The sequence below is a fragment of the Dasypus novemcinctus genome, chromosome 17 (genome assembly GCF_030445035.2).
Source record: "Dasypus novemcinctus isolate mDasNov1 chromosome 17, mDasNov1.1.hap2, whole genome shotgun sequence".
Classification (NCBI taxonomy): Eukaryota; Metazoa; Chordata; class Mammalia; order Cingulata; family Dasypodidae; genus Dasypus; species Dasypus novemcinctus.
Window position 1 is genome coordinate 89,884,083 of NC_080689.1, and position 72,089 is coordinate 89,956,171.

At 42.3% G+C, this 72,089-nt stretch overlaps 1 long non-coding RNA gene across 1 annotated transcript; it reads left to right on the forward strand.

Annotated features, from left to right (window-relative positions):
* The first annotated feature begins 21,710 nt into the window (after positions 1-21,710).
* Positions 21,711-59,232, forward strand: LOC131274085 (uncharacterized). Its single transcript, XR_011646048.1, has 9 exons — positions 21,711-21,789; positions 22,400-22,504; positions 49,307-49,328; positions 50,059-50,153; positions 50,999-51,135; positions 55,063-55,164; positions 56,009-56,044; positions 56,315-56,412; positions 58,396-59,232. It is a non-coding gene; the product is annotated as an uncharacterized lncRNA (long non-coding RNA).
* Positions 59,233-72,089: the final 12,857 nt, after the last annotated feature.

Genomic DNA, 72,089 nt, shown 5'->3' on the forward strand with positions numbered 1-72,089 from the left:
ACAATCCTCCTCGATAGCTGATCTGCAGCTGGAATTGACAGCTCCGATTCCCAAAAATGGTGGAAGAAGAGACAATTGGGCACCAAGGTCAGCTAATGATGACTACATTCAGTGGGCTAAAGGATAATCCTGAGAACAGTGAAAGTTTGAGCCTGAGCAAGTCAGAAAGATGCCAGGAGCTGCCATCCTAACACCACACCTGGCATGAGGGGAATTGGGGAGGACTGAGAATCCAGGTGCTGATGGAGACCAGCTTCTTTCCATCCAGATCAGATTGCTGCTCTAGCCTAGGCCCCAGAGCCACATCAAGAAGGGAGGAAGCTGCGGGACCTGTGCCAGCCTCTCTGGGAATTGTTTAAAATCTTCCAAAAAAAAAATAGATGTGGAGGGAGCATTGCCTAACTCATTCAGTGATGCAAAATAACCTTATTACCAAAACCACATAAAGATGACACCAGCCAAGAAGACTACAGACAAATCTCTCTAAGAACCAAGATGCTAAAATCCACAAGAAAATATGGACTAATATTCAAAAACACATCAAATGAATTAATGTGTTTCATTAACACAGGATGTTAATTAAATGCATGTAACACCATGATCAAGTGGGTTTCATCCCTGGTATACAAGGATGGTTTAACCAAAAAATAAAAAATAAAACAATGTAATACATGTAAACATTGGCAATTTGAAGGAAAAAAGTCATTTGCTGACATCTATTGATGCAAAAAAAAAGCATGTGACAAAACAGAGCATTTTCTTGATAAAACACTTCAAAAGATAGGAGTAGAAGAAAACTTTCTCAACATGATTAAGGGTAATTATGAAAAACTCACGGCCAACCTCATATTAAGTGGTGTAATACTAAAGGTTTTCCCTCTAATATCTGGAACAAGACAAGGATGCCCACTGCCTCTGCTCTTATTGAATGTTGTGCTAGAAGTACTTCCTCAAGCAGTTAGGCAAGACAAAGAAATAAAAGAGTTCCAAATTGGAAAGGAAGAGGTAAAAATTTCACTGTTTATAAAGGACATGATTTTATACAAAAAAATCCCCGAAAGATCTACACCAAACCCTCTAGAGCAGACAAATTATTTTAATAAATGGACAGGAAAAAAATTGACATGCAAACTCAGTAACATTTCTGCACACTAATAATTAGCAATGTGAGGAGGAAATCAAGGTGGGGGGATCTATTTAACAATAGCAACCAAAACATCAGATATCTAGGAATAAACTTAACTGAAGATGTAAAGGCCTTATACACAGAAAGACTACAACATTGTTAAAGAAAATCAAAGAAGACCTAAATAAATGGAAGAATATTACATGTTCATGGATTGAAAGAATAAACATCACTAAGATGTCTGTCCTATCCAACCTGATTTACAGATTTAATACAACCCCAATAAAAATTACAAGTTTTTGTTGTTTTTTTTTTTACTGAATTGGAAAAGTCAATTACAAATAGCATTTATTTGGAAGGGCAATGGACCCCAAATAGCCAAAAGCCTATTGAAAGAAAAAATGAAATTGGAGGAAGCCTGCTACAAAGCTACTGTTGTCAAAACTGCGTAGTGTTGCCACAAATATGGACATACTGACCAATGGAACCAAACTGAGAGTTCTTACACTTATGCTTAATAAGACATTCAACTGATATTCAGCAAGGCCACCAATCCCAATCAACTGGGACAGACTGGCCTCTTCAAGAAATGGTGTTGTGGGAAACGGATGTGTCTCAACCAATTGGGCTCACATCTACCATATAGGAGGCCCAGGGTTCAATGCCTAGGGCCTCCTGGTGAGGGCAAGCTGGCCCACAAGGAGTGCCAGCTCATACGGAAATGACACCCCACACAGGGATTGCCACCCTGTATGGGAATGCCACCCTGTGCAGGAAAGCAGTCCTGCATAGGAGTGCTGGCTGATGTGGACAGCTAATACAGCAAGATGATGCAACAAGAGACAGAGAAAATAAGAAGACATAGCAAAACAGGCAGCTAAGGTGGTGCAAGAGAGTAATCACCTCTCTCCCACTCTAGGAGGTCCCAGGATTGGTTCTCAGAGCTGCCTAATGAGAATATAAGGAGACACAGAAGGATACACAGTGAACAGACACAGAGAGCAGACAGCAGGGGTAAGGGGGGAGAAATAAAAAATATTTTAAAAGGCCAAAAAAAAAGAAATGGGGTGAGAACAGAATATCCATATCCAAAAGACTGAGAGAGGAACACCACATCATGCCCTATATAAAAATTATTTCAAGATGAATCAAAGATGTAAATATAAGAGTGAAGACCATAAAGTTCCTATAAGGGATAATTTAGGAAAGCATCTCTGAGGTCATGTAGTAGGGAATAGTTTCAGAGGGTGTGTGCAAGGAAGGACTGATCCAGGGAGACCACCTTCCATGCAGGGGGCTTTGGATAGGAAAGGTCCAATTTAGAAGGTCCAAAGTTAGAGGGTAATTGCAAAGAAAGGAGGAAAACTGGGAGAATAAGGCATTGAAAAGTAAATTTCAGAATCAAGGAGGGACGGGGAAGAGATTGTCACCTATCAGGGTATAACTCTCACTGCACACTTCCTCACAGGATAGACACAGAAGATTATTGGCTCAGACATGTGATCCATTCACAGGAAATGTGAGTTACCACTTACACAAAATTCCTGGCCATGTCTATGAGAACTCACAGCACTTTTCTTAAATAATCTCACCCAAAGAGTTACAGAAAAGGCCAAGTCCTTAATATTCCCCTGGGTCTGCAAACCCTCTAAGGAATGAGTCAGGAGACACAGCATCTTGGGTATCTAGAGGAAGTGTGCATGCTCTGAGCTGTGAGGGGAGGAAACAGCTAGTGTAGTAAGGAATCACCTACAGGCAGCCAGGGGAGGGGTTTGTGCTGGAGGCTGTAGCACTGTGGGAGGAAGGCTGTTATACTGCTGACAGTAATAATCTCCTGTACCTTCTACATGGAGCTTGGTGATGGTGAGAGTGTAATCTTTCCAGAAGCACTGCCACTGAATTGATAGGGGGCTCCAGATGCCTGGTGACATAAAGAGATGAGCATTTTAGGAGCCTGTCTTGGTTCCTCCTGGTATGAGTCTACCTTCTGCTCACTCTCTGTCTGGACTTGCACGTGATGGTGACAGTGTCTTCTGGAGACACAGCCAGGGAGCCTGGAGACTGGATCACACAATGTCACCACTGGACCCCGCATCAGAATGGACTATGACCCCACATTCCTACCACTTTATCATAGACATATTGCATACATCATTTAAAAAATAATTTCTAATGATTTCTAATTAATAACAGCACATAATTGGGCCATTTTGGAAATAGGCATTATGTCCAATATATCTTAAAATCATTTCTCAATCCTTCAAAGATATTATTCTGAAGACATTGAGGCACTTTTAAATTTCTCACCAGAAAATCCAGAGAAGGGACAGGAGGATCTGTGTCTTTGAGACCATCTTGCTGCGCTGCCTGCACGATGCTGCTCAGTTCACACTGCAAAGTGCTCATTTATAGAATCTGAGAGGCTGACCTGGGCCAGCAGGAGCCTATGCAAAGCAATCAGTGCACGTGGAGAAAATTGTATGGGCAGCGAGTGGTGGACTATGCAGTGGAAATAAGAGTAATAAATATCACAGAAAGTTTAATTTTATGACAACTCTGAAGCTTTAATATACACTTAGAATCTCTAAATCCACAAACAACTATCAGCTTTAATGAAGACATTTACTTTAAATTAAAAATATATTTAGGGAAATGGACTTTGGCCCAGTGGTTAGGGCGTCCGTCTACCACATGGGAGGTCCGCGGTTCAAGCCCCGGGCCTCCTTGATCCGTGTGGAGCTGGCCCATGCGCAGTGCTGATGCGCGCAAGGAGTGCCCTGCTACACAGGGGTGTCCCCCGCGTAGGGGAGCCCCACGCGCAAGGAGTGCACCCATAAGGAGAGCCGCCCAGCGCGAAGGAGGGAGCAGCCTGCCGAGGAATGGCGCCGCCCACACTTCCCGTGCCGCTGACACAACAGAAGCGGACAAAGAAACAAGACGCAGCAAAAAGACACAGAAAACAGACAACCGGGGGAGGGGAGGGGAATTAAATAAATAAAAATAAATCTTAAAAAAAAAATATATATATATATATATATTTAGGTTGGTGGGGTTGCTGACATGTATCTTTGTTCTCTGTTCACCTCCTCCTGGTTTCTGCCAGCTGCACCTTCTTCCTGTGCTTGCTTTCAAAGTGAACGCCCCCTGGGTCAAGACAGGGCTGGGCCAAGGAGGCTGGCAGCAGGTCAGTGTGGTTCCCTCCAGAACTGGAGTCCTTAGGGAGCACAGGAGGGGTCCCAGACCTCTGTTTTCCTCCTCCTGCAGCTCCTACCTCTACACACAGGGCTTCATCATCCCAGTCTCCAGTCCTTGATGTTTTAGCTCGGATTTTGTTAGGGCCAAAGCTGAGGCACCTGCTGGGTTGTTTGTAGATGTCTGTAGAGGCCACATGATGCTACCTGCTCTCCAAGACTTTGGCAAACATTTCCTGGTCTCCTGCTTTGCTGGCAAAGTGGCCCAAACCATTTTATTTGTGACCAGATAGGCTGCTATCACCCCTCTCACCCCTTACCACTCTAGATGCTCTTCTCCTGGGATACAGCCCTTAAATTGTTCACCATCTCCCTAGTGGCCTTACTTCCTTGGATGCTCTTTTAAAAATAGCCAGAGAGAGAAACAGCAAGATCCAGCAGAGTAAGGACCTCCTAGAGACAGCTCCTGGTAAGGGCAGTTAGTGAACATACAGCGCCACCTGGAGCTAACTGAAGCACTTGCTTGAGGACTCCCGGAGGCCAGAAGAGCATCCTGCAACATCCTTGAAAACTGGCAGGAGGAGACTACCCATCTGCAGAGAATATTTGTGAGTAGGACACTACACATCCCGGAAGCCAGTACCTGTCCTCCACTGAATGCACATGCTGCCTCAGGAGCTATTCCATGGCTGGAACTGGAAGCTCTATTTCCCAAAAATGGGAGAGAAAGAGATGGTTGGGCACCAACTTAAGCTACTGATTAATAAATGTTGAGGGCTATAGTATAATCCTAAGAACACCTAAAGTTTGAACCCATCCAAGTCAGAAAGAGGCCGGGAGCTGCCATCTTAACTCTGTGCCTGGCATGAGGGGAAATGGGGAGGACTGAGAATCCCAGTGCTGATGGGGACTGGCTTCTTTCCATCCACATCAGATTGCAATTCCAACATAAGCCCCAGCCCCACCTCTGGCAGGGAGGTAGCTGGAAGGACATATGGCAGCCTCTTCAGGAAAATAGAAGCCCCACCAAGGAGGCTGGTGATCATTCTACTGTGGCGGCACGGCTGCCCCAGGGCTATTCTGTGGCTGACATTGGAAATTCCATTTCCCAAAAACAGGGGAGGAAGAGACAATGGAGCATTGATTTCACTGACTGATTAATAAGTTCTGCTGGCTAAAGAAAAGCTCTAAAAATAGCTAAAGTTTTAAAATGTTCAAGCGGAAAGTAGCTGGTAACTACCATATTGACTCTGCACCCAGCATGAGGGCAAGTAGAATGACTGAAAATCACCGTGATGGTAAGGGCTGGTATCTTTCACCCAGATCAGCCTGTCGCCCCAGCCTAGACTTCAGCCCCACCTCTAGCAGAGAGGAAGCTGTTGGGACCCACACTAGCCTCCCTGAATAAATGAAGATACTTTTGTCAAGCACAGCCGGAATAGTAGTAAATTTATGGGTGGACAACTGTGGTCATCTTGGACCTGTACTGCATAGATTGCAGCTCCGGCCTAGGCCCCAGCGCCACCTCCAGCAGGGAGAAAGCTGTGGGGGCCTGTGTTAGCCTCTCTGGGAAATTACTGGCCTAGCGTGGAGGCTGGCGATTATCCTACTCTGCTAGCACTAGACACCCCAGAAGCTTTTCTGTGGCTGGAATTTCCCAAAACAGGGGAGGAGGAGACAGTTGGCTGCTGATTTTGGCTACTGATTGGTAGACTCATTTGGCTAAGATATAACCCTGGGAACAGCTGGGGTGTGAATCAGCCCAAGTTCAGAAAGAGGCTGGTGGCCCCATTTTTACCTTACTCGCAGCATGAGGGGAAGCTGGGTGGAAAATCTCAGTGACAGTAGGAACTGGTTTCTTTCACCCAGGTCAGCCTGCAGCCCTAGCCTAGGATTCAGCCCTACCATTGGCAGGGAGGAGACTGGCAGATCCTGCAGCAGCCAATCCAAGTAATTGCAGGTAACTTCAGCTGGCACACACTGAATAATCAGAATTCTACTCAGGCAAGACCCTCACTGCGTAGATTACTGCCCACACCTGCAGCTCTATCCCCACTCCAGGCAGGAGAGGAGGAGGCATGAAGCTTCATTAGTCTCTCTGGGCAACTACAGTCTAAGCCTGCACTACGTGGATTATTCCACATAGGTGTGACTCTGTCCCTACCCCTGCAAAGGAAAACAATGGAAGAAGCTTCATTGGTCGCAGGCGCAATGAGGGCAACTTGAGCCTCCACATCTTACAGCACCAATGACATGCTTAGCTCCTACTGCACAACCAGCAAGGGAGAAAAGGCAGGAAGCCCTAAACTAAATAAAAAGAAACTGTACCCAGAATAAATACTCTAGCAAGCCAGTAGCAAAGACACCAACAAAAAATTACAATCCACACCAAGAAACAGGAAGCTATGGCCCAGTTAAAGGAACAAGATGAGCCTCCAATGACATAAAGGAATTGAGACAACTAATCACAGATGTTCAAACAAATCTGCTTGATAAATTTTTTGCAATGGCTAAAGAAATTAAGGATATTAAGAAGACACTGGATGAGAACAAAGAAGAATTTGAAAACACATAGAAAAATAGCAGATCTTATTGGAAAGAAAGACACAATTAATTAAATTTAAAATACACTGGAGTTATATAATAGCAGATTTGAGGAAGAAGGATTGTTGAGCTTGAAGAAATGGCCTCTGAAAGGGAACATACAAAAGAACAGATGAAGAAAAGTGTGGAAAAAATTGAACAGGGTATCAGGGAACTAAATGACAGCAAGAGACATGCAAATATATGTGCCATGGGTTACCCAGAAGGAGAAGGGAAGGGAAAAGGGGCAAAAGGAAATTTGGAAGACATAATGGTAGAAAATTTACCAACTGTATGTAAGGACATAGATATTCATTTCCAAAAAGCATAACATACTCCCCTCTAAATAAATCTGATTAGACCTCCACTGAGACACATACTAATCAGAATGTCGAATGCCAAAGAGAAAGAGATAATTCTGAAAGCAGCAAGAGAAACGTAATGCATCACATATATGGGATACCTAATAAGAATAAGGGCCAATTTCTCATCAGAAACCATGGAGGCAAGAAGACAATGGTCTGATATATTTAAGATACTGCAAGAGAAAACTTCCAGCCAGTAATCTTATAACAGGCAAGCCTATCTTTGTAAAATGAGGACAGGCTTAGAATATTCACAGATAAACTGAAATTGAGTTTGTAACCAAGAGACCACCATTGCACGAAATACTAAAGGGTGTGCTACAGCCTAAAAACTAAAGACTGGAGAAAGGGGCCTGGGAGAGAGTCTAGAAATGAAGATTATAGTAATAAAATAAGTAAAAGTATCAGAAGAGTGGTGAAAATAATATATGACAAATAAAACCCAAATATTTAGGAATAACCTTAACCAACAATGTAAAGCACTTATATCAGGAAAAAATACAAGTAATTTTGAAAAGAAATAAAAAAGATGTCAGTAATTGGAAGAACATTCCATGCGCACAGATTAGAAGAACAGATATCATTAAGATGTCAGTTCTACTCAAACTGATATACAGATTCAATACAATCCTGATAAAAATCCCACCATTATTTTTAAATAAATGGAAAATATGATTATCAATTTTAGGTGGAAGCATGAGTGGTCCTGAAAATTGAAGAACTCTCATTTCCAGACTTTAAATCATATTACCTATCTACCTTGGTAAAAACAGCATGGTACTGGCGTAAAGACAGACACGTAGGTCAATGGAAGCAAATTGATGGTTGAGAAACAGACACATCTATGGTCAGTTGTTTTTTGACTAGTGTGTCAAACCCTCTCGGCTGTGGCAGAAAAGTAAATCCAACAAATAGTGCTAGAGGACTAGATAGCCATAGCCAAAATAAATAAAGAGGATCCCTATATCATACCTTATGCAAAATTAACTCAAAATGGATCCAAAACCTAAATATAAAAGCAAGAACCATAACGTTTCTAGGAGAAAATGTAGGAAAATATCTTCAAGTCCTAACAGTTGGAGGTGGTTTCTTAAAGAAGAGGAGGCCTGAGATGGCCTAATGATGTTTAACGTATGTAGACATTTTAGTTAACTTTACTGTAAAAGGGTGGAAATGTACAGAATTGATGGTAACACACAGCTGGTTTATAAATCGGAATGTGACTGACAATGGTAGTTTAGGGATGTAAATGCCAATTGAAAGAAAGCTAGAGAATAATCTAGGGACCAAATAGCACAGAAAACTCAGAAGTGGATGAGAATTGTGACTGATGGTACAAAGGCAAGAATGTCCTTGGAGAGCTAGAGCAGGTGTACATCACTATTACAGGGTGTTGGGAATGTGGAGAAGCATGGGAAAAATACAACTGGAGTAACGTATGGACTGTGGTTAATAGTAATAATGTAATATTCATGCATCTATGCCAAAGATGTATTGTGTTGATAATGGGCGAGTATGGAAAAAGTGTTCAAAAGTATGCTATGAACTTTGTAATAATCTAATGATACTATCTCATAATCTCTAAAAAAATGTTCCTCCATGGTGTAGTGTGTTGATAGAGGGGTGTTATTTGGGAATTCAGCACATGTGCATGAATGTTTTGTAAGTTTACAACAACAAGGAAATAGATGGGAAGTGGATTTGGCTCAACTGATAGAGCATCTGCCTACCATATGGGAGGTCCAGCATTCAAACCCAGGGCCTCCTGACCCATGTGGTGAGCTGACCCATATGCAGTGTTGATGCACACAAGGAATGCTGTGCTATTCATGGTTGTCCCTTACATGAGCCCCATGTGCAAGGAGTGCACCCTGCATAGAGAGCTGTCCCTCATGAAAAAAGCACAGCCTGCCCAGGAGTGGTGCAGCACACAGAAAGAGATGACACAGCAAGATGACTCAACAAAAAGAGTTACAGATTCCCAGTGCCACTGACAAGAATGCAAATGGACAAAGAAGAACATACAGTGAATGGACACAGAGAGCAGACAACAGTGGAGAGGGGAGAGAAATAAATTTTAAAAAACCACAATGAAATAGAATGAGAAGAACAAAGTGTCAAAGAGAAGACTTAACATATGCATAAAAACAGCACCTAAAAAACTCTGAGACTACATGGAGAAGCTAATCACCTGAGCAAACACATCAAGATAAACTGATGACCAGACACCAACAAAAAATTACAAATCATACCAATAATCAGGAAAATATGGTCTAATCCCATGAACAAACTAAAAATCAGGAATAAGAGCAGAACATTGAACAACTAATCAAAGCTCTCAAAACAAATATCACAGACCAATTTAATGAAGTGAAGGAAGAGATTAAGGCTATTAAGGAAATGCTTGGAGAGCATACAGAAGAAATTGTAAACATACCGAAAAAGATAACAGATATGATGGTGATGAATGGCACCATCCAAGAAGTCAAAAATACACTCTCAGCAAAAAAACAGCAGATTTGAAGAGGCAGATGAAAGAATTACTGATGTGGAAGACAGTACATCAGAAATCAAACAGATAATAGAGTTGATCAACAAAAGATAGGAACAATCCAGAAGGAACTTAGGGACTTGAATGACTATGCAAAATGGACAAACATATGCATTATATGTGTCCCAGAAGGAGAAGAGAAGGGAAAGGGAATAGAAGGGGTGTTTGAAGAAATAATGGCTAAAAACTTCCTGAACCTATTTAGGCAGATGGGTGTACATGTCCAGGATGCACAATGAACCCCAAACAGCATAAATTCCAACAGGCTTATCCCAAGACATATACTTGTCAAATTATCCAATGCTCAAGACAGAGAGAAATTACTGAAAGCAACAAGAGAAAAGGGAACCATCACATACAAGCAAGGCTTCATAAGATTAAGTGCTGATTTCTCATCTGAAACCATGGAGGCAAGAAAGAAGTGGTATGACATAGTCAAGATACCAAGGAACAAAATTTCCAGCCGAGAATACTCTATCCAGCAAAGCAAGCATTCAAAAATGAGGGAGAGTTCAAAATATTCACAGAAACAGAAACTAAGTGAGTATGCCAACAAGAAACTGCCCATCAAGAAATACTAAAGGGAGTTTGACAGGAAGAAAGAAAAAAAAACAGGAAAGACAGAGTTGGAGGAGAATGTAAGAACAACTGAAAAGACAAAAAGAGATATAAAAAAACATACAACATACACAAATCCAAAGAGAATATGGCTAATGTAAGTAATGCCTTGAGAGTAATAACACTAAATGTCAATGGATTAAACTTACCTGTCAGGAGACACAGATTGGAAGAATGGATAAGGAAATATGACCCATCTATATGCTGTTTACAAGAAACCCATTTTAGATGCAGTGATTCAAGGGGTTTAAAGCGAATGGTTGGAAAACAGTCTCAATGCAAACAATAACTAAAAACGGGCAGGAGTAGCTATATTAATATTGGACAGAAGAGACTTTAAATGCAAAATTATTGTGAGAGACAAAGATAGACACTACATGTTTGTAAAAGGGGTAATCATAAATATTATGCTTCTAACCAGGGTGCCTCCAAATATGTGAGACAAACACTGGAAAAAATAAATGAATGAATACATGCCTCTACAATTACAGTGGGGGAACTTAATACACCACTATCATCAAGGACAGAACATTTCAAAAGAGAATCAATAAAGAAACAAAGACTTTGAACAATATATGAGAGGATCTGGACCTAATAGACATATACAGAACATTACACCCAAATACAGCAGGGTATACATTCTTCTCAAGCACACATGGATCATTCTCCAAGATAGACCATGTGTTCACCCACAGAGATAGACTCAATGAATTCAGAAAGATTGGAATCCTACAAAATAATTTCTCTGACTACAGTGGAATGAAGGTGGAAATCTGTAAGGGCCAGAGACACAGATTAGGCACCAAGATTAGAAGTTAAGCAACACACTCTTAGACGAACAGTGGGTCAAGGAGGAAATCTCAAAAGAAATCAATTACTACCTTGAAACTAATGAAAATGACTACAAAACATATCAAAACTTATGGGATGCAGTGAAAGCTGTACTGAGATGGAATTTAATAGCCATAGACTCGTACATGAAAAAAGAAGAAAGAGCTAAAATTGAAGACCTAACTGCACAATTGGAGGATTTAGCAAAAAAAAAAAAAAACCACAAAAACCAAAGGTAGAAGAAATAAAGAAATAATAAATATCAGAGCAGAATTAAATGAAATAGATGATAAGAAAGCACTAGAAAAAATAAAACAAAGTGCTGGTCCTTTGAGAAGATCAATAAAATTGACAAACCCTTAGCAAAGAAAAAAAGAGAGAAGATGCAAATACATAAAATAAGAAATGAAATGAGAAAGGGGATATCACCACTGACACCACAAAAATAAAGACTATCATAAGAGGACACATTGAAAAGCTATATTACAACAAAGACAATTTAGAGGAAGTGGACAAATTCTTAGAAACAAACAGCCTACATTGACGAAAGAAAAATTTGATGATCTCCACAAAACAATCACAAGTAAAGAGATAGAAGCAGTCATTAAAAACCTCCCAACTAAGAAAAGCCCTGGGCCAGATGGCTTCATAGGTGAATTCTACCAAACATTTTGGAAAGAAAAAACACCAATCTTGCTTAAACTCTTTCAAAAAATTGAAATATAAGGAACATTGCCTAATTCATTCTATGATGCCAACATTACCCTAACACCAAAGCCAAACAAAGACACCACAAGAAGAGAAAATTACAGACTAATCCTTCTAATGAACCTAGATGCAAAAATCCTCAACAAAATACTTGCTAATCATATTCAGCAACACAATAAATGAATTATACACGATGACCAACTGGGTTTCATTCCTTGTATGCAAGGATGGTTCAACATAGGAAATCAATGTAATACATCACATTAAAAGATGAAGGAGGGAAACAGACACTGGCCCAGTGGTTAGGGCATCCATCTACCACATGGGAGGTCCGCAGTTCAAACCCCGGGCCTCCTTGACCTGTGTGCAGCTGGCCCATGCGCAGTGCTGATGCGCGCAGGGAGTGCCCTGCCATGCAGGGGTGTGCCCCACGTAGGGGAGCCCCACACGCAAGGAGTGCACCCCGTAAGGAGAGCTGCCCAGCGCGAGAAAGAAAGTGCATCCTGCTGAGGAATGGCGCCGCCCACACTTCGCGTGCTGCTGCTGACAACAGAAGTGGAAAGAAACAAGATGCAGCAAAAAGACACAGAAAACAGACAACCGGGGGAGGGGAGGGGAATTAAATAAATAAATAAATCTTTAAAAAAAAAAGATGAAGGAAAAATGACACATCATCATATTTATAGATGCAGAAAAAACATTTGACAAAATACAGCACACTTTCTTGATAAAAATATAGGAATAGAAGGAAACTTTCTGAACATGATAAAGGGTATATATGAAAAACCCACAGCTAACATCATTTTCAATGGTGAAATCCTAAAATCTTGCCCTCTAAGATCAGGAACATAGATGCCCACTATCACCCATTGTATCTAACATTGTGATAGAAGTACTTGCTCAATCACTGAGTCAAGAACCAGACATAAAAGGCATTGAAATTTGGAAAGGAAGAAGTCAAAATTTCACTATTTGCTGAAGACAGGACCCTGTACATAGAAAGCCCTGAGAAATCTGCAACAAAGCTTCTAGAACTTAAAATTAGTTCAGTAAAGTCACAGGTTATAAGATCAAAGCACAAAATCAGTAGCATTTCTTTACACCAATAATAAACAATCTGAGGAAGAAATGAGGAAAAATATACCATTTACAATAGTAAATTAAAAAATCAAATACCTAGGAATAAATTTAACTAAAGGTGTAAAAGACTTATACAGAGAAAACTATGCAATACTGTTCAAGGAAATCAAAGAAGACTTAAATAAATGGAAGAACATTCCCTGTTCATGGATAGGAAGACTAAATATCATTAAGATGTCTATCCTACTGAAACTTATCTACAGATTCAATGCAGTCCGAATAAAAATCAACAGAGACTTTTTTAATGAGCTAGAAAAACTAACTATGAAATTTATTTGGAAATGAAAGAGATCCCAAATAGCCAAAGACATACTGAAAAATGAAAATGAAATTGGAGGAATCACACTACCTGACTTCAAAACATACTACAAAGCTACAGTGATCAAAATGGCATGGTATTGGCACAAGGATACCACTGACCAGTGGAACTGAATTGGGAGTTCTGATATAGATCCTCACATATAGAGTCATCTGATATTTGACAAGCCACCAAGCCAACTCAACTGGGAGAGAATGGCCTCTTCAACAATGGTGCTTGGAGAACTGCATATCCATACACAAAAAAAGGAAAGAGGATTACCATCTCACATCTTAAGCAAAAATCGACTCAAGATGGATCAAAGACCTAAATATAAGAGCCAAGACAATAAAGACCTTGGAAAACAATGTAGGGAAACATCTACAGGACCTTGTATTAGGAAATGTCTTCATAGACTCCACAACCAACACATGAGCAGCAAAAGAATAAATAGGTAAGTGGGACCTCATGAAAATTAAAGCCTTTTGCACCTCAAACGAGTTTGTCAAGAAAGCAAAAAGACAGCCTACCAAATGGGAGAAAATGTTTGGTAACCATATATCTGATAGCAACCTAATATCATACATATATAAAGAAATCCTATATCTTAAAAACAAACAGGCAAACAACCCATCTCATTTCTATTAAACTAGTGGTATTAAAAAAAAAAAACAGAAGATTACAAGTGTTGGGGAGGATGTGGAGGAATGGGAACCCTTATCCACTGCTGCTGGAAATGCAGAAGGATCCAGCCATTCTGGGGGAGAGGTTGGTTGTTCCTCAAAAAACTAGCTAAATATTTGCCATATGACCAAGCAATTCCACTGCTGGGTACATTCACAGAAGGACTGGAAACAAGGACACAAACTGATATATGCACACCAAAGTTCATAGCAGAATTTTTCACTCTTGCCAAAAGTTGGAATTAACCCAAATGACCATCAAGAAATGAATGGATAAATAAAATGTGGATTATACATGCAATGGAATACTACTTAGCTGTAAGAAGGAATACAGTATTAACACTTGGGATAACATGGATGAATCTTGAGGATCTTATGTTGAGTGAAGCAAACCAGGCATTGAAGGACAAATACTACATGACCTCTCTGATATGAAATAAGTGAACCAAGCTGTCTCAGAACTAGAGACTGGATGATAGGCTTACAGCAAATTGTGGGGTAGGAGAGCAAGTTTGTGAGCTAATGCCTACATGGGTGAAATGTATGATAAATTGGAGGTAAGTTGTTGTACAGGGAAAGGATAAGATGGGGGCATAGGGAGACTATCAGGTGGGGCTTTGTAGGCTTGAGGGGGACTAGCATTATGATGATGGGTCAGGTGGCCAAAGAATTGGGGGGAGGGTTGTGGTGAGCAGATGAACATGGGAAATTGTCAGGTATGTGCTTGAAACTATAATGTTGAGAAAATTCTTTAGAAAATATAAGAAGGGTTACTTGTTTAAGGTGATTAATGGGGGGGATCTGGCACAGGGCAGGCTTTTAGGGAGTGTGTGAGTGCTCATCTTGTCATAGTGTGTTAAAACACTGGGTGGAGACACATACAATGAGTGGGGATGTGTACTCCCATCCTTGGGAGGCCTGATGTTCTCAAACACAGGGAAGGGTTGCTCTTGAGAGAATTGGTGGCTCCCAATGGAGGACAGTCTAATGTGTCAAGCTCTCAGCATTGTTGCAAGTATCTGTGAATCTGGTCCTTCAAGCAGTGAAGATTGATTGTCACTGTGGGCCCTGAGGAGAGGGGGAGAGAGGAATAGAATAGATGGAAGCAAGGTAACTGGGGGGCAATGGAAGTGTTCCACAAGATGGCCCAATGATGAACATAGGACATGTTAAATTTCAACAAGAATTTATAAAAGTGTATAGTCTAAAATGTAAACCATAATGTAAACCATAATGTAAGTAAAATTTTAGAAGAGTGTACAGACTAAAATATAAACCATAATGTAAACTAAAATGGAACCATGTTTGGTAGCTATGTTTCAATATCTGTACATCAGATGCAGCAAACAGAACATTACCATGTAAAAATCACATTCCTGGGGAAGGGGGAAAAGGGCTTGATGTTGGGTATATTGGAGTCCCCTATATTGTATATGTGACTTTACTGAGATCTAATACTTTTTTGAAGATGAAATTAAAAATTACAAATTAAAAATGAAAGGATGTAGACACTGAAGAAGGAAGAAATTGCCCTGCCACTGTACATACAGGGCAACACCTATTATAGTGATGAAAGGCAAAATGTCAAAAACAAAGTATTATGATATATTTCATTTTTTAATATCCCAATTTAATTTTTACTTTATTTTAGTTTTTCTAAATTAATATGTATTCTATTTCTAATCTTTAAACCTATCATTACTATTTGATTTTCCTACTACTCGAATTTGGCAATATATTAGGCTTCATTTTTTTTAAAAAGTTTTGACCACAGAGTTGTTCAACTATGGCAGGGGAGGAACACTGGTGTGGGGTGTTATTGATGGGGACACATGATTGGGAGGGAGCTCTCCAGGGCATGTATATAGGGTGTGTAAAAATGTTTGGATATTAGTTGGGTGTTTTATAGTAGTTACACTTACAAACAACAACTGAAGGAGTGCTGAGTTCTTAGACAGATGAGCTCTGTCACATTCCCCAATGGAACAGCAACAATCTCCCAAGTGCAAGGGCAAAGACCAGTGAAGAAGGATAGTCCAATGATGAACCCTTGATACTGATGACTATGTTTATTAGCCTGTGTGCATGAAATTTCAACTAGGTCTAGAGCTGCAGAGTCCCTAAGAGTAACCTCCTGAGAACCTCCAAGTTTTTCAAATGTGGCTACTCTCTAAATCAAACTCACCTTGTAAATGCATCACCTTCCTGCCAGCATGGGACATGACTACCAGGGATAAGCCTCCCAGGCACCAAGGGATTACTACCAATCACCAGCTGGTGATGCAACTAGAAAAAGACCTTGAATAAAAGTGGGAAATGGCAAACACAAATGAGTTTATATGGCTAAGAGACTTCAGAAAGTGTTGGGAGGTCATCAGAGGGGTCACATGCATGAGTCAGCAGCATCCTAGGAACAAACAAAGTAGATATAACCCCAGGTATTGGTGCTCCTGAGGGCTATGGAGACACACAGGCCCTATGGTCATGGCAGATGGCTCTGGAGATCAGTGCCTTGTCAGTGGGCCCTACTCTGTAAGTTGTGCTCCTGAGTGTGATGGAGTTGGACTCAGATGTGATCTTTCTACACATGCCTCTTCTGTCACTTTTACTGAACCTATGGCTGATGCTGGTGTTGGTGTATACTCAGGAGACTTGAATCTCTGAACTGCCCATGTACTAGCTTCTTGCAACTTGCAGTTGCCCTAAATGAAATTTCAGGCACAGATGCGGGACTTTATATTTCCTGCCATAACCCACTGAATGTACTGGGGGAGAGTGTAAACTACAGTGTAAACTATAATCCATGTGGTGCAGCAGTGCTCCAAAATATGTTCCCCAAATGCAATGAATGTCCCACAATGATGAAAGAGGTTGTTGATGTGGGAGAAGTGTGGGTATGGGGGTAGTAAAAGGGGACCTCTTATTATTTTTAATGCAACATTTCTTTTGTGATCTATAATTAAATAAATAGATTTTAATAAAATAAGGAAGATTTCAAATCAAAGCCCTAACCTCACACCTGAAAGAACTAAATAAAAAGCAGAATAAACTCAAAGTAAGCAGAAGGAAGAAAAGCAAGTAAAACAGAGAGATAAATAAAATAGAGAACAACAATAACAACAAATAGAATTAAGATAACCAAAAATTGGTTCACTGGCAATGTCAATAATACTAACAAACCTTTAGTTAGACTGACAACAAGTCAAAGTTTTTGTAATTTAAAAACTTATTTAAGAGTTGATATCAACATGGCAATGTAAGTCTTCTCCTGGAAGTCTCCCCCTCAGAGTCAACAAACAAAAGGCCAAATACCACTGGATTAGCTCTCTGGAGGACAACAGAGACAGGAGGATTCCATCAACACTGAAACAAAGAAAAAGGTAAATATCAGGGTAGAGAAAATATTTAGAAACCATATATCTGATTAGAATTTACCATCCAGAATACATAAAGAACTCCTGAATTCAACAACAAAGAGACAAACAATCCAATTTAAGAATAGGCCAAAGACTTGAATAGACACTTCTACAAAGAGGATATAAATATGGCTAAAAAGCATATGAAAAGATTAGGGAAATGCAAATCAAAATCACAATGAGATATTTCACACTTACTATTATAGAATGGGCACTATTAAAAAATCAGAAAACTGCAAGTGTGAAAGAGGATGTGGAAAAAGAAGAAAACTCACTCACTGTTGGTGGGATTGTAAAATGCTGCAGCCAGTGTAGAAGGCAGTTTGGCTCTTCCTCAGGAAGTTAAGTATAGAATTGCCATATAACCTGGCAAACCTACTACAAGTTATATACCCAAAATAATTCAGAGCGAGGACTTAAACAGGTATTTGAACACTGATGTTCATAGCAACATTATCCACAATAGCCACAAGATGGGAGCAACCCGTGTGCTCATCAACTGATGAGTGCATAAATAAAATGTGCTGTAAATATACAGTGGAATATTATTCAGCATTAAAGAGGAATGATTTTCTCATTCATATGACGTGGATGAACTTGAAGACATTATGTTGTGTGAAATAAGTCAGACACAAAAGGACAAATTTTCTATGATCTCACTGATAAGAACTAATTAGAATAATTAAACCCAAAGAGTTAGAATCTAGAGTGTAAGTTACCAGGGGCTGGGTTGGGAGTAGGGAATGGGAGAGTTAATGCTTAATTTGTACCAAATTTCTGTTGGGTTCATTGTAAAGCTTTGAAAATTGATGGTAGCCATAGTAGCACAACATTGTGAGTATAACTAACAACATTGAATTATATAAATGGATGTAGTTAAAAGGGGAAATTTTAGGTCATATATATGATCCTAGAATAAAAATTAAAAGATAAGGATTGGGCTAGATAATATTGTGAACCCTATTATAAGTGATGGATTATAGTACAATTACAAAAATGTTCTTTCATGAATTATAACAAATATATTACACTAATGCAAGGTGTTAATAATAGGATGGTATATTGGGAAAAAATACATCCTAATGTAAACTATGGACTATAGTTAATAATACGATTATAATATTCTTTCATCAGTTGTGAAAAAGGTACTATACTAACATAATGTGTTAACAATAGGCAAGTACAGTGTATGGGAACACTGTATTTTAAAGTCATTTTTCTGTAAATCTCCAATTTATTTCTAATTAAATATATTAAATTTCAAAAAAAGAAAAAGACCTTCTTTTACACAAAATCAAAAATAGACTATAGAAATTAACTAAAGCATTAATTTTTCTCTTCATTTTACATACTTCTATTCCTGATCTTAAATGGGAGGACAAGCAAATTAATTCTCTTTTCCTTAACACCTTACATTTCCCATGAACTTTGAAACTGTCTTATTTCAGTCTTTATCTTCCAAGACTAAAATGATACTTTTAGTTGTTATGAGAAGTGGAGACTTTTCTTCACCACATTTATGCTTTTGCTCCTTTCAGAAACATATTCTTAGCATATTAAAAACCAGAAGGGGACAAGTCAGCCAGAGGTCAGCAAACTGTGGCTGGTGGGAGGAAGCCTTTCAGGGATCAAACACCCACAACAAATAGTGTAGAAGGCAAAGTCTGACACTTTCAACTCAGCAAGGTACAGGGGTTTACTTTACCTGACAGGTAACATACTGCTCTCTTTTGTCCCTTCTAAATGAGTAATTAACCTTTATATTAGCAATGGGTGCCCTGGCCAGGGAATTATGTAAAGAAGAAATCCACTGAGTATACATTTGGACCTTTGTTTCAAATCATCTTAGGAGAGAACATGTGCCAAATTAAATAATTTGTTCCATTCTTACCAGGTATGCAGTAGCACCTCAAAGTACAGCACATAAAAATTTACAAAGGACTTTAGTTGACATTCTTCATTTTTCTATGTTACAATCTGCCATGCTAATTTTATTGATGATGTATAGGAAACACATGAAACAATTATTATTCCCCCAGATTCCCTTAGGGTCAGTTGAGGATGGCCCAGCATCCTTAAAATACTGCATAGCCAAATATCTCTGTGGACACAGTTGATTGTGTATAAATAAAATCACATCAAGAATGTGCTTTACTTTTTATTTTAATCTTAAATAATATAAGGGATAGACAGACTGGAGGCAGGGTTACCTTTCAGTAATAGAGATCTTCATTGGAAAGGGAAGATTATTCAATACACACATAATGTAAGACCTTTGACAGCCCCTCTAAAACAGAGTTTTAGAACCTTCAGAAACTGTGCTGAAATTTTATAGAATGGATGCCTTTATATACCTGAATTTTTCTGTAAATAGTTCATAGTTATTATCAGATTCTCATATCAGTCCCTTTCCAAAACAACTTCTGCGTAAGTACTCTAGAAATTTATCAATTCCAAATGTAAAGATACAATTAGAAATCAATGTTTTGGGTTTGTTTGTTGTAACGTATGGGAGACTTGATCATGAGAATTGTTGGAGCAGTGGTTGGACTTAATTTTTATAGTGATACTGTTTTGGGGTTTTCTAAGAATTTCAATTTCCCATATGCTTTCCCCAGCCCCACACCCCAGATAGCTCCCTTATGGTTTGCTCTTTTTTTTTTGCTTGTTGTCTGCTCGTTGCCTGTTTTTATTTTAGGAGGCACCAGGAACTGAATCTGGGACCTCCCATGTGAAAGGGGGGGCACTCAACTGCTTGAGCCACATTCACTCCCCGCTCATTTATTTTTGCTCAATGTCTGTTCATTGTTCATCTTTTTTAGGAGGCACAGGGAACAAATGGGAGGCAGGTACTCAACTGCTTGAACCACATCAGCTCCCTCCTGTATGCTTTATCTTTTCATTTTCATAGAAATCTATGAGTCTCAACTGGCTATGCTCAAAGAAAGAAAATAACTCTTGGCCAACTAGTACTTAGAAAGAAGAATAAAGAAGAGGAAAACCCTAATGGAACACTCAATTCAACACTGTACACCATATCAAAGGAAACTTAGAAAGTTCCTTTTTCACAATTAATGAGTCCTTCCAAACCACACATCAAACCATTTTCAATAAGCATATACTATAATTTTCTTAAACATAAGCTCTCATGTTTTATCTTTCTTATTAAAGATAAATGGTTTATTGTAGCACTGCCCAATCTTTTTCCTCTTTTATGAAAATCACATAAAACAAATGTCCAGTTTAATTAATTATCAGGAGGCAAAGACAAGTGAGCAAATCTCATGTCAAGAAACAGGGACTTCCCATGAATAACTCCCACCCTCACCTCTTCATACCAATAGTCACTATTTTGACTTTTAAATTAATTGAAATATACAGCACTGTGTTAAGTAATTTTGCTTATTTTGGAACTTAACTTTAGTTCTGAGTTCTGGCCAGTTGCTTTATTTTATTTTCTCTCATATATTATCCTGCTGTAAAATACACCACACTTTGTGTATCAAGTCTTCTGTTGATGGACATTTGCCTTTTCTGTTTTTGATCACTGCCAACAAGTCTGCAATAAACATCCTGACCCATGTCTTCCAGGCTCATAAGCACCCATTTCTGAGGGAGGCAATATACCTGAGTACTGAGCTTCCTGAGTTCAAGTCTACATGGTGGCAAGCTGTTTTAATGTGGTCGCACACATTTATACTCTTACCCGGAGTGCAGGGAGCTCCCCATTGGTCCCATCTTTCCCAACACTTGGTATTGTCAATTTTAGCCAGTTGGGAGTGTGGAGGTATGTCAAGATGGCTTTAATTCGTGATTCCACCATCACTCAGAAGGTTGAATGGCTTCTTACGAACTTGAGCACTTGTGATTTCCCCAATTATTTTATCTATCTTTCTATTGGACTGTTGAGATCTTTCTTTAAATATTCTGCATATGAGAATTTTCATGAGCTCTAGAGGGCTGGGGACAGGGACAAGAAACCAGAAGGGCCATTAGGGTTCCAGAGGGTAACTGCCAGCAGGACGGTAGGGAGGGGTGGGGTAGGGGCGCTCGAAGAACCCGGGGGCACGCGGGGGGCTCTGTGATGAACCTGGAGGGGAGCTGCTGATTGGGCGAGGGGGACCTTATAAGACGCGGGTCGCCAAGGCAGCCCCAAGTGGGAGCGGGCTGCGAGGCGCTGGACCCCGTGCGCCTGCCCCTTCAGCTCCCATGCACCTGCTGCTGCCCCGCCGGCCTGCTGACCTGCTCACCTGCCCTGGGCGCCCTCCACCTCTGCTCTGTATGTCTCATCCAAAACCTCCCCAGCCCCTCGCAGCCACCTCGTCGCCCCTTCCCAAATGCCAGTCTTCCCCACTCCCCTCCCTCCCCTCCCCCTTCCTCACCCCTTCCCTTCTTTCCTGGGTGCCGTGGGCCCCTGGGGGCTGCTCCTCTGGCTGCTCCTCCTCCAGTCCTGGTCAGTGCTGGGTCAGACAAACACGAGTGTGAGTGAACACCGCTTCCCCACGCCTTCTTCTTTGCCATGGGCTGTCAAGGGTTTGAAATGACCGGCATCATGCCCACTGCTATCAGGCTGAGTGCTGGGTCCAAAACCTGCAGTTTCCACACGAAGGGAAGATGACTTGTTGGCACCAGGAAGCAAGGAAGCCTAGCCTGGTAGGAGTCAGGAGCCGGGCTTGCTGCCGTGGGCTCTGTGCCAGTTGGGCATCAGGCTCTGCCAGCTTAGAGTTGGCCCTGCGTGTGCTTCATGTTTCCACGAGTGGGTTGTTCAAGGCTCTGAAAGCTTGGCGGCTGTGGGGCAGGGGTGTCTAATGAGTGCTGTGACTGTGGCTCTGTTTAAAGTTCCGGGGGCCTTGTGAACTCTCTTTTCTGGTTTACTTATTGGCTTCTAGAACATCTAGTTTGGAAACCAACTCTCCTAGAGACAGACGCACCTCGGGGCTCCGTGTGCAGTTGGCTTGATGGGAGCTCGCGAAGCACAGCAGCAGCCTGCTCAGGTGAGTCCTGACCAGGAGGCAGATGAGTTACTGTCCTTCCCTCTGTCAAAAGCATTATGGACAGACTGTTGACTTACCCAAAGCAGAAAGTCCACAGGATTGCCCAAACATAGAGATACCCAGTCCCAGTTCTGCAAGTCTTCACTCTTACTAAAAGCCAGCATCCTCCACCCTCCCCAACCAAAACAAAACTGTCAAGCAAGTAGGGACACAGGAGAAACCCCCTAGGGAGAAGCAGGGCCCTTTGGATCCTCATGCCCCAGACTCCAAGGAAGGGATCTGGAAAGTCCCACTGGTCAGGGACAGCAGTGCAGCTGGGCAGAATGGCCCAAGCCACCCCACTCAAAGAACTGTTTCTGCAGAGCCAACCAAATCAATGAAGATAGAGATTTCCTTGCTCGTAGGCTGCCCTTTTCATAGAGCAGATGCTCTCTCCCTCATCCTTGAGCATCTCGTGCGCTTCCCACCTCCACCCTTGCTGACAACTATGTCCACCTGCACAGATCCTGACAGCCATCCTAACCGCTTGGGGAAGCATGGCCTTCAGGACCATCCAGAAGGCATCTTCATCTTGTGCAAAACCTCCCTTGGTGTGTGTGTGTGTGTGTGTGTTGCCAGGAGGCATTTGATTTTGTTGCTGTACTGCAGGGAACTTGATTACCCAGCTTCCCTCCTGGAAAAGGTCACAGGCTCTGTAAGGGAAGGTACTTGTCCATTGTCCTGCCTCTAGGGTGTTCCTTAAAGGGCAAATACACTTATTTACAGGTATCTTGAGACTCATTTGTGCAGAATTTGTCCTTTTGAAACAACGTTCTACTTGATTTTTCACTTGAGATGAATAATTCCTTGGCAAGGATGGTCTGCAGAGGTAAATCCAAGCATCCCATGGTGGCTGGCCACAAAGATAATAACCATCACTGTTGGCCTCGACTTCTATGAGATTATGTGCGAGATCTTAAGAATTGTGATGCCACCCTGTTCATAAATGTGAAGTTGACGATGACCCATTGTCTTGTCGACAAAGATGAAACAAAAATGTATATCTCTTCTTTCTTCATATTGCTCTGATTTTTCCCCTCTTTCCAGATTCTTTCATTAAAATTTTCCCGTGGCCCCTCTCATGTTACCACACACTTAAGTAAATCAAATTTACCTTCCTTAGCTTTCAAAATGATTCCTCTTTGTGTTTTTGCTTTCACCATGCAGTATTTTCTTATTTCTTGGAGGCTGAGGCACTCCCAGAAGCACAACTTCAGAGGCCCCTTTCAGAGAGACTGATTCTGGTGCCCAGAGAGCTGTGAGATGTCACAGGAACACTTGTGACAGTGACAAATCAGACAGCACATATTTATAAAGATCCACACTTTACACGCCCCAGCTGAGAGGACCCCAGATGAAAGTGAATAGACTTCAGAGGTTTGTTTTTTTCCTCTCTCATGAGAGGTGAGTTATTTTTTTTAACACAAATCAAGTTTATTGATACATACACCCAAAGTGTACAATCAGTGGTATTTGGTAATCATGCAGTTGTGCATTCATCACTTCAATTCTTCAATCATTATTAGAGCATTTTCATTATTCCAATAATAATAAAAACAAAAAGCAGACCAAAAAACTTATCTTTCAATCTTTCTGTGCTTCCCCTGCTGTACACAGCTGTTATTGTTTCTGTCTCTCTAGTTTATTTGTATATTTTGTAAAAAGTCATATATGCAGTATTACCCATATTCATATTTCACATGAGTTTTCACTATGTGATAGTGAAAGTATAGTCCCATGTTACATTTGTAAGCTTTCCCTCTAGAAAAATACATGTTCTTAAACTTTCCCCTTTAATCACTCTCATATCCATCTATTGGCACTGCTAGTTACAAACACTATGATGTGCTTTCACAGTTTCTATTCACCTTTAGCAGAGGTTTTAATTTGCATGAAACAACTTGGTGTGTGGATGAGTGTGAATTACACCGTAGATGTGTTTTCTCCTAAGATTCTTATACAATTCACTTTTTGAGAAATCAATATGTTTGCCTTTTGTTGTGGTACCTATACATTCCAGAAATTTCCTATTTATTTTACCTATGTTCATAGTTGCTGTTTATTGGCTTACAAGTGCCTTGTAAGTGCAGGCTTATATTACAGTGAAACAGGAAGGCAAATTCTTTCCTGTGGTTATTTGGAATTGGGTTTTTAAATAGCTTTGATTCACCTAACTTCAAACTTTATAATGTACAATAATCTACTATACAATAATGCACTGTTTTTCAGATATTCTATCTACTTAACAATTCAGACATTATGTGTCTTGTGTTCAGAAAGAAGCTGAATTCTGAAAGAAAACACCAACTTTAAAAAAAATGTTGACCTAACAACAGTCTGCATTTAATTTTCACTGGAATAACAATGATAATAGTAATCATCCTACTTACTTATATCAACACATTTATCAGGTATATCAGTTATATTTATACATTTATTGATATAATTGGTATATCATAACACAATGAAGCAATGTATTTATATATGCATCTCCTCACCACTAAGAATTTTCTCATTTCTCTGTTGTACAGAATTTTTTTTTAAAGATTTATTTATTTATTTCTCTTCCCTTCTCCCACCCCCACCCCGGTTGTCTGTTCTCTGTGTCTATTTGCTGCGTCTTCTTTGTCTGCTTCTGTTGTTGTCAGCGGCATGGGAATCTGTGTTTCTTTTTGCTGCGTCATCCTGTGTCAGCTCTCCATGTGGGCGGCACCATTCTCAGGCAGGCTGCACTTTCTTTCATGCTAGGCAGCTCTCCTTACAGGGCACACTCCTTGTGCGTGGGGGTCCCCTACACAGGGACACCCCTGCATGGCACGGCACTCCTTGTGCGCATCAGCACTGTGTATGGGCCAGCTCCACATGGGTCAAGGAGGCCCGGGATTTGAACCACGGACCTCCCATGTGGTAGACGGATGCCCTAACCACTGGGCCAAGTCCGCTTCTCCCAGAATTATTTTTAAAGATTTATTTTTTTATCCCTTCTTGCTGCTTGCTTGCTGTCTGCTCTCTGTGTCCATTTGCTGTGCATTCTTCTGTGCCTGCTTGTCTCTGTTTGTTGTGTCATCTTGCTGTGCCAGCTCTCTGCAGGTGCGGGCCATGGTGCAGGCCATCAGCTCTCCATGGGTGTGGGCTGTCGCACAGGCCATCATTTCTCCACTGGCGCAGGCCATCAGCTCTCCATGGGCTCAGGCCATCGGCTCTCCACGGGTGTGGGCTGTCACACAGGCCGTCATCTCTCTGTGGGCATGGGCCATCAGCTCTCCATGGGCACAGGCCATCAGCTCTCCACAGGCACAGGCCATCGGCTCTCCACAGGCGCGGGCCATCAGCTCTCTGCAGGCACAGGCCAGCCTGCCTTCACAAGGAGGCCCCAGGAAACAAATCCAGGACCTCCCACATGGTAGATGGGAGCCCAACTGATTGAGCCACAGCCACTTTCCTGCACAGAATTTTAATTGCTTGTGGTTGCTTTTGCCTATTTTTTTAAACAAATAAGGTATATTTTTAGAGCTTTTCCAACAGATTTACTTCAAGCAGTTTATTAATTTATCAATGAAAAACCAGACTTTTTGACTAATGTACGTTCTTGATTTCTTTTTATGGATTCATAGGTTAATAAGTCTAATTTAATTTTTTGAAAGTCTTTGAATATTTGTGTTAAGAAATGAAAAACTCTTAAAATTTTTATAATTGTTTTCCTATTACTTTATTGATGTACAAGTGATGTATATTAAAATGCACCTGTGTGATTTGTTTGGTTTTACATGTTTCTAAATCCATAAAAACATTTCTATAACCAAGATAGTAACCATACCACACATCCCCCAATTTTTTACTTCAGACCCTTAATAGTCCATCCACACATCTTCCCTACCAGGTCCTGGACAACCTTCAATCTACAATCTGCCATTATAGATTAAAATTCATTTTGTAGAATTTTATATAAATGGAATGTGGAGTAGATACTGTTTTGTTTTGTTTGTCTGGGCTCTTATATGCACAATCATTTTTAAATCTATCCATGAAGTTCTGTGTATTGATTGTTTGTTACTTTTATTGCTGAGTTTTATTCCATTTATGGATATAACAGATTAACAATCTGTTAATACATTTAATACATTATAATACATTGTTAATACATTATAAAATGCATGGAAAGAGTGTTCTACTTCATGCTGCCAAATTCACAATTTCCAACAAGAAAACCAGCCAAACAGAAAACATGAAGCAACCAATTTCCCATCTTTCTTGAAGCAGTAGAATCCACTGGAGGTTTTTGAGAAACCCGGTTATCTCTTAGAGGCTGATTAAAATTCCAATGAATGTTTCTTTGTGCCTCTTTCATTGTACAATTTTTGAGGTTCTCATTATGTCAAGTATTGCTATTTCAGCTAGTTGACATCCTACCACACAATTTTCTGTCTGGACCTGGTTTTTATGGATTTCCATGGAAGCCTGTCAACATTGCTGTCTCCTTGGCAATTATTTTCATTGCTATATTCTTATGGATGAATATTCTAGATGTGAGTATATTAACTTGTAGGTATACTGTAAGTCATGAAAAACCTAGACATTTTAGTCACAGGCCTTTTGTTTCATTTTAGATTACCAATATGAATGCAAATTAATGCTTGAATTTGAAGCTAACCTGGTTATATAGTTTAAATTTTCTGGTAAACAACTCAGTAAACAAGACAACTGTATAATCTTAAAGTGAACACTTCAATTTTAAAAAACTTTCTGTCGCAAGTGAAATATTAGGTATTAGGGAGGCACTTCCATTTACTGTTAATAGAACTCTGAATTCTCATAACCATCCTAGAAAGAAATTTCATATTAGAGAATGAAATGCCTTAAAAATTTATCTTTTTATTCAGTATGAAACTTACTTTTCTTCTTTGTTTTAATTGCAGTTTTGAGAGTTCTTATAAATCCTGAGCTAGATATTTATAAATGTATCCCTCTAGTCATATAAAAGGATCTGTTTTTTGACCCATAGAGGAAGTAAGAATTCATTTTACATACCAAAACATTTGTAGCATTATTTTATGAATATGGCAGGATGAAACTTGAAGTCTTGCTTCATTTTGAGATCATCACTAAGGCACATTTAATTGATATTCATAGTTCACTGTTAGGTACTAAAGTGGCTTCTGGCTCTAGGCCAAAGTATCTTCTTTCCATGTGTTTTTGTATATCCCTAATCTCCCCCTTGTTTCCCCTGGGGATTTCCTACAGATGAATTCCATGATTTTCCAAGTTGGAACTTTCTGGATGCATTTTTCTTTAACATTCTAGTGTTTCCATGTTACAATAAGATTCCATTATTACACAAGTTTTTCAGGCTGGCCTTAGCAACTAATTGTCACTTATAATATTTGAATGGGGAAATATGTTCTAGGTGGAAAAGAGCTGCTACTTCACCTGGTGTTTCCATGGGTTCCTGCCTAGATTTGATTATACCATAATTCAGTGATGTTGTTTGGAAATGATGGTGGTTTTGAAAAACATTCTGCCCTCTACAGGAGACATCACCTAGCATTTCTGTTGTTACTTGTGCATTTTGTCCAGCAGTCCCTACTCTCCTGAGCTGACCATTTCTGAATTTGTATGGGACAATCATATGACCTGGCTTATTGAAATTGTCAATTCAAACAAACATCCAACTCTTAGTAAGTTATCTAAGGTGCTTTCTGGTAATTGAAAGAGGTGTTTCTCAGTCCAAAGATTTGCCTCAACTTTTGTTTGCTCATGGGGTTTTTTCTTTTTTCTTTTGGTCTCTTTTATTTTTTTAATGTTACATTCAAAAAATATGGGGTCCCCATACACCTCCCACCCTCCTCACCCCACTCCTCCCCCCATAAAAACAACCTCCTCCATCATCATGAGACATTCATTGCACTTGGTGAACACATCTCTGAGCACCGCTGCACCTCATGGTCAATGGTCCACATCATAGCCCAAACATTCCCACAGTCCACCCAGTGGGCCATAGTAGGACATACAATTTCTAGTAACTGTCCCTGCAGCACCACCCAGGACAACTCCAAGTCCCAAAAATGCCCCCACATCACATCTCTTCCTCCCACTCCCTACCACAAGCAGCCACCATGGCCACTTTCTCCACACCAATGCCACATTTTCTTCGATTACTAATCACAAGAGTTCATGAATAGAATATCAGTAAGTCCACTCTAATCCATATGCTATTCCTCCATCCTGTGGATCTTAGAATGGTTGTGTCCCCTCCACATCTATGTCAAGAGGGGTCTTAGATTCCACATGATACTGGATGCAATTCTCCTGCTTTCAGTTGTAGGTACTCTTGGCTCCCTGGTGTGGTGGTTGATCTTCTTCACCTCCATGTTAGCTGAGTGGGGTAAGTCCAGTAAACCAGAGTGTAGGAGTTGCAAGTCTGTTGAGGCTCACGGTCTGGCTATCACATGGTCAGTCCAGAGATTCAGGTCCCCTGGGTATACATTAAACCCCAGCAACAACTACAGTTCCAGTAAAAGCAACAGGAGAGACTTGTGGACAAAGATCACATCTGAGTCCAGCTCCATCACATAGAAACACAATCTCCAAAGTAGGGCCAAATGACATGGGACTGAACTCCATCTGCCATGACCATAGAACATGTGGGCCCTCAGAAGAACCAATACCTGGGGTTTTATCTACTTTATCTGTCTCTGGGACTCTGCTCAGGTGTGCATAAGGACAACATCTCTGATAACCTCCCAGTTCTTTTTGGAGACTCAGCCATATAAACTCATTTGTCCTTTCCATTTCCCCCTTTTACTCAGGTCAAAAAGCATTTTTAACTCCTGGTATTATAAGTAGACTGAGATATTCTGCTGGTCTGAGTTAACCCTTTTATTCAAGGTCATTTTCTAGTTACATCATCAGCTGGTACTTCATAGTAATCCCTCAGTGCCAGGGGGGCTCATCCCTGGGAGTCATGTTCCATGCTGGGGGGATGGCAACACATTTACATGCTGAGTTTGGCTTCAAGACTGGCTACATTTGAGCAACACAGAGGCTCTCAGGAGGTAACTCTTAGGCACCCTGCAGCTCTAGGCCTTGTTCTTATTTCAGGTGGACAGGTTCACAAGCATAGTCATTAGTATCAAGGGCTCATTGTTGGGCCTTCCTTTTGTTTTGGTCTTTGCCATTGCACTTGGGGGATTGTTGCTTTCACTTTAGGGACTGTGATAGAGCTCCCCTGGCTAGGAACTCAGCACTCCCTCAGTTGTTGTTTTTAATTATAACCACTATGAAAATATCCATTTTTATCTACCCTGGATATATGCCCTGGAGAACTCCCTGCCAACCATGTGTCCCCTGTCAATAACATCCCACACCAGTATTCCTCCCCTCACATTGTTGAACCTCTCTGTGATCCAAAACTTCTTGAAAAGTGAAACCCAATATATTGCCAGGTTCCATTAATAGTAAAATGGAATATAGTGATGAGTTTAAAGGTTAGATATAGAATACATATTAATTAAGGTAAAAATAAATTGGGGTATCAAAAAATTTAAAAATGCAAAAGTTTTTTGATGTTTTGCCTTCCATCACTGCAATAAGTGTTGCCCTGTATGCAAATTGGCAAGGCAACTACTTCCATCTTTTCCTCAGTGTCTATGTCCTTTCTTTTTCTTTTTTTTCCCTAAATATTAAGCTTATCTTCACAAAAGTTTTTTAGATCACAGTAATTCATACATACAATATACAGTACTCCCACATATCCAACATAAAAACCTCATCCCTTCCACAGCAATAATCTTTTTACATACTCATACTATATTTACTGAAACTGATGGACAGATATTGAGACAATAGCTTACAAACAAGGTAATATCTGGGTTTATATTGTGGTTTATATTTTAGACTATGCAATTTTCTAAATTTTTAGTTATCTTATGTTTTACATTATGATTTACATTTTAGTCTATCAGCCCCTACATATTTTTGGTGTAATTTAACATGTCTTATACCCATCCTTGTGTAAACTTGTGGAACACTTCTATTGCCCACACAGTTACACTGGTTCCATCTATTCAATACCTCTTTCTCCCTCCCCTTAGGGCCCACAGTGACAGTCAATCTTCATTGCTTGAAGGGCTATGCTCAAAGATACTTGCAACAGTGTTGAGGGCTTGACATGCTCAACTGCCCTAATGCATTGGGAGTCACCATTTCTCTTGAGAGATACAATTCCCTCTATTTGAGAACATCAGTCCTCCCCAGGATGTGGGTATACCGTCACTCTCATTATATGGGTCTCTATCCAATGATATAACCCACTATGGCAAAATGAGTACTCACACACTCCCTAGGAGCCTGTCCTGCATCATTATCCCCTTTAAGCATCTTAAACAAGTAAGCTTATTGTATTTTTGAAAGAGATTTCTCAGCATTAAACTCTCAACCAAATACCTGACAATCTCCTATGTTGTATGTTCCCCAAACTTCCCCCCAATTTTTTGGGCAATATTACCCATCCTCCCATCCCTAGCCCCCCTCAAACCCACAAAACCCCAAGCAAAGGTAACACTATGCCCCCATTTTATCCCTTCCTTGTACAAATACTTACCTCTATCTTATCATAGATTTCACCAATGTAGGTGTCAGCTTGCATCCTTCCTCTACCCCTCAATTTCTTTAAGCCTATTATCCAGTCTCTAGCTCTCTGAGGCAGCTTGGTTTACTTATTTCATATCATTGAGGTCATGTAGTATTTGTCTTTCAATGCCTGGGTTGCTTCACTCAACATAAGGTTCTCAAGATTCATCCATGTTATCACATGTGTTTGTAGTGTATTCGTTCTTAAAGCTGAGTAGCATTCCATTGTATGGATATACCACATTTTATTTATCCATTTATCTATTGATGGGCATTGGGATTGATTCCAACTTTTGGCAATAGTGAACAATGCTGCTATGAACATTGGTGTGCGTATATCGGTTTGTGTCCTTGTTTTCAGTTCTACTGGGTATATACCCAGCAGTGGAATTGCTGGGTCATATGGCAAATGTATAGCTAGTTTTTTGAGAAACTGCCAAACTGACCTCTAGAATGGCTGAATCCTTCTGCATTTCGACCAGCAGTGGATGAGTGTTCCCATTCCTCCACATCCTTTCCAGCACTTGTAGTCTTCTGTTTTTTTTCATAGCTGCCAATCTTATGAGAGTAAGATGGTATCTCATTGTAGTTTTGATTTGCATTTCCCTGATAGCTAGAGATTTGGAGCATTTCTTTCATGTGCTTTTTAACCATTTGCATTTCTTCTTTGGAGAAGTGTCTGTTTACATCTTTTTCCCATTTTTTAAATGGGTTGTCTTTTTATTTTCAAGATACAGGAGTTCTTTATATATGCAGGTTATAAGTCTCCTATCAAATATATGGTTACCAAATATTTTCTCCCATTGTGTAGGTTCACTTTTCATTTTCTTGACAAACTCCTTTGAGGTGCAGAAGGCTTGAATTTTGAGGAAGTCCCATTTATCTATGTGTTCTTTTGCTGCTCATGCTTTTGGTGTGAAGATCATGAAGCCATTTCCTATTACAAGGTCTTGTAGATGCTTCCCTACACCGCTTTCCAAAGTCTTTATGGTCTTGGCTCTTATATTTATAAGTCTTTGATCCATCTTGAATTGATTTTTGTACAAGGTGTGAGATGGTAATCCTCTTTCATTCTTTTACATATAGCCAGTTCTCCAGGCACCATTTGTTGAAGAGGCCATTCTCTCCCAGTTAAGAGGGTTTGGTGGCTTTATTGAATATTATATGTCTATATATATGAGGATCTATATCAGAACTCTCAATTTGGTTCCATTTGTCTGTGTGTCTCTTCTTGTGCCAATACCATGCTGTTTTCACTACTGTAGCTTTGTAGTATGTTTTGAAGTCAGTAGTGTGATTCCTCCAATTTCATTTTTCTTTTTCAATATGTCTTTGACTATTTGGGGCCTCTTTCCTTTCCAAATAAATTTCGTAGCTAGTTTCTCTAGTTCATTAATGAATGCTGTGTTGATTTTTATTGGGATTGCATTGAATGTGTAGATCAGTTTTGGTAGGGTAGGCATCTTACTAATATTTAGTCTTCCTATCCATGAACAGGGAATATTCTTCCATTTATTTAGGTCTCTTTGATTTCCTTGAAAAGTGTTGTGTAGTTCTCTGTGGATAAGTTTTTCACATCTTTAGTTAAATTTATTCCTAGGTATTTGATTTTTTATTTACTATTGTAAATGGTATTTGTTTCTTGATTTCCTCCTGAGCTTGCTCATTATTGGTGTACAGAAATGCTACTGATTTTTGCACATTGATCTTATAACCTGCAACTTTACTAAATTCATTTATGAGTTCTAGAAGCTTTGTTGTAGACCTCTCAGGATTTTCTATGTATAGGATCATGTCATTTGCAGATGATGAAATTTTGACTTCTTCCTTTCCGATTTGAATGCTATTTTATCTGGTTCTTGCCTCAGTGCTCAAGCAAGTACTTCTAAGACAATGTTAAATAGAAGAGGTGATAGTGAGCATCCTTGTCATGTTCCTGATCATAGAGGGAAAGATTTTCGGATTTCACCATTGTAAATGATGTTGGCTGTGGGTTTTTCATATATACTCTTTATCATGTTCAGAAAATTTCCTGTATTCCAATATTTTGCAGTGTTCTTATCAAGAAATGGTGCTGTATTTTGTCAAATGCTTTTTCTGCATCTATAGATATAATCATGTGATTTTTTTCCTTCAGTGTGTTTATATGGTGTATTACATTGATTGATTTTCTTATGTTGATACATGCTTGCATACCCGGAATGAATCCCACTTGGTCATGGTATATAATTCATTTAATGTGTTGTTGAATATGGTTAGCAAGTATTTTGTTGAGGATTTTTGTGCCTAGGTTCATTAGAGAAATTGGTCTGTAATTTTCCTTTCTTGTGGTGTCTTTGGCTTTGGTACTAGAGTAATGTTGACATCATACAGTGAGTTAGGCAATGTTCCTTCTGTTTTGATTTTTGGGAAGAGTTTAAACAAGATTGGTGTTAGTTCTTTCTGGAACATTTGGTATAATTCACCTGTGAAGCCATCTGCCCCAGGACTCTTAGTTGGGAGGTTTTTAATGACTGATTCTATATCTTTACTTTTGATTGGTTTGTTGAGATTTTCAATTTCCTCTTTTGTCAATGTAGGCTGCTTATGTGTTTCTAGGAATTTGTCTGTTTACTCTAAAGTGTCCTTGTTGGAATATAGATTTTCAAGGTATCCTCTTATGATAGTCTTTATTGATCTTCTCAAAGAACCAGCTCTTGGTTTTGTTTATTGTTTCAAGTCTTTTCTCTTTCATTTGAATCTGCTCTGATATTTATTTCTTTCTTTTTCCTTTTGGTTAGTTTGTTGTTTTTTTACTAATTCCTCCAAGTGAGCAATTAGTTCTCCAATTTTAGCTCTTTTTTAAAGAGTTTCAGCAAGATTGGTGTTAGTTCTTTCTGGAATGTTTTGTAGAATTCACCTGTAAAGCCATCTGGCTCTGGACTCTTCTTAATTGGGAGGTTTTTAATGATTGATTCTATCTCTTTCCTTGTGATTGGTTTGTTGAGATCATCAATTTCTTCTTTCATCAATATAGGCTGCTTATGTGTTTCTAGGAATTTGTCCATTTCCTCTGAATTGTCATTTTTGTTGGGACATAGTTTTTCAAAGTATCCTCTTATGATAGTCTTTATTTCTGTGGGGTCAGTGGTGATATCTCCTTTCTCATTTCTTATTTTGTCTATTTGCATCTTCTCTCTATTTTTCTTTGTTAGTCTAGCTAAGGGCTTGTCAATTTTATTGATGTTCTCAAAGAACTAGCTCTTGGTTTTGTTCATCTTTTCAAGTGCTTTCGTATTTTCTATTTCATTTAATTCTGCTCTTATCTTTGTTCTTTCTTTCTTTCTTTCTTCTTCCTGTGGGGTTACTTTGTTGTTTTTTCACTAATTCCTCCAAATGTGCAGTTAGCTCTTCAATTTTTGCTCTTCTTTTTTGATGTATGAATTTTTGGTTATAAATTTCCCTCTCAGTACTTCTTTAGCTGCGTCCCATAAGTTTTTGTATGTTGTGTTATCATTTTCATTAGTTTCAAGGTAGTTTTTAATTTATTTTGAGATTTCCTTTTTGGCCCACTTTTTTTTTTTTAAGAGTGTGCTGTTTAATTTCCATATCTCAGTGTGAAATCTGGGACTCTGACCCTTTCAGATTTGCAGCTCCACTCCACTGTCGTCAGAGATATTATTTTGTATGGTTTTGTTCTTTCTGAATTCATTGAGCCTTTCTTTGTGACCTAGCATATGGTCTATCTTGGAGAATGATCCATGTGCACTTGAGAAAAATGTATATCCTGCTGTATTTGGGTGTAATGATCTGTATATGTCTAATAGATCCAGCTCCTCTAATATACTGATCTGTATTTGGGTGTAATGATCTGTATATGTCTATTAGATCCAGCTCCTCTAATACACTGTTCAAAATATTTTTTTCTTTATTTGCTGTGGGCTGCTATTCTAAGTTAGCAACCCACGAGGACTGGGCGGGCTTCCACGGCTCGGCGGTGAGCCCCTAGGCCAGCGCGTAGGCCTAGGTTCTCCAGGCGTGGGGGACGCGTGGTAAAAACCACGGAGACAGCCTGTGAGAGTGAGCTAGTCCACTTTATTGCGGAAATACACTTGATTATATAAGGTCGGGTCAAGGGAGGGGTAGGAATTGGGGCGGGTTAACTACGGGGCGGTAGTGGATAGGCGGAACTGTGCAGGCAGCTATGAAGTAGGCGGTGACTAAGAAAGGGGGCAGATTATGAGTTAGCTAAGTGGACGGGACTGGCGGGAAGGATAGCAACGGCTGGAAAAGGGAGATAACAAAGGCTAGGCGGAGGGGTGAAGGGAGGCAGCAACAATTGCTCCTTTTGTTTTATAAAAAAAAAGGGGTGTGAGAGAGTAGAGGGATGGGCTGTGGAGGGTGAGAGAGAAAAGGGGTAGAATTGACTGGCGATGGGCAAATGACATATCATTTGGCCAGAATGTATGCATAGCCCTTAGGGTCGGTGCATGCCGGTGCTAGACAAAATATCTAACATGATGTTGCGCACGCTTTTTTTGGGGTGGATAGCGCTGTGGCTGGCTTAACTGCGAAGGACTCTCAGACGTATAGCAATAAAGGGGGGCGGAGGGTGCACCCAAGCCCTTTACGCCGAGGGAAACAAACCCGTGCCGGCGGCTAAAGTCAGAGAGCTTCACAGCAAACAGCTTCACAGGCGGGAAGTACGGTGGGAAAGGGGGTGAGGACGTGGTTGAGATTGAGGAGTGGAATTAGAGGTAGCAAGACGTTGGTAATGGATTTGCACGAAAGAGCTGAATACTGCATGGGATACAGCCTTGGCTTGATCTTTGGCAATGCTGAGCACTCTCTTGATGCCCCAGGGGCCCACAGTGAGAATTAAAATGACGACAATGAGCGGGCCTAGAAATGGAAGGAGGTAGGGGAGGATGGCATGAAAAAGATTAGAAGAATAGTTTGCGTTTTCTCATTCTTTGCGGCGCTTTTCTAGTCCCTCTTCGACTTTTTTCAGATTGTCTTCGACTAGGCCGGTGGAGTTTGCGTATATGCAGCATTCTTCTCCAAGAGCGGTGCAAAGACCTCCTTCTTTGAGAAGGAGGAGGTCGAGGCCACGACGGTTTTGCAGGACTACTTCGGAGAGAGAGTTAAGAGAGTCTTTTAGATATTTGACAGCTTCGCGAAGATAGGTTATGTCTTCATCTACGGCCTGTCTGAGAGAGGAGAGGGCAGAAGACTGTGTGGCGAGGGCAGCGACGCCGGTGCCTGCCCCTGCGAGACCCAGAAGGGAAGCAACAGTTAGGGCTGCAGTGATTGCTTCTCTTTTTTGTAGGTGGAGAGAGGTTTGTTTGCGCAGCAAACGGCGGAAAAAGTCAGTGTCAGAGTGGTAGAGGACTCGAGGGGCGAGAAAGATAAGCACACAAGTTTCATTATTAGCATCGAGGGTGGCGATGTTGAGGCAGGGGGTTAGTCCAGTGGAGGTACAAAGCCATTGAGAGGTGTTATGAGGAATTAAGAATCTGGTAGTAGTGTCGGGAGAGGAGTAATTAGAGCAAACACTAAGGGAGGGGTGAGGGCCCCAACGAGAGTGAACACAGTGTCCTGTGGAGGAAACAGACTAAAAGTTTAGGGGGACAGAAGAGGCATTCCAATTGCATTCGGCGGGATTATGTTTGGAGGATTTGCTGAAGGAGAGGTTGGTGGTGACAGGTTCATAGAGAGGAAGGGAGGGGGAGAGGCAGAGCCAACAGTTCCGAGTGAGGTTGGGGTAAGATGTGTTTAGGGAGGTGTATGAGGCATTGATTAGTTTGAAGAGGGGACTGGAGTACTGAGTAGGGGGCAGGTGAGGCTTAGGAGCATGGGAGCTGAGGGAGGCAGTGGTAAGGGGGATACCAGGTGAGGGAGTGGGCGAGGTGGAGCGGAGCGGAGGTGGAGAAGGAGGAGGAGGCAGTGCCTTAGGAAGGTTGAGAACTCGATTTGGGCCTATAGCAGAGGGACGTGTTGCAGTGGTTGCATGGCGCTTTTGTATGGTGAAGAGGCTGCCGTGGTGGTAGCCGTGTGCATATAGGCAAGCTCCCCACGTGCGGCCAGTCAACCACTGGTTATCATTGGGATTTTTGATCGAAAACGTGATGCTGGCGGCCAGGTTGGTTCGCAGGGGGGTGGTGCTTAAGAGAGAGAGATGGGAGTCTCGATTAGGAGGATTTCGCCAGCCGTAGGCTATAGTTTCACAGCCCCAGAAGGGGCAGAAGAAATTTGTTGGGTCTTGGCAGCCAATGGCGGAAGCTGGGCAGATATAGAAACCAGTGGCGGATGAGACTATAGTCTCTTCGCGAGTGAGGCCACGTTTTTCGCAGTTGACAAAGGAGCGCCGGTTTGCTTTTTGATACTTGGGCTGGAAGCCGGCGAGCTGACAAAAGGGCAGGGTAAAGGAGGGGGCACCTGCAGTTACGTTGAAGGAGATGAGTTTGTCAAATTGAGTGAGAGTCCAGTTGAAAGGTCGGTGATTCTGATTGGCAGTGGCTGAGAGGGCGAAGAAGGCCAGGGTGCAGGGAATAGCAAGTGGATTATAAAGGGGGAGGCTGGGGGAAAGACATAACCAGCAGGAGCTTTGGGCAGAAGAGGCTAGAGACAACATGAGAATGAGGAGATGAATGAGGTGGGGGAGGGTGGGGGAGCAGGAGGCAGGGGTATGAACAGAGCGGGCTTGTCAGAGGAGTTGGAGAACTTGGCGTTCGATGGGGTCATCATCTTCAAGAGAAAGACGGCTTAGGCGGCGGGCAAAGAAGCGTTGTCGATGTCGTTCGCGGCGAGAGAGAGCTGGTGTGGTCCCCATGGGCGACGGTGTTGGAGTAGCAGGCTCAGATGAATGTACTTGGGGGCGCATAGTAGTCATGGGAGGAGGACAACAAGGGAGGTGAAGATGCCAATCAGAAGCAGCCAGGCGACAGCGAGGAGAAGGCGTTGACGAAGGTTCCAATCTGTCGGGGCTGTGGCTGCGAGACAGACAGCTGAAAAGATTGTTAGAAAGGTGAAAATAACAAGGAAGAAGTAGAGTAGGAGTGGGTGCGAGGGGAGTGCGAGGAGCATCTGCGCCGGGAGGTTTCTTGATGAGCTATAAGGCACATTTGGCGGAGGTCAGACGCTTGTCAGCGACGGGTTGTTGGGGCGTTAGGAGCGCTTCTTGTAGAGTGTGCAGAGTTGAGGTCTTCGGGAAATCTGTAATGACAAAAGAAGAAAAAGAGAGCCCTCACGGGGGGGGCAATCAGCAAAGAGCACTTGCTTAGGTATAGGCACTTTAGGGAGAGGCTGGCTGGTGCTGAATTTGAGCGAATGGGGCGACATCTGGGCCTCCGCTGTCAATGTTGTCTCTCATGGAGGGTATAGGGTGCTTATCATTAGGGGGAACTTTAGGGTCAGTGGCAGGCCTAATATAGCATCCAGGGACCCAGAGTGGTTGTGGCTCTGAGTCTGGGAAGATACAAGCAAAACGTCTCCCCTGTGCTAGCAAGGGAGCCGGGTCCTGCCAAAGATTTGTGGCAGGGTCTTTCCAGTGAACGAGAGGGACTTGCGAGGGTTGCCACATGGGTCCCCAATGTTTATGAGTTGGGGAGAGTCCTTTGTCATCGAAGGTCAGGAGATTGTGATGAATAAGGCAGGCAGTGATGACGTCGGCAGGGGCTTTATGGGGAGAGGAAACTTTTTCTTTTTGAATGAGTAGCTTGAGCTGTTGGTGAGTGCGCTCAACAATTCCTTGCCCCTGTGGGTTATAGGGGATGCCGAAATGGTGTGTGATGCGGTACATTTGTACAAAGCTGGCAAAGGTGGCACTGCGATAGGCTGGTCCATTGTCGGTTTTGAGATCCCAGGGAATTCCCATGAATAGAATGGCTTGTCGGAGTGCTTTGATGCAATGTTTAGCACTCTCTCCTGTGAGGGGCATGGCGTAGCACAGGTGCGAGAAAGTATCAACTGCAACATGAAGATACTTAAGGCGTACAAAGGCGCTAACGTGTGTGACGTCAAGTTGCCAGCGGGAGTTAGGCCGTAGGCCGCGGGGATTAGCTCCGCGAGGCTGCAAGGGTCCAAGAGGCAGCAAAGGTGCACATGTTTGGCAGGAACGCACAAGATGTTTACATGTTTCAATGGGGAGGTCTGGGAAGAGCTTTTGAATGGATCGCGCTGAGAAGTGGAACTGAGAGTGTAGGAGCTTAGCTTGGTTGACAAAGTCTCCCAGTCTTGCTTTGTCAGTGAGGTTTTCTTGAATGGCAACTGGGCATACATGGCGGCCGGATGCTAAAGCGTCGGCGAGGGCATTTCCTTGAGCTAGCGGTCCTGGCAGGCCAGAGTGACTTCTGATATGAGCAATGAACCAGGGTTGTTGCCTTTCTTCAAGCAGTCGCTGTACAAAAGCGAGTGCTTGGTCAATAGTTAAGTCACTGGGTAGGAAAGTAGCAAGCGGGAGGCTGCGACACACTTGTAAAGTGTATAAGCTGTCTGTGAAGATGTTAAGAGGCTGGTCTGGGTAGAGATTGAGGACTGCGGCGACAGCTAAAAGTTCACCTGTTTGGACAGAAAAGTCATTAGCAAACACTAACTGTCGTGGCTCAGGTTCTCTTGGCGTATATATGACAGCAGCGAATGCCTTTTCTGAAGCATCGGTGAAAGCAGTGATGGCAAAAGGAATTGGCTTTCTTGCGGGCAGCAGATGGAACGGGTTGGAAAATGCTAATTGAGATACCCCTTGTAGTAGTGGATGATGCGGATAGTGATTGTCAAAGGAGCCACGAAAGAATTCTATTAGGCTTTGCATTTGGGCATTATTCATGATGAGAGAGGTAACTTCTTTTGCATCAAAAGGCCAAACAATGGTATGTGGCAGGACGCTGTACGTCTGTATGGAGAGAAGTACTAAGTCTGTGGCTAATGTGATCCAAGCCCTTGTGAAAGGGCAGATTTTTGGGAGTTTACTTTTTGACGTGTGCAGAAAAAGAAGAGGGCCATCTTGCCATAGGAGACCCGTTGGAGTGACTGGTGTTGGCAAAACTAAGGCAAGGATTGGGAGATCGGGAGAGAATCGCTCTAGGCGGCATTGCTGGAGTGCAGCATTTACTTGTTGGATGGCTTCTTTGGCAGCTGGGGTGATGGTGATGGGGCGAACGACTGCAGCGGATGGACTGCACTTAGTCTGCAGGAGCTCGAAAAGGGGTTGCATTTGCACTGTTGTGATGGGGAGTGCTGATCGAAGCCAATTGATTTGTCCGCAAAGCCGTTGGAGCTCAGTCAGCGTCATGTGATCAGAAACATGGATTTGCGGGCTGGTGGGCCGAATATATTGATGAAAATGAAAGCCTAAGAACTGGAAAGGTGGCTGGGGGTTGACTTTGTCAGGTTGCACTATTAATCCAAGACTTGAGAGGTTCGTCGTAACTGCAGAGAGTAGATCATTGAGAAGTGTGTTAGAACTTGCTGCTAAAAGAAGGTCATCCATATAGTGGATGATGTATGTGTGCTCTGGATGGAACTTAGAGTGTAGCGGCTCAATGGCATGATTGACATAGAGCTGACATATAGTTGGACTGTTCCGCATGCCTTGTGGTAGTACTCGCCATTGGAATCGGAGTGCTGCTCCTTGATTGTTGGTACACGGGACTGTAAACGCAAATCGTGGACAGTCTCGCGGGTGAAGAGGAATGGAGAAAAAGCAATCTTTGTTGTCAATGGTGGCTGCATAAAAATGCTGAGGGACTGCAGTGGGATGCGGGCAGCCAGGCTGAGGTGATCCCATTGGCTTAATATGCTTGTTAATTTCTCGAAGGTCGTGGAGGAGGCAAAACTTGCTTGTATTCTTTTTGTTGATGACAAAAACTGGCGAGTTATAGGGACTGGTAGACGGCTCAATATGCCCCGCCTGTAGTTGCTCTTCAACGAGGGCAGAGAGAGCTTGTAGTTTGTGAGTTGGCAAGGGCCACTGCTCGACCCAGATGGGCTCCTCTGTGTCCCATTCCAGAGGGATAGGGTCAGGTCTTGAAACAGGAGCAGTGGCCCCTATAAGGGGGGGGGGGAGGCGCAGCTAAGAAGGCTTCTGTGGTGATTCGAGCTTTTAGCTGGCTGAGTACATCTCTTCCCCACAGGATGGTTTGGACTGAAGAAAGGACGAGTGGATGAATTTGGCCTTCGTGGCCTTCTCGGTCGCTCCAATGCAGAGGCTGGGATGTTTTCCAGGAGGTAGCGGCTCCCATGGCGCCGATGACTTGAGGGCCGGTTTTGAGGGGCCAATGATTGAAGGCGGCGATTTTAAAGGGAATACAAGAGATTTCAGCACCAGAGTCTAAGAGCCCTTCAAGCCATTGTCCGTCTATTTTAAGCTCTAAGGAAGGTTTTTGGTGACGTTTGATAGGCATTGTCCACATTAAGGTTTTGGAGCTCTCTGGAGGGCCTCTTGGGGGAGGGGCTGAGGCCTGCCCCACTGGAAGTTTAAAGGCTGGGAGATACGTTGCGATGAGCGGCAATCGCGGGCCCAGTGATACCCCTTGCCACAGCGCGGGCATGGTGTGGGGGGGCCTCTTGGTCTGTGCAGTGCTACGGCAGGGCGGGAAGCTGCCGGTTGAGGGCACTCACGAACAAAATGACCGGGCTGACCGCATCGGAAGCAGGCAGAAGTGGAGGCAGATGAGACAGCCATGGCGGAAGCGAAGGCAGCAGTAAGTGCTTTAGTCTGTGGGTCAATGTCTCGACAAGCTAGGACCCATTCGTGCATCTGCTTGTCGCGGATAGGAAGGATGACAGCTCGGAAGGGTGCGAGGCACCCATTGAGAATGAGTTCTTTTGCTAACGCAAACTGAGCATCTTCGTTAGTAATTTTACGTTGGCATGCTTCGATAACGCAGGCGACAAATGCCGGAAAGGTTTCTTGCAAGTCTTGAAGCATTTGCGTGAACTTGGTGGATTGTTTGGTGGAAATTAAAGAGAATGACCGCTGAACGAGAACTTTCACTCGGTGCCAAAACCCTGGGTCTATGTTCACATAGAAACGAGGGTCAGCATAGTTGTTAACCCCTGTGTAGGCATCAGCTGGATCTTGGACACCCACTCGAACATTTTCCACTACTTGTTGATCAACAGCTACTTGATAGTGAGCGCGCCATTCAAGGAACTGGCCTGGCTGAAGGATGGAGCGGGCTAGAGAAATCCAATCATAAGGAAGAACAAGCTGAACCCCCAACTCTTCTATCAGTTGTTGAACATATGGGCTATCAATGCCGTCTTCTTTGACGGCTTTACGAAGAGTTTTAACTTCTTCTACTGTGAAGGGAAGCCAAGTCTGAGGGCGTTGCTGTGTGGGCAGCGGGTTGAGTGGGTATAGCTGGGGGGCGGGAGAATGTGCTTCGCTAGAAGCAGGTGGGGAGCTGCTGCCATACTGTGGTGGCGAGGGATGAACGGTAGCGGGAAACAGATGAGGGAATGATGGCTTAGCAGCGTCAAGGCGGCAACAAACTGGCGGCGGGATATTTTTGGGCGCTGGACAAGATGGCGGAGCGGCTACATCAATTCTGGGCGCCTGCCAAGATGGCGGTGTAGTTACGTCATTTCCGGGCGCCGGCCAAGATGGCGGCGAAATCACGTTATTTCCGGGCGCCGGCCAAGATGGCGGCGAAGTCGCGTCATTTCCGGGCGCCGGCCAAGATGGCGGCAAAGTCACGTCATTTCCGGGCGCCGGCCAAGATGGCGGCTGCATTATTTCCGGGGCAGGGCCGGAAGATGACGGGACAGGGAGGGGCGGGTAAAGGTGAGAGGAAGCGCCTTTGTTCCCACCGGCGGGCTCGGATATAGGTGAAGAAGAAGCCGGAAGTGGGCCATTTTGGGCAGAGGTGGAAGAAGAAGGAGAAAGTCCGCTATTTTGAGGAGCTACTGAAGCGGCTTCTGCGGGCCGTGGGGAGCGCGGGCGGGGAGGTTCGCGCTCGAGAGCGGCGGCGAGCTGGTCAGACAGAGAATTTGTGTCGCCAGGATCATCGGGCTCATAGTCATTGGGTTGCTTAACCGATTTGTCTCGGATAGCTTCTGACGGCGCACCAAGGAGACAGGCGCGTATGGCTACTACAGCAGGCAGCAGGCCGTGTGGAAAAGACCGCTTTTCATGCTCTATGGCGGAGGTGACTCGATCTATGAGTCGAGAGTATGTGTCTGGGCTCCAGAGCTGGCAGGTGGCGAGCCACGGATTAAAAGGGAGTAGCAGGTCCCAGTATTTTTGGAGCTGTTTCAGGGAAACGCAGAATCCATTGGTATCAAGCAGGGCGGCTAAAAGCCGAACCTGAGGGGTATGGTGTGAGGAGAGAGAGGCGCCCATAGTGGGAGAAGAAAAGACGGCGATGGGGTCCCTACCTGGAGAGCTGAAATGGTCGCCTGTAGACAGCAGCAGCAGCAGCAGAGAGGGGCCGGAGGGCGGTGGAAGGAAAGGATCCCGGACGAGCCCCCTGCTGTGGGCTGCTATTCTAAGTTAGCAACCCACGAGGACCGGGCGGGCTTCCACGGCTCGGCAGTGAGCCCCTAGGCCAGCGCGTAGGCCTAGGTTCTCCAGGCGTGGGGGACGCGCGGTAAAAACCACGGAGACAGCCTGTGAGAGTGAGCTAGTCCACTTTATTGTGGAAATACACTTGATTATATAAGGTTGGGTCAAGGGAGGGGTAGGAATTGGGGCGGGTTAACTACGGGGCGGTAGTGGATAGGCGGAACTGTGCAGGCAGCTATGAAGTAGGCGGTGACTAAGAAAGGGGGCAGATCCTGAGCCTCAACAGACTCCAGCACCTACAATCTGATTTATTGGACTTACCACACTCAGCTAAGATGGAGGTGAAGAAGGACAACCACCACACCATGGAGCCTAGAGTGATTACAACTGAAAATGGGAGGATTGCATCCAGCATCCAGGTGGAATCTGAGCCTCCTCTTGACATAAAGGTGCAATGGACACAACCAATCCAGTGCCCACATAGAAGAGGTGGCATTGGATTGGGAAAAGTGGACATAATGGACAAAGGGTATGGGGAAAGGCAGGAAGAGATGAGAGGTGGAGGCGTCTTCGGGACATGGAGCTGCCCTGGATGGTGCTTCAGAGGTAATCACCGGACATTGTAAATCCTCACAGGGCCTACATGATGGAATAGAGGAGAGTATGGGCCATGATGTGAACCAATGTATATGAGGTGCAGAGGTGCCCAAAGATGTACTTACCAAATCCAATGGATGTGTCATGATGATGGGAACGAGTGTTGTTGGGGGGGGAGAGGGGGGGTGGGGGGGTGGGGTTGAATGGGACCTCACATATATATTTTTAATGTAATATTATTACAAAGTCAATAAAAAATAAAAAAATTTAAAAAAAAATTAAAAAAAAAATAAAAAATAAAAAAAGAAAGAAAAAAAAAATACACAACTATGTGATTGTGCCAAATATCACTGATGGTGAAAAAAAAAAAAAAAAAAAAGAAAGGGGGCAGATTATGAGTTGGCTAAGTGGACGGGACTGGCGGGAAGGATAGCAACGGCTGGAAAAGGGAGATAACAAAGGCTAGGAGGAGGGGTGAAGGGAGGCAGCAACATTTATTGATTCTCTTTTGAGATGTTCTGTCCAAAGTTGATAGTGGTGTATTAAAGTGTCCCACTATAATTGTAGAGGCATCTATTCTTTCACTTAATTTTTCCAGTGTTTGCCTCACGTATTTGGAGGCACCCTTGTTAGGAGCATAAATATTTAAGATTGTTCATTCTTCTTGAAAGATTATCTGTTTCACTAATTGTAGTATCCATCTTTGTCTCTCACAATTATTTTGCATTTAAAGTCTATTCTTTCTGATATTAATATAGTACTCCTGCCTTTTTTGGTTATTGTTTGCTTTTAAGATTGTTTCCCAGCCATTCACTTTCAACCTCTTTAAATCCCTGGGTCTAAGATGTATTTCTGGTAGACAGCATATAAATGGGTCATATTTCCTTATCCAATCTTCCAGTCTGAATTATTTGACAGGTGAGTTTAATCCATTGACTTTCAATGTTATTACTTTCAAGGAATTATTGATGTTAACCATATTTCCTTTGGACTATTGTTTGTCATATTTTGTCATATTTTGTTTGTTTCCTTCTCTGTTTGTCTTTTTTGTTGCCTCTCCTGTTTTTTTCTTTTTTCCTGCAGAACTCCCTTTAGTATTTCTTGAAGGGCAGGGTTCTTTTTGGCATACTCTTTTAATTTCTGTTTATCTGTGAATATTTTGAACTCTCCATCATTTTTGAATGCTATTTTAGCTGGGTAGAGTATTCTTGGTTGGAAATTTTTTCCTTTTAGTACCTTGACTATACCATACCACTGCCTTCTTGCCTCCATGGTTTTAGATGAGAAATCAGCACTTAATCTTATGGAGCTTCCCTTGTATGTGATGGTTCTTTTTTCTCTTGCTGCTTTTAGAATTTTCTCTTTGTCTTGAGCATTGGATAATTTGACAAGTATATGTCTTGGGGTGTGCCTTTTGGGATTTATGGTGTTTGGGGTGCATTGTGCTTCCTGGACATGCACATCCATCTCTCTCAGTAGATTTGGGAAGTTTTCAGCCATTATTTCCCCCAACACACCTTCTGCCCCCTTTCCCTTCTCTTTTCTGTCTGGGATGCCTATAATACATATGTTTGTGCACTTTGCATAGTCATTCAGATCCCTAAGTCCCAGCTGGATTTTTTTCTTATCTATTTCTTGATCAGTTCTACTATCTGTTTGATTTCAGATGTACTGTCTTCCATATCGCTAATTCTCTCCTCTGCCTCTTCTAATCTGCTGTTATTTGCTGAGAGTGTATTTTTGATTTCTTGAACTGTGATATTCATCACTATCATATCTGTTATCATTTTTGTGTATGACTGCAATTTCTTCTGTATTCTCTCCAAATGTTTTCTTCATATTGTTAATCTCTTCCTTTACTTCATTAAGTTGGTCTCTAATATATGTTTTGAGAGTTATAATTACTTGTCCAATGTTCTGCTCCTGTTCCTGGTTTTTAGTTTGTTCATTGGATTCACCCATGTTTTCCTGAATATTGGTTTGGTTTGTAGTTTTTTGTTGCTGTCTGGTCATCATTTTATCTTGACAGGTTTAATGAGTTCCTTAGCTTCTTTGTCTATTCTTGGGGGTTAATTAGTTGCTGTTCTTGCATAAGTGTTATGTCTTCTCTTTGTCACTTTGTTCTTCTTACTCTATTTTCTTGTTGCTGGCTAAGTTCACTTTGAAGGAAAACATTAGGGCCAGGGAAAGCAAAATGAATAAGAAAAGAAAATGTATAAAGTAGTATTGGTAATAAATGTTAACAGAGCAACAATGTGAGATCTAGAAGAATGGATATTAGACCCATGTAAGTTATGTAGAGTTATAGCAGTAAGTAGAGTACCTATAATTGGACAGTCAACTGAATATGGGGAAGAATATAGTATGAATTAAAAGGCCAGTGATTTCATGAGAGAGCAAAAGAGAAAAGAAAGACAATAATATCAAGAGTGGATAAAAGATAGAAAACAGAACAAAGATATTAGAAATAAAAAGACAATTTGGGGACCAAAGAGAGGGAGGTGGAATGTAAGAGAAACAGTAGATGATGGAGGATAGAAAGATGTAGGGAAAAGAGGATAGTGTAGGTGTCCAAAATCAATACACACAGAAAAGAGGAAATGGAGGATGAGGAAAGACAGCAAATGTGAAGCGTTCCCTGCAGCACCTATTATATAAATAAAATAAAATAAAAAGAAGAAAAAGAGAGAAAAGGAAAAAAGAGAAGAGAAAAAGAGGGGCAAAGAAAAGGGGAAAACAAGCAAGAAAAAGACTAAATAAATGAAAAAGGACCTCTGGGATAAAATGGGAGAAAAGATGGGAGACCAGGAGACAATGCAATATTAGCAAAAAAGAACCAACATTTCAAGCTAGGAATCCTCTTTGCAGTTAAATAATACACTTAGGGATCTGACCTTCCCCCTTTCTCCTTTCCTAACTTCTCTCTCTCCCAGGACAGCAGGAAAGCTACCTAAGAGGTCCAGTAGGAGATTCAAGTAGGTCCTTGTTGAACCAACTCAACACAGAAAACTATGACTCTTTATTTCCAGCATGAGAGCACCTACACCTCACTGGAAACCCCAAATGTGCTATTGGAAGCTTGGATAGCACCTATAGTCCCTCCTCCTTAGGTGTGCTAGGGGAGGTCTAATTGATTTTCTGACTCCACCTTCTCCCAGACCAAGTTTCCTATCCCAGGACATTTAGGTAAATTGGCCTTCTCAGCAGATTTGCCTCTTCTTTCTTCCCAGACTCTCCCCAAGTCAGCTGGTACACTCCAAGTTCAAGGAGAGAGAGATAAACACACACACACACACACACACAAAACACGGAGGGCTTGGGTAATCCAGGACCTCAGATGGACCTCAGGGCACAGGGGATTCGGGGATGGGAAGTCCATGATATTGCAGACTCAAGGTGTGTGAGTCTCTGGAGCATGGGCCACTAGGGTTTAGGGGACACAGACCTGGGAACCATGCATCTGGTTAACATGAGGCCTGGGAACACCACAGCACAACAAAGTTTTCAGAGATCACAGCAGCCAGGCTGCCAGCCCTAGGGGGAGGGGTTCCACCCACAACTTCTGACCTCCATGTCAGAAACCCAAAATTCCACCTCTCATAAGAATCTCTTCTGTCACTGTCTCACCAAATCGACATCCAGCCATCTCCTGCCCTGCAAGCCCCCGAAACAGCCTGTTTAGGGTTTGGGAACACCACAGCACAACAGAGATTTCAGGGATCGTTGTGCCTGGGCTGCCAGCCTGAGGGGGAGGGGCTCCACTCTCAACCTCTGACCTCCATGTCAGAAACCCAAAATTCCACCTCTTGCAAGGATTTCCTCCATCACTGTCTCACCAAATCGACATCCCACCCCGCAAGCCCCCGAAGCGTTCGCTCTGGGTTTGGGAACACCCCAGCACAACAAAGCCTTCAGGAATCACTGCAGCCAGGCCGCCAGCCCCAGGGGGAAGGGTCCCACCCACAGTCTCTGACCTCCATGCAAGAGACCCAAAATTCTACCTCTTGCAAGAATCTCCTCTGTCACCGTCTCACCAAATCGATGTCCAGACACCTCCTGCCCTGCAAACACCTGAAACAGCCCAGTCCAGCAGGACTCCAACCCTTCTCAGCCACTTCCCTGCAGGAGAGATTATGAGGTGCACTCACTTGGACACCATCTTGCCCCACCTCCCCCGCTCATGGGTTTCTAAAACAATTCCTGAATCTGAAACTTGTGTTTCCATTTAGGAATTGACAAGTAAATGATTTGAGGCTAACCATATCATATCATATTTATTATAAAAATGTCTGTAATTCCTGTTATTAAAAACAAGTAGATTTGTACATGTTTAGGAAAGGTGTAGACAGACTTTAATTCCAAAATAAGGTATTTGCCTTAGTGCTTGTTCCACAAATTGATTTTTTTAAATTATTTTTTATTTATTTATCTCCCCACCCCAGTTGTCTGCTCTCTGTGTCCATTCTCTGTGTGCTCTTCTATGTTCATTTGTATTCTTGTCTGTGGCACCCAGAATCTGTGTCACATTCTGTTGCATCATCTTGCTGCATCAGCTCTCTATTTGTGTGGCACCACTCCTGGGTAGGCTGCAACTTTTTTTTCCTCTGGGCAGCTCTTCTTATGGGGCGCACTCCTTGTGCATGGGGCTCCCCTATGTGGGGACACCCCTATGTGGCACAGCACTCCTTGCATGCACCAGCACTGTGCATGGGCCACATGGGTCAGGAGGCCCTGGGTTTGAACCTTGGACTTCCCATGTGGTAGGCGGATGCCCTATCCATTGGGCCAAATTTGCTTCCCCAGAAACTGATTGTGAAGTATTACTTGCCACTTAAATGAGAAGTTGTTTTTTAAATGCTTTTCTATTTTTTCACAGATATCTCCTGTCAGTTCTGTTTCCTTAGAGAACCCTGAGTAATACAGGATTCATTATTCTAAACAATCCAATATTAAAATTTCTCTTGCTTATGATTTTGAAGTCTTATCAGGGTTTAGAAGATTTTTACCAATAAAATGCTTTGACATTAAATTTAATTTTGTTTACTTTCTTTTAGGTACAGCATAGATTTTATCCAGGTAAGATTTTAGCTTATGTTGTCTACACAGTGTTTTCTCAATATTGGTGCTTGGTGTGGGTTCTAATGTTGTGAGAAGAAGATTCAGTGATTTCTGATGCCTGGTATCTTGATAACTTGGAAAAATTTAGAATTAATGGCTTGTTGATCTGAATGAAGGGGTAGACAGCAATACCACCAACTGAGAAAGGAGACTGAGAGGGGGAACAGACTGTGGGACTCGGGAGAAGAGGAGTTTGATTTAGCATAGAAATTCTTAGGGAGCACTGATGATCATCTGAGGTTTGGGGTGAGTGGTGTCTGGCACAACCTGGCTCTATGGACAAAGTAAAAAGAAGACACTGTTGGTGTGTATCAAGAAATGTAAGGCTCAGGGAAGACTCCAAATATTGCTGGGCAAATTAAGTCTCTACTAGGCATTTAAGCCAGATGTTGTGAAGGTTAAGTGGAAGGAGCCATTAAGTCCAGAGGAGAATGAGGAGAAATAAACATGATGCAAAATGGGGATAACGAATTCCATATATGCATCATATGTGGGGCAATTAAGATATAGTGTTTCTTGAGATCCATGATCTCAATACATTATGTATTAGGTCAGATGAGAGAATTCAGTACCAGTCAGGGAAGTCTGAAATCCTAAGTACTGTCCTAGATACCAGATCATGTGCCTTTGCTCCTAATAATTAGGATATTTCCATTTTATTCATTTCTCCTAATTTTCTTATGGGCAGGTCTATGTTGAGAAGACAAAATATCTGAGACTTTGAAGTACTGCATGGGGGAAAACAAAATACTCATGAAAAGAGTATCCGATTATAAAGAGAAGGTATTTTTAATTTTTTCAGGTTTCAACTTGAATTCTTTCCATGCATCCTCTGATTCCATTATTGGATAATTTCTTTCATTAGAGTGTCTTAGATCAAAATTTTCTATAAACAATCTAAATCTGAGGCCAGTGTCCTATGTGTATATTTTCTTTGTTTTATTGGGGCTTACCCACTTGGGGTTAACTATGAATACCACTGTAATTTATATTTTTAACTCTGAATCCCTTATCACATTTTTGTATAGATCAATGAAGTAAAGAATTATGTTGAACAAGTCAACAAATAAAATAAAACTCAGATAAAGTAAATAAATTTAAGGTAAAAATGTCACCTCTATCTTGGATTACATCCTAAAAATAAAAGTAAAACTAACAAGTAACATTACCACCCTGAATATGCTTTTGTGGAATAACAACAAAACACTCAGTGGAATGAACAAAATCCTGATTGATGTAATTCAAAGCATGCAAGTTCCATTGGAATTGGAGGGAGGTCAGAATAGTAAGGATCAAGACTTGGTAAAAATTTTGTTTCTAACTGCTGCCATGATCTGGCTTTTTACTTTTTTGTACATTGGGTGCTATATATCACTTTTTCAACTTTTAGGCAAATCCTGAATTATCAACATTACAAAGTGAACTGAGCAACCCAATGCCCAATAATTGTGCCCTGGAAGCTGGGTTGCTTTTTGAGAAGAAATTCTCACTTAGTAGAAATGCTCTGACATTGGAACGTAAAGAATGGATTCCTGTTTTCTGGATTCAGGCCCCTCTCCTCAGTCTCCCAACCAAGTTCACAAGTCCATATCCACACCCACAGTGCACAAATGTTCTATCCTTTACAGAATCTATAAAAGAACTGGAAGATGACTGTGATTTATTGCAGTCTGAGAAAGATGCATTGGATGAGGAAAACAAAGTGCTGAGAATGAAAATAGAAGAACTCCAAGAACTGTACAACCAGAAAAATGGACATGCAAATGTAAGATACTCCTGAGTTCACTGCTTCAATCAGTGCTCTATGAAGGAATGTGTGGGCCAGGGTAGATAACTGTGTCATTTTTGAGGAAAAGCAATGCCATATATTTGCCATATTTACACTATAAAATTGTCTTTCTTTTTCCTTTGATTCCATAATCTATACTTTTCTTTCCATCCTAAATGTTATCAGGGATTCTCACCTCTAATTTGTTTTGAGGAAGGGCGTTCAGGTACCATGAGTTTCTGCTGCTCTGCTGCCTCTGTCCTTTTAGGAATGCATGCTCTTTCTGTGCTCCACCAAGCTAATTCACCTTGCTTTCTCTGTGACCAAGTTACCTAACTGGGATTTACCTTCCCCTTGCTGTCCTGGCTCTCCATAATCTTGAGCGAGTGGTGTGAGTTGGTTGCAGTAGCATAAAATCTTCAAAACCCTGTAGAGAATCTTTTTATCTATCAGTGGAGCCATATGTTTCAGATTTAGTAGATGGCAAATATACAGAACAAACATTCCACAACATCAGAGGTGAGCCAGTAGAAGTTATAAACATACAAAGACATCTTTGCAGAGTATACTTGGGTAATTCATTAGGCTGTGGAAATAAATATGGCATTTGTGGAGTTAGGTAACTTTTACCATATACAACTTTATAGTGTATTTTGACTTCTCAATCCACAAAATAATTTCTTTGCAATTGGACTTTCTGTTTTCATTGCTGTTTGTCTCTACTAAGATTCTTTGTATCTTCTGGGCATATAGCCATCTCTCAGCAGTTTAGTATTTAATCATTGCTCAGGCCCCTACTGCATGATGCCATTGAACACCAAAATCAGAAAACTCACTTTGTCTCTCTTTCTCTGCTCATCAAGCAATTGCTTTTTTTCTCTACCCAAAAATTTTTTGGTTTGTGCTTAATGTCTGGCCTTCTTGATAAACACATGTCTCATTGCAGTATTTGTTTTTAGGAACTAATCTCTGCCACCAATAATTACCTAAAGGACACTTGTTTTCCTTCAGGGAATGGATTCAGCTCCTCCAGCATCCAGTCCATTTCATCTGCTGTGCTGTGGCTACCCTACTGTCTCCCAACGCTGTGTCCTTACCTCATTGTCTTTCTTGCCCCATTCTCCTAAGTGCTTTGTGTCCAATTTCCTGTCCTTCTCACTTCTTCCAAACCTCAATCCATCCTCTCCACAGCTGCCAGAGGGAACTTTCTGGCCACCCCCTAAGTGTGTCATTCCCTGATACAGTCTATGGAGAATGCTCCTTGTACTGCACGGTCAGTCCCAGCTCCTCAGCTGGGCATAGGTTGCACCCCCTCAGCTCATCCCAGGTGCCACCCCGGCACTTCTCCTGAAGCTCCCTCCCAGGAGCAATGAACTGCAGCCAATCTGCCCCACTTCCTCAGGTCACCAGAAGCCTTTGTGCCTTCGCATCTGCTGTTTCCTCTACAGCAAAAATGTCTGCTTACATTCTTTGCACCCGACAACCTCCTTCCCACTCCGGTCTTTCTTCCCAAGTCTTTTCTGGAGAAAGGTGGTGCACAAATAGGCAGATAAGAATCTGGCAACTCATAGTTTTATATCTAAAGTAACCTGTGAATATGTGTGGTCCAAATCAGACACCAAGCACAGGACCAACTTTCCAGGATCCTATATCTGCCTCCAGTGTGGTCAATTCTGCTGCTAAAACCCTCCACTGAGTTCTTAATTCCAGTTACTTCATTTTTCATTCCCTGACAGAATTCATAATCTTGATTTGTAATTTCTCAAACATAGAGACAATTAAAGTTTGTGTGATGACTTTTTTATCTGGATCCCTCTGAGTAGGCAGGCTTCTATTGTATTTTACTTTCTGTCACATCACAGTGTCTTGTCCTGTCCATTGTCTGGTCATTTTTTACTGAGTGCCAGGCACTGAGTTAAAAATTCAGTGAAGTGGAAGCCTAGGAAAGTATTATCTTACTCAAGAAAAGAGTGGAATTTATTTCTTGTAGCTGATATGGCACACTAGCAGTCCTAGAGCCTCTTAATTGTGTCAATGGAGATCATTCACAAAGGTTTAACCCTACAACAGCCAATGGATTTCCTGCCTACCATGACTCCACATGTAGATTTCAGGCCCTCAAACAGCCAGGGGTTTTATTAGGTGTGACCTCAGTGGCAGACCCTGTGCTCCACCCTTCTTCCTCATAGCACACACACACGTAGAAACTGCTGATCTTGGTTGTGTCTTCTTGAATTCACCAGTAAGCCAAGGGGACAGAGCTCCAAGTGTCAGGCTGACCTTATTCCTGGGTTTCTTTCTCTGCCTGGGTCTTGCCTTCATGATTCTTTGTTGCCTTCTTAGTTCCATGGTGCACTCACTTGCATACTTCACACTTCATGCTTCTTGTTGTTCTAGGAGGGGGGAGAGCAGGGGCTTCAGATCCACTGATCCATGGCCAGAAGCAAACTCTCCCTGATCTCCCCTCAAGACTCAGGCACTGTGCCATCCCTTCCCAAGCCCCAGCAGGGATTGCTCTGTCCTCACTGGTACCTTACAGGCATGACCCTGTGAGACCCTTTAGCCCCTCTGTACCTTCCAACTTCACATGGTCCACATTACCTTGTAGCCCCTGCAGAGAATACTTGCTGGAGCATTGCCTGGGTAGCTGGAAATGAATGCATAAGCCTTGCTTTCTCTCTAGGGTGTAACTGTCCTGATTCACAGAGCTCTTTATTTAGCTTCTTAAAAATATATATAATTTTATTACAGAAGTTATGAACTTATAAAGCAATCATGCACATGGGTAGAATTTCCACACAACACCCTTCCACCAGCACACCACAATGTGGCGGAACATTTGTTACAGATTGTGAGATATCATCAGACTATTACCACCAACCATGGTCCATAGCACACGTTTGGCATACTTTTTCCATTACCCTGCCCCACGGTATCAACACAGTACATCTTTGGCATCGATGCAAGAATATTACAGTATTGCTGTTAAGCACTGTCCATAGGTCACACCAGTTGTATTTTTCCTAGACTTCTCCACATTTCCACTACCATGCAATAGTAACATATATTCATTTCAGTTCAAGAGAAGCACATTCTTGCATTTTTACTATTAAACACAATTCTCATCCATCTCTGGGTTCACTGTTATTCAGTCCCTAGATTATTCTCTTTCTTTCAGTTGCTTGTACATCCCTAGACTAGCCTTTTCAACCACAATCCCATTTATAAACCAGCTGCTACTCACTGTAATGTGTTACCATTAACTCTGTCCATTTCCACACTTTTACATTCAAGTTAATTCAACCTGAGTTGAATACCTTTTGAATCCAGAGCACATTTTAACTCAGGAGATCTCCTTTCCCCCTCGACTATGAACCCTTGGGGAAGGCGGCAGGAGCCCCATGTCTGAGCTGTGGACCTCCCAGGGGTTACCTGCACACTCCTCCAACAGCTGTGTCTGGGGTGCCCTGAGCCTTCAACTGAGAACCAGCTCTTCCCAGGAGAAATCAGAGGAGCCACCTGAGTCACGCTCCTGTGTCAGCTTCTGAAGAGGTGGTCAGCCCTGGTTCTCTACATTGAAATAAAACGGGCTTTCACCCAAGAGACTTGCCCCAGGCAGGCACAGGGTGTGTCTCTTATGGGCTTTTTAGGTCTTTTTCATTCTCTATATTAATGAATAGGAGTGCAGAACAAGGATGTGAAGCTCAAAGATATAGGCAACTAGCCAGGGGCCCAAGACTGAGTTTTCATTTTCTCTCAACAGAAGGTTTGGATTCTTCCCCCTGATTGTGCTTGTACATTCATGGGTTCATGCTGAAGAAGGGAGGGGACATTTGAATCTAGACCTTAGACTGCTGGCAGAGAAAGAAAGCAGAATTTCACCTGGGAAACTGGCAAATGTTATATATTTCTTCCCCATGTCAGAAAGCTGGGACCCAAAGAGCATGAGCAGCAGGAATGGGAGAGGCAGCTGTCAGCTGCAGAGGACACAGCAAATTTGGCTGTAGAGGAAGCACAGCAATACATGTGAGTTCAGCAACTGAGCACCAGTGGCTCATGGATCTCCTGTGGGCTTTTTAGGGTTTTTAATCTTTTCTGCATTGTTTAGACCTGGTTAGCATTGTAACAAAAATAAATGGGCAGAAGGCATGTATACTGAAAAATCTCATTAAAAATTTTAAGTTTACAAATTAAAAAAAAAGTTTAGTTAACATTTCCTGCTCCCAATCCTGGCCCAACAGTTGATAAACTGGTTCATGAAAATATTTGGTGGGGAGGGGAGTGGTATAAATTATCCTAATTCCTTAGGAAAGCAACTGATATCAGATGAATCACAACCCATAAAAATGATTGTGCCATTGTTAAGCATTGGGAAATATCCTAAGGACATATGGAAAGGAAGAGAAGAGTTTTAGGATGGAAGATCCTAACAGCAGAATCACCCAGGGACAGATTGAGAACAGCTGAGGGCATTACAACCAATCAACTCAGAATCCAGGCATGAAATGTTAGACAAGGAAGTGAGGTGGAAATCCCTGATCCTATTGTACCCTCTCATCATGGGAAAGGTGCTTTTATACAGGGATAAAGTCCACTGGGATAGGGCTATTAGGGTAATGGGAAGGTGTGTAGATTATTTATACCGATATTCACTATTGTGCTTGAACTGATGAAACGACTAATTCATAGGCAAAGAATGGAAGAAATGGAACAAAAGCTACAGCAGGCAGGGCACTAAGTTGTTCAGACACCAGGTAGCCTCATCTGCCCATCAGCCCATCAGTCGCAGAATTCCCTGCACCTAATGCAGGTGGTTATAAAAGGCTCAGAATCCCTAAACAAGTGCTTGTTGATGTGTTGTCTTTTCCAGATCATCCTGCATGAGAAGAAGGCTCACGATACCTGGGTGAGCATTTTCTTTCTTTCCTCACTGTTGTGCACAATCTGCCATAACTAAGTGTGAGTGTGATCTCCCCATAACTTAGAGCTCGTGCACCAGAATGAGAGCTGTTGGAGCAGACCAGGGAGACTCATGATTTGAGTCAGAGGTACAGGATTTAGATGGACTTTTTATTTTCCAGGATATTTTCAAGGTTTTTTAAGGCTAAACTGTTTGGTATCTAGGAAAGGACTTGACTTTCTGTATCTTCCTGTCTAATCTTTCTTTATATTCAAGATTACTGGTTGAAACCCAAAAAAGGGAAGAGCAAGAGGGATGCAGAATGCAGCAACCAATACTGGGAAGATGTGACAGGCAGAGCCCTCCGTGGAGAGGTAGGAGTGATGTGGGCTATGGGTGGGAGGCTGACCATCCCTTTGTAAGATAACCTAAGCTGTCTGTGACTTGTGGATGTGGGACGGTAAGAGGCTGCACTCCTGCCCTTGGTGACCATGGCAACGACTCCACTCCCAGGAAACAGTTTAGCAATGCAAAGTCTATAAACTTTAAATATTCAGGGAAAATGCAAACCTAAAGTGCTAAAAGCTTATCTAGAATATATGAAGTCCATGCTAAAAGCTTACCTAGGATATAGAAGATATATGCTAATTCAAACCTATTGAGCACTGAAACAAAAGAACAATTTGGCCCTTCCTCTCTGTATAAAAGGAACTCAAAATTCTTGTTTGGGGCTCGGGTTTGAAACAGAAAGCTCCCAATCCCGGCCGGCCATCAATAAATCATTTTTCATTCTCAAAATCATTCCCTGAGTCCTGGCCTTTCTATACGTAAGTAATTGAACCTTTCTCAACTTCTACAACAGGAGCACTGTGAAAAGAGCAGTCCTTTAATTTCTGCAGCAAAATCCACATGAGGTAGGAGGCCATTGTGCTGCCTAGAAACCACCCCGGGCATTTAGGAGAGAACAGGGTCCCCAGGATGACCACTCCTGTCCTCCTGTCCTCCTGCCCCATCCTGAATGGCCTTTTGTCCCATCCCCTGGGAATGGTGGGGCTTGCTCCCCCCACTAAGGTTGAACCACCCTCTGCCACGCCCCCCCCCACAGGCTCAGTTCTCAACTGGAGATGCAACTAGAGGGGAAATGGGTCAGGACCCACCTCCCACCTTGCAGTGAGTAGTTTGAAGGGTGTATTTTACTTTTTTTTTTGAGAAAAATAACATGAACATTTTAGAATGTGGGCTAATACATCCTTGACTATAGAAGAAATGTTCATGTTAGTTTTTTGTGGATAGTCTGCTGCAGGACTGCTTTAAGTCTACAAACAGACACTTACTGTTGGTGTTTACTTTCTCCTTTTGGCTTGTTTTAGTTTTTAATTGTGAAATATAGGATTCCAGTCATAAATTAAATTCCTATATAATTTGAATCCTCTGATGTTATAAATGTAACTCTAAATGTTTACCATAATCTTTCCTTTTCTCATTATAATATTGTCTGCAAGTATTTTTCTCTCTATAAATATATAACAGCTGATCAAGTACAGAAGTCAGATTATATATAAACTGAAAGGACAGGACCAGTATTCATACCTAGGATATTCTTCCTATCCAAGATTTTCTTATTTTATTTTTATTACAGAAATTGCAGGTTTACAGATCATGCAGAAATACAAGATTCCCATATACTACCTTGCCACCAACAATGAGCATTGGTGTGGAGCATTTCTTGCAAGTGATGACAGCACATGTTTCCAATTGTACTATTAACTATAGTCCATGGTTTAACTTAGGGTTACCATACATAAAACATAACATTTTCTCTTTTTAACCACATGCAGCTACATATTTCAGTGCTGTTAATTATGTTCACAGTATTGTGCTTCCATCACCACCATCTGTCATTCCAAATAGGAGCTCTGAACATGTTATGTCTTAACTTCCCATTCCTTCTCCCCACCCAATCCCCTGGTTACCTGTATTCTAGATTCTGACCCCATGAGTCTGTGTATTCTAATTGTTTCTGTGCATAAACCATGAGCCATTTCCCTATGTGTATGGGAGACCCCTGTCTCACTGTTGAGTTTTGGATGGAGTTGAGCCCTGACCTGTCCTCAGGTGGTTGACTTATTAGGAAACACCTGGCTCTGCCAGCAGAGCTTTGTAATGTCTTCCTCAAGGGTTAAGGGCAGACCTTCCATTCCTCAAGGGTCCACTGGGAACCCATGCCTCTGTCAAGAGATCTGAGTGTGTTAAAGAATCTAAGACGGTGGAGGAAGGGGTGGTGGACAATCAGGTTTTGCACAAAATATACAAGTTGAAGTCAACCTCAGCCCAGCCTCCTGCTTTCTCCAACCTAGGACCTGGCCCAGCACCCAGGAGAAACATCAGCTCAGGAAGACCACTCCCTACGGAGGCCATGGAGGAGGGCAGGGCAACTGCTGTGGGATTTTCAATGGTAACTGTCTCAAGAAACTTTTATCACTTTTTGGAATACTCCTGGCCTCACCTCCTCTTCTGTGATATCTTGACTGTCTCATCAATTGTCACAAGAAACAAGCATGGCTTCTCCTGGCCAAGCTTCTCACCTTTGGGGGCTTCCAGAGCCTTAAGTGCTTACAGGCCAGGGAGGGTTGAAGGACTTTGCTGTATTATGAGGACAACGCTCAACTCCACCACTGTGAATCTCAGGACACAGTTGATTCCACCCATTTCCTTTATCTGGGAAGACTGCTCGTTTCCTGATGTGGTTTTGGCTGCTGCTACTGCTGTTTTACCCCTTTCCTGTTTGGGGTTAAGTATAATCTAGGTAACTTGAAAATGTGAAAAGATGACCCTGCCTCATTCAACTGTGAATTCACCTAGTCAGAGTGGATTCCTTGCAAATAGTATAATTCACCTCATCCCATCTCTGTTGGGAAATGTGCTGTTGAAGAATCCCTCCATTTGTACAATAGGTAAAAATATTTTGAATTATCAGAAATTATGTATTGGTAACAAAAAGCTATACTAGATTGAAACACTAAGAGTGAAAGTCATTAATTACCTACAGGGCTAATTCCCAGCCAAAGCCTTAGCTTGAATTTTGTTCACATCAACGTGTTCTCTTGTGGCTTGTGCAGGTGCTGTAACAGGTAAGTCCTCTGATCATATGTCATGGCACTTTTCCACCTTGAAATAAAAATACATTTATTTAACTTCTGCTATTTAGAATTCCTAACTTATTTTTCCATAGGACAAAATTAATCTGCATCTCATAGTATACTCAAAAAATAGTATCACTTATGAATTAAAATAAATATTGTACCTGAGACTAATTGTTTCTGTCAGAAGCTCCTTTTCAAGTTCCCCTGCAGGGCTCTGGGAACACCATCTCTCCAGAGATCTTGGAGTCCACAGACAGCGTTTCCAGAGAGTGGAAGACCTGTCAGGGAAGCAGAGGGGAACCGGGGGGTGGGGGTGGGGGGGGAGCTGGCAAGCAGAGCTGGTTTTGAACCCGACCCTGCCTCTCACAGCTGTGTGGCTTTTGGCAAATGATCTAGTTCAGGGGTTCTTAACCTTTTGTTCCATGGGCTGCTTTGCCAGTCAGGTGAAAGCCACAGACCCCTTCTTAGAACGTAGTGGAGATAGTTTTATGACACTCAACATTGGCATGTTTTCAAATTAAATTTTAAGATTATTCAAAACTAATTCAAGTTCATGGGCCCCCTGAAATCAGGTTAAGAAGCCCTGACCTCGTTCCTCTGAGAACAGATGGTCACAATTAGTGTGCAGTAGTGAGAAACAGAGATGAGAGAGGAAAGCCCAGTGGAAGGCTCTGAAAGCAGGCATCACTGCCTCTGCAGAGCAGGGAGTGTTCATTCCCTCTCATTCTGAATGCTCTCAACTTGCAAAGAGCACACTTCTGTGGTGGACTGAAGGGGGTGAGGAGGGGGTCCTGGAAAAGGATGCCTTGCTGTCTGGAATAGGCTCTTTCTTTGGAATTCCCAGTTAATCCCCAGAACAGCCCCCACCTGGGCTTTCCTCACCTTGAGGGCATGGGCAGGGACATATACATGGACAGCAGTTCCCCTGTGGCACCACCTAAGCTGTCGGGAATGAGTGGGGGGAGTTTTCTAGCCTTGCTGCTTGTCTTCTGAAACCTGGTGGGTGGGAAGGTGCCAGGCCTTGATGCCTGCTTTCTCAGGTTTCACCCTTGTGGTGCTATAGTTTGGTCTGTCATATGGCAACTTAACTTCTGTCTGCAGGGTGGTATGGCTGCAAGAGCTTCCCCTCCTTTCCCAGGACCACCCTTCATGGACTGCCACATGAGAGGCCATCCATCACCAATGCTGAGATATGGGCCACCCCCTCCACCCTGGAGACCTCAGCACCCTCTGCATCTACCTGGACCTGCAGCTCCACCTCCACCTGGACCTGCAGCTCCACCTCCTCCTCCACCTCTTCCATTTGGTATGAAGACCTATGTTTTAGTTTGCTAAATGCTGCCAAATATATATATACCAGAAATGAGTTGACTTTCACAATAGGGATTTATAAACTCATGAGCTGGCAGTTCGAGGCTGTGAAAGTGTCTAGATCAAGCCATTATACACACTTTCCCCCCTGGCTGCAGGGGCATTCAAGGACAGGAGCGGGTCCACTTGTCTCCCCCCTCTCCTCCAGCCTCACTGCTTTCAGCTTCTGGCTAAATTGGCTTCCTCTCTGCTTCTGGCTCGCAGAGCCTTTTCCCTCAGCTTCTCAGTTCCTCTGTCTCTGCAGCTTTTTCCTGTGTCTGAGGCCTTTTATTCCTCAGTGTATAAAGGCTTAAGACACCCTGGGTCACAAAATCCAACAAAAGGCCCTTAACTGAAGTAATTTAATCAAAAGTCCTCCCCCCCCACACACACACACAGTTGGTTTATAAGGACAGGAATGCATTGGATTAGCCATAAGAGCCTGAGTTTCTGGGTTCTACAAAAATTTCAAACTGAAACTTAGGGACTGACTTGTAAACATATCCACCTTTCCTGCATCCATTCCTTTGAGAATGGCCACAGTGAGAGGGTCCTTCTGACTGTGGACCCAGTAATCATCCCATGTTTCTTAGACAACTGATAGGCTGCCGCATCTCCCCATGCTGAGCAGCATGTCAGTTCTGCAGCTGTGTGTCACACATGGGCCACGTGCCAGACTGTCAGGGACAAGGGTCTAGACATACCCCTAATTCAAGGTGAGCATGAGGTCCACACAGAGTGGCTGCCTGGATGTTCAAATGGCACAGCAGTCAGCAAAGGAAGGACACACCTCAGAATTCCTTTACTATCAAGACCTCAGCTGGTAATTGCTGAAATAAGTTTTCCCTTGGAATTCAGAAATTTCTGACTCTGTGTGAAAAAGAATGCCCCACAGGCTTGGGAAATTCAATTCTGTTCTGACGGGATCAAGCGTCCACTGAGTTTATTGCACCCTGATGGATCTAAAGGAGAAGACAAAATCTAGCTCAGAGGGCTGCATCTGGCCTTCAGCAGTCAGGCCCTTGGCAAGGCCTTTCAGTGCTGCCTCGAGCTTCCTCCCCAGCCTCCTCCAGTCCCACATCTCCTAAATGTACTGAACACCACCAGATTCTTTGCTGTCTCAGCTCCCACTTTCTGCAGGGCCTACTAACAGCCTCTGCTTTGCCATCCAGGAAACTGGAATAAAATTAGCTTTGTGAAGTCACTGTGAGGATGAAGAGATGAAGTACATAAACTATCTGACAAAATACCTGGTACATGTTGGGTAGTACAGTTTAAGTGAAAGTGTACACCAAAGATCATAAAAAGGTGTTCATTAAATTACATGAAATTCAACTAAAGTTATATATATAGTTATGGGGCACAGGGATCTACCATCCCCATTTCAAAAGATAAGGCAAAGGCAATTTAAATTCATGTCCTAGCATATAAAGGATGAGAATGTGTCACAGTTGGATTCAGAGATCTGTATCTGAGATCTAAAACCATGTTTGTTTCCATTCCCTATAGACAAAGAGATACAGGCACACACTAAAATATTGATCAGTGGCCCCTTAAATATTAATATTACAGTAGGCAAAAGTATATGGAAGGAATAAGACCAAGTTGAAATGGGAAAACCTTCTTGCCTTGCAGAGGAACTGCTCTGAGTGGGAAGAGGCCCTTTGGCGGTGGTCAGCCAGGGGGGCTATCATTCCCTTATGTGAGGAGGAGTCTGGCCCTATTTTTGGATGTTCTACATCTCCCCTTTCTCCCCCCTTTCGTCCCATATCTGGACAACCTGGTAAGAGACCTAGGTGCTTCTTCCACAGGTACCGGCAAACCTGCACATAGGTGGGTGCCCTCGCTCTGCCCCACTCTCTGACAACAAAACCCCAGATTTGTCCCCTTTTTGGCTCTGAAGCCATTGCAGGCCTCCTTGAGGACTCTCTCCCTCCAGACTTTAGTGATTAATAAATGTTTTAATATCCTCTTGATGTGTGTGGCGTCAACAGTCTCTACATCTGAACCAAACTTTGGGGGAACCCAAACTTCCCGCCTTTAGAAGGTGGCCACACCACACTTAGAGAAAAAGGAGGTTCTAACACTTGTTAAAATATTAACAGGATATCTATAAATACATTAGTTTGAGTCATTAATCAGGCAGCATCCAAACAGAATGTGGAAAAGGGGTTTGGGTGGGGTGGGGAGCTGATATGCAAATATATACATATGCACATGGGGTCTCTACAGAGTAGGGAGCAGATATACATTGATTAGTATGGTATGCTTGTGCATCCTGATGAGCTCTCTCTACTGGACTGAAACAGGACTATTACCAGGTGTTGCTTATCTGCTATTCTGCAGGATACCTTACATTGTTTCATTTTCTCAGAAAGTCCCTGCAGGTAAACTAATGCTGTCTTCTGGGAAGTCCTTTCTTAGAAAGGGATGCTTCTGGCAATGCCCAATGCAAGTGGCCATTTTACTTCACTTAACATGTTTTTATGACTAATTTAGATCAACTGGAAATCAGACCAACCAAAGTTAGACATAAGGCCTTTGGTATAATTGTGTGACATTTCTCCATCAGGATCAGTCCTATTATTTTGCTCCCAATCTCACAAGGTTAATTTTGATACACCAATGAAAAATCTACAGTTGTATTACAATGAAATTCAATGCATCTGAGAGTTATATTAAATCAGTTATTTCTATTATATGAATGTATATGTTATGTATAGTCATATCAGTCACTACTCACCATGTAAAATTGTCACAGTTCTTAAGTGTCTAAACATCTGTTTATGATGTAGCACAACTAACATATTTTGTACAGCAACTGCTAGGTCACCATCATCAAAGAGTTATTCATGTTTGGAATATTTATGTACTTGCCTCTCTCCACTGATAAAAACTTTCATAGGAAAAAAGGGTTCAAATGAACCAATAAATACAAAACAGTAGCTAAATTATATATGTACATCAAGACTGCATCTTTAAAAACTGTAACTAACTTGCATTCAACTTAACTTTAGCATATGCAAGTTTTTTTTTAATAATTTATTTTATTTATTTATCTCCCTGTAACTCCTTATTTGCAGTCGCTATCTGCTCTCTGTGTCCATTTGCTGTGTGCTTTCTGTGTCTGTTTAGGAGGCACTAGCTGGGACCTCCCATGTGGAAGAGAGGTGCTCAATCACCTGAGCCACCCCAGCTCTCTGGTTTATTGTGCCTCTCATTGTCTTTCCTCTTTGTGTCTCTTTTGTTGCATCATCTTGTTGTTAGCTCACTGCACCAGCTCACCTTCTGCAGGAGGCACTGGAAGGAGCATAAGTCTATGAACTGAAACAGCATTCCCATGGGTTAATGGTGGGATGGGTGACATGAGTAATAAAATTAAGACTAGGGAAGTTTGGAGGAGCGAGAAGGATTTATCATAAATCATGAAGACCCTGTAAAAAATAAAGGCATGTATAAATGTACTTTGGCAGCTGATAAAGGCTACAGTGAGAATAATCCACTTTTACATCCTTAAGCATATGTATATACATACAATACATGAACATTTAATATTTATATATGATCCCACGAGATGTGGCTGTGGCTATTGAAAAGAAGCACTGGAGTGGTGGGGCAAGATGGCATTGGAGTAAGTGCACCATCATCATCTCTCCTGCAAAGGACCAGCTGAGTGGTGATGGAATCCTGCTGGAGTGGGCTGTTTCTGGAACCTACAAAGCAGGAGATGTCTGGACATTGATCTGGAGAGACTGCAACAAAATTAGTGCTTCCTCAAGGTAAAGCTGTGGGTTTCTAACACTGAACTCAGAAGCTGTGGGAAGTTAAATCCCTTCCTCCCCCCATGACTAGGGCCACATCACTGCCTGAGAAGTGCCATTTGTGCAGCAGCATTTCCAAGCCCTGTGTTCCCCAAATGCATGAGCCCCAAGCTTGTGTTCCCTGAATCCCCTTCAACCCACATTTCACAGGCCTACGTACCCCAAGTCCACATTCTCCTGGGCCTGTTTCTGGGAGACTCCTGGAAATCTGGCATTGCCCAAACCCTTTGGTCCTGGACTAACTCCAAGAGTGGGAGGGTTTAGGTGGGAGGTGCAGAGGGGCCCAAGGGGTGAAGGTTCAATTTTCTGGTCCTCCCCTTTTATTGAGTTTGGAGGAGCACATCAGCTGACTTAGGGAGAGCCTTGGAAGAGAGGAGAAGTGAATCTGCTGAAATCCTGATTTACCTAAATGCCCTGGGGAGACAGGAAACTTGGTCTGAGAGAAGGTGGAGCCAGAAAATTAACTAGTTCCCCTGTAACACACCTAAGGGAGAGGGACAGTAAGATGTGCTTTGCAGGCTTCCAATACCATATTTAGGGTTCCTGGCAAGGGGTGGGTGCTCTATCTCAAGAGCTTTGTTTTTAATGTTTTGTCTTTCATCACTAACAGATGTTGCTCTGTATGTACAGTGTCAAGGGACTTTCTTTCATTTCCCCCTCAATGTCTGCATTTTTTTTCTTCTAGTTTTTAGTTTTGTCTTCAAAAAAAGTTTTAGATCACTGTAATTCACATATACATTATAGGGGACCCCCATATATCCAACATTAAACTCTTTTCCCTTTTACCCAGAAATGAACTTTTAGAAAGGAAAAAAAGGAAAAAAAGGAGCAGTGGGGGGATAAAGAGGAAGGAAAGACAAGAAAACAAACGAACAAAAAAGACCAGACAAGGCCTCAGGCAAGGAATCAATCCTCTTTGCAATTGAATAAACTGCTTAGGAGTCTGACCTTCCCCCCTTTCTCCCTTCCTTACTTCCCTCTCTCCCAGGGCAGTGTGAAGGCTGTGTGAGGGTTCCCATAGGAGATTCAAATGGGTCCCTGGTGAACCAACTCACCTCAGAAAATAATGTTTCTTAATTTCAATGTCTGGCTTGCTTCATTCAATATAAGGGCCTCAAAATTTGTGCCTCAGGAGATTTGCAACTCCTACTCTCTGGTTCGTTGGCCTTACCCTGGTCATCTAACAGGGAGGTGAAGATGGTCAACCACTACACCAGGGAACCAAGAGTGCCTACAACTGCAAGCAGAAGAATTACATCTATCATCCATGTGGAATCTAAGCCCCCTCTTGATCTAAAGGTGGAGAGAACATCACCATCCCAGGGTCCACAGAACAGAGGAATAAACTGTGGATTAGAGTGGACTTACTGACATTCTACAATAAAACAATTATAACTATTAATAGAAAAAAATGTAGCATTGAGGTGGAGAAAGCGGCCACAGTAGTTGCTGAGGGCAATGAGAGGGAAGAAGAGATGTGGTGTGGGGGTATTTGGGGGATTTCGAGTTGTCCTAAATGATATTGCAGGGTCAGATGCTGGACTTTATATATCCTGCCATAACCCACTGAATGTACTGGGGGAGTGTGTGAACTACAGGGTCAACTATTATCTATGTAGTGCAGCACTGCTCCACAATGTGTTCACCAAGTGTGATGAGTGTGCCACAATGATGGTGGAGGTTGTTGGTGTGGGAGGAGTGGGGTGGGGAGGTGGGGGTTTATGGGAACTTCTTATGTTTTTTAATGTAACATTTTTTGAGATGTATATATATTCAAAAAATACAGTTTACAAAAATGATAGGGGTGGAGGGGTGGGGAGTGGGTTATTTGGGAACCTCTTATGTTTTTTTAATGTAACACTCTTTGTGGTCTACTAACTTTAATAAAAATATATGTATATACACAAACAAAAATGAATAAAAGAAGTACTGGAAATGAATCCTACAGTTAGTGTGACCCTCACTGACTGCCCTGGCCTGTAACAGGTCTTATTAATCACCCCTGAGGGATGGGTGTGGCCTGGAGACCAGGGCATCCTCTGAAAGAGACACTTAGCTCTCTACCCTGACTTCAGAGGCTCGGATATTTAGGAGGCCCTGCAAAAAAGTTTACTCCTGCAAAAAAATTCAATTTGCTTTAGAAAAAAATTTGTTGAAAACCTTTATAAATGGCATTCCTGTTTGCAGAAATAAATACAATAAAACAAAACATTTGGCTTTTATAACCATTATCATTATTAAGAGAGAGACCATGCCAGAGAATTCCATTTTACTCTGAATTAGGGTTCTTGAGAGAAACAGAACCTACAGGATAGACAGATGACAGCTAGATTAGACAAGTAGAAACACAGATAGATATAAATTTTTTATATGAACTGGCTCATGTGACCCTGGAAGCTGGCAAGTTTGATTCCATAGGATGTATGGCAGTTTGAGATTTATGAATCCCCCAAAAATATAAAGATTAAGTTTGCAAACAGCAATTCCTCTGGGGGTGATATGCTTTGGTTGTATTAAATTCAGTTGAGGGACATTTGATTAGATTACCTGTTAAGACTGCTGAGAGGCCATGTTTTATTTCACTTAGGCAGGCAATAGAACTTGACTCAGGTCAGGAGCCTGTCCCCTTGCTGGATGTGATATAAATGGACATTGACTCAAGACACAGGAAGAGAGAGCTCTGTCACTCTTTGAACCTACCATGTGACGGAAAGGAGAAGGCTCAAACAGCTAAAGGCCCAGGAGTGATGGGCCATTTTGCCCATTAGCTTATGCTGACCTTGGGTAGAGAGCCAAGACTGATGAGAGGCTGGAAAGAAGCTCTAGGCCAGGAAAGGGAGGACTTCACTTATGAAGCCTCAAGAGGTTGGGTCCAAGGAGCCCCAAGAAGAAGAGGAGGCCAGAGGGGAAGGCAACCAGAATGTGCCACACTAATGAAAGAAGTTTTTTTTTTAATTGATTTTGTAAAAATATTACATTTAAAAAAAAATGAGGTCCCATTCAACCCCACCACCCCCACCCCACCACTCCTCCCCCCAGCAACACTCACTCCCATCATCATGACACATCCATTGCACCTGGTAAGTACATCTCTGAGCATCTTGCACTCCATGGTCAACAGTCCACATCAAGTCCCACACTCTCCCCCACTCCATCCAGTGGGCCCTGGGAGGACTCACAATGTCTGGTGATTGCCCCTGAAGAACCATCCAGGGCAACTCCAAGTCCCAAAGGTGCCTCCACATCTCATCTCCTCCTGCCACTCCCCACACCCCTCAGCAACCATGTCCACTTTTCCCACTCCAAAGCCACCTTTTCTCTGTGGACCTTGGATTGGCTGTGTCCGTTGCACCTCCCTGTAAAGAGGAGGCTCAGATTCCACATGGATACTGGATGCAATACCCCTGCTCTCAGTTGTAGGCATTCTAGGCTCCATGGTGTGGCAGCCATCCTTCTTCAACTCCATCTTAGCTGAGTGAGGTGAGTCCAATAAATCAGATTGTAGGAGCTGGAGTCTGCTGAGGCTCAGGGCCCAGCCATCACACTGTCAGTCCAGAGATTCAAATTCCCTAAATATATCTTAAACCCCAACACCAACTACAATTCCAGTAAAGTAGCATGAAAGTCTTATGAAAAGAGATCCCATCTGAGTCCAGTTTTATCATGCAGAAACACCAGCTCCAAAGAAGGGCCATCTGACATGACAGTGAACCCCATCTGCCATGACCATAGAACCCATGGGTCTCTTTAGCCCTCCAAGCAACCAGTACCTGGGGATTGTATCTACTTTATCTGTCTCTTAGACTCTGCTCACTTGTGCATAAGGGCAATCCTTCTGACAGCCTCCAGACTCTTTTTAGAGATTCATAGCCATATAAACTCATTTCTCCTTTCCATTTCCCCCTTACATTAGGTCAAACAGCATTTTAAAGTCATGTTATTATATGTAGACAGGGATATTCTGCTGATCCACATCAAACCTTCAATTCAAGGTCATTTTCCAGTTGTATCATCAGTTGGTAGTTGATAGTGATCCCTCGGTGCCAGGGAGGCTCATCCCCGGGTGTCATGTCCCACGCTGGGGGGAAGGCATTGCATTTACCTGCTGAGTTTGGCTTCGAGACTGGCCACATTTGAGTAACATAGAGGCTGTCAGGAGGAAATTCCCAGGCACAGTGCTGCTCTAGGCCTTGTTCTTATTTCAGGCATATAGGCTCACAAGCATAGTCATTAGTATCAGGGGCTCACTGTTGGATCCTCATTCCTTCCCGGTCCTTGCCGCTGCACCTGGGGGACTGCTGCTGCTCCCCTAGGGACCACGACAGAGTACCCCTGGCCAGGACCCCAGTACCCCCCCAGCTGTAGTTTTTTAATTGTTGCCACTATGAGTATATCCAAACATTACCATGCACCCTGGACATATGCCCTGTATAGGTCCCTGTCAGCCATATATCACCTGTCAATAGTATCCTATACCAGTATTCCTCTGCTGCCATTGTTGAACCACTCTGTGATCCAGAACTTCCTGAAAATTGAAGCCCAATATAATGTCAGGATCCCTTACTAGCAAAATGGCATATAGCGATGGATTTAAAGGTTAGATATAGAATACGTGTTGACATGGAAAAATTTCTACATCCTATCCTTTTCTCTTTTTTTCCCTTAATTATTGAACTTCTCTTCACAAGAGCCCTAGACCACAGCAATTCATATATACAATATACAGCACTCCCACACATCCACCACAAAACCTTTTCCCTTCCACAGCGATACTCTTACAACCTATTCACATCATATTTACTTAGTGATGTACAGAGTCTGAGACAATAGCTTTCAAACCAGGTGACATCTGTGCTTACATTGTGGTGCATACTTTAGGACACAGTTTTCTAAATTTTTAGTTATCCTGTGTTTTACATTATGGTTTACATTATCAGTCTGTCGTCCCCTATATATTTATGGTGTAATATTACATGTTTTATAGTCATCCTCGTGTACTCCCGCGAAACTCCTCTCTTACCCCACAGTTACCTTGGTTCCACACATTTAACATCCATTTTCCCCTCCCCTTGGTGCCCACAGTGACAGCCAACCTCCGTTTCCCGAGGAGCCACGTCCAGAGATACTTGCAACAGTGTTCAGGGTAACTTGCTCAACTGCCCCAATGACCTGGAAGCCACCCTTTCTCTTGAGAGATACAGTTCCCTCTATTTGATGGCATTAGTACTCCCCAGGATATGGGTCCACCCCCACTCTCACTACTTGGGTCTCTACCCAATGGTATCACCCACTCTGGCAAAATGAGCGTTCAGACATTCCCCAGGAGCCCGTCCCGCATCATACCATCCCCTCTGAGCATCCTAAACAGATAACCCTCTTAATTATATTTTGATACGATTTTCTCAGCATTTTACTCTCAACCAACACCTGACAATCTCCTATGTTTTTATGCTACCCCTCCCTCCCCCACTTCTTGGGCAATATTACCCATCCGCCCATCCCCAGCCCCCCTCAAATCCGCAAAGCCTAACCCAAAGGCAACCCCTTGCCCCCATTTTATCTCTTCTTTGTGTTCATACTTACCGCCAGCTCATCATAAATTCCACCCCTGCAGACATCGGCTCACATCCTTCCTCCACCCCCCGATTTCCTGTAAGCCTATTGTTCAGTCTCTAGCTCTCTGAGGCAGCTTGCTTATTTCATATCATGAGGTCAGGTAGTATTTGTCCTTCAATGCCTGGGTTGCTTCACTCAACATAAGGTTCTCAAGATTCATCCATGTTATCACGTGTGTTTGTAGTGTATTTGTTCTTAAAGCCGAGTAGTATTCCATTGTGTGTATATACCACATTTTATTGATCCACTCATCTGTTGATGGGCTTTTGGGTTGATTTCAACTTTTGGCGATAGTGAACAATGCTACTATGAACACTGGTGTACATATATTGGTTTCTGTCCTTGTTTTCAGTTCTGCTGGGTATATACCCAGCAGTGGTATTGCTGGGTCATATGGCAAATCTATGATTAGTTTTTTGAGAAACTGCCAAACTGTCCTCCAGAATGGTTGGATCCTTCTGCATTCCCACCAGCAGTGGATGAGTGTTCCCCTTTCTTCACATCCTCTCCAGCATTTCTATTCTTCTGGTTTTTTCACAGCTGCCAATCTTATGGGAGTAAGATGGTATCTCATTGTAGTTTTGATTTGCATTTCCCTGATAGCTAGAGATTTGGAGCATTTCTTCATGTGCTTTTTAACCATTTGTATTTCTTCTTTGGAGAAGTGTCTGTTTAAATCTTTTTCCCATTTTTTAAATGGGTTGTTTATCTTTTTATTTTCAAGATTTATGAGTTCTTTATATATGCAAGTTATAAGTCTCTTATCAGATATATGGTTGCCAAATATTTTCTCCCACTGTGTGGGTTCCCTTTTTACTTTCTTGACAAACTCCTTTGAGGTGCAGAAGGCTTTAATTTTGAGGAATTCCCATTTATCTATTACTTCTTTTGCTGCTTGTGCTTTTGGTGTGATATTCATGAATCCATTTCCTATTACAAGGTCCTGTAGATGTTTCCCTACACTGCTGTCCAAGGTTTTTATGGTCTTGGCTCTTATATATAGGTCTTTGACCCATCTTGAGTTGATATTTGTATAAGGTGTGAGATGGTACTCCTTTTTCATTCTTCTACATATGGCTATCCAGTTCTCCAGGCACCATTTGTTGAATAGGCCACTCTCTTCCAGTTGAGAGGGTTTGGTGGCTTTATTGAATATTATATGGCTATATATGTGAGGTTCTATATCAGAGCTTTCAATTCAATTCCATCGGTCTGTGTGTCTCTCCTTATGCCGATACCATGGTGTTTTCACTACTGTAGCTTTGTAGTATGTTTTGAAGTCAGGAAGTGTGATTTCTCCAATTTTGTTTTTCTTTTTCAATATGTCTTTGGATATTCGGGGCCTCTTTCCTTTCCAAATAAATTTCATAATTAGTTTTTCTAGTTCCTTAAAGAAGGCTGTGCTGATTTTTATTGGGATTGCATTGAATGTGTAGATCAGTTTAGGTAGGATAGACATCTTAATAATATTCAGTCTTCCTATCCATGAACAAGGAATATTCTTCCATTTATTTAGGTCTTCTCTGATTTCCTTGAACAGTCTTCTATAGTTCTCGGTGTATAAGTTTTTTACCTCTTTAGTTAAATTTATTCCTAAGTATTTGATTTTTTTATTTACTATTGTGAATGGTATTTGTTTCTTGATTTCCTCCTGGTCTTGCTCATTATTGGTGTACAGAAATGCTACTGATTTTTGTGCATTGATCTTATAACCTGCGACTTTACTAAACTCATTTATGAGTTCTAGAAGCTTTGTTGTAGATCTCTCAGTGTTTTCTATGTATAGGATCATGTCATCTGCAAATAATGAAATTTTTGACTTCTTCCTTTCCAATTTGAATGCCTTTTATATCTGCTTCTTGCGTCAGTGCTCGAGCAAGTACTTCTAAGACAATGTTAATAGGAGTGGAGACAATGGGCATCCTTGTCTTGTTCCTGAGTTTAGAGGGAAGGATTTTAGGATTTCTCCATTGTAAATAATGTTGGCTTTAGGTTGTTTGTATATACTCTTTATCATGTTCAAAAAATTTCCTTGTATTCCAATCTTTTGGAGTGATTTTTATCAAGAAAGGGTGCTGTATTTTGTCAAATGCTCTTTCTGCATCTATAGATATAATCATG